At 40.7% G+C, this 60,948-nt stretch overlaps 4 protein-coding genes and 1 pseudogene across 16 annotated transcripts; all 5 read right to left on the bottom strand.

Annotated features, from left to right (window-relative positions):
• Positions 1–221: 221 nt before the first annotated feature.
• LOC105048060 (uncharacterized) lies at positions 222–6,918 on the bottom strand. 8 transcript variants are annotated; one of them, XM_073252633.1, is made up of 6 exons: positions 6,456–6,918; positions 5,940–6,032; positions 2,565–2,709; positions 2,388–2,411; positions 1,769–2,306; positions 222–533 (listed from the first exon to the last, which is right to left on the bottom strand). In XM_073252633.1, the coding sequence occupies exons 5-6, from the start codon at positions 2,039–2,041 to the stop codon at positions 414–416; spliced, it is 393 nt and encodes a 130-aa protein (XP_073108734.1). In that variant the 5' UTR covers positions 2,042–2,306; positions 2,388–2,411; positions 2,565–2,709; positions 5,940–6,032; positions 6,456–6,918; the 3' UTR covers positions 222–413. The 8 variants fall into 8 exon arrangements, with proteins under 8 accessions (XP_073108734.1, XP_073108731.1, XP_073108733.1 ...); XM_073252630.1 differs by having other exon boundaries at positions 1,769–2,411; positions 5,940–6,052; XM_073252632.1 differs by having other exon boundaries at positions 2,388–2,709.
• An 8,907-nt stretch (positions 6,919–15,825) lies between these two features.
• LOC114913018 (U2 spliceosomal RNA) lies at positions 15,826–15,993 on the bottom strand (annotated as a pseudogene).
• A 264-nt stretch (positions 15,994–16,257) lies between these two features.
• LOC105048050 (protease Do-like 1, chloroplastic) lies at positions 16,258–24,735 on the bottom strand. The gene is made up of 8 exons (XM_010927240.3): positions 24,231–24,735; positions 24,019–24,141; positions 23,077–23,248; positions 19,368–19,405; positions 19,018–19,216; positions 18,739–18,891; positions 17,179–17,313; positions 16,258–16,574 (listed from the first exon to the last, which is right to left on the bottom strand). Exons 1-8 carry the CDS (start codon positions 24,695–24,697, stop codon positions 16,497–16,499), a joined length of 1,365 nt encoding a protein of 454 aa, XP_010925542.2. The 5' UTR covers positions 24,698–24,735; the 3' UTR covers positions 16,258–16,496.
• Positions 23,124–44,119, bottom strand: LOC105048040 (uncharacterized). 6 transcript variants are annotated; one of them, XM_073252625.1, is made up of 17 exons: positions 43,197–44,119; positions 43,058–43,117; positions 42,609–42,874; positions 40,817–40,958; positions 40,010–40,077; positions 39,839–39,892; positions 39,641–39,724; positions 39,199–39,284; positions 38,212–38,292; positions 37,504–37,634; positions 36,080–36,121; positions 32,897–32,973; positions 32,715–32,805; positions 32,553–32,634; positions 26,925–26,997; positions 26,361–26,564; positions 23,124–23,258 (listed from the first exon to the last, which is right to left on the bottom strand). In XM_073252625.1, exons 3-16 carry the CDS (start codon positions 42,806–42,808, stop codon positions 26,396–26,398), a joined length of 1,380 nt encoding a protein of 459 aa, XP_073108726.1. In that variant the 5' UTR covers positions 42,809–42,874; positions 43,058–43,117; positions 43,197–44,119; the 3' UTR covers positions 23,124–23,258; positions 26,361–26,395. The 6 variants fall into 6 exon arrangements, 4 of the variants coding, with proteins under 4 accessions (XP_073108726.1, XP_029121416.1, XP_073108727.1 ...); XM_029265583.2 differs by having other exon boundaries at positions 42,609–42,864; XM_073252626.1 differs by having other exon boundaries at positions 42,609–42,864; positions 43,233–44,119.
• Positions 44,120–47,087: 2,968 nt separating this feature from the next.
• On the bottom strand, positions 47,088–52,131 carry LOC105048029 (protein KINESIN LIGHT CHAIN-RELATED 1). Its single transcript, XM_010927223.3, has 3 exons — positions 51,936–52,131; positions 49,224–51,189; positions 47,088–47,504 (listed from the first exon to the last, which is right to left on the bottom strand). The coding sequence occupies exons 2-3, from the start codon at positions 51,119–51,121 to the stop codon at positions 47,291–47,293; spliced, it is 2,112 nt and encodes a 703-aa protein (XP_010925525.1). The 5' UTR covers positions 51,122–51,189; positions 51,936–52,131; the 3' UTR covers positions 47,088–47,290.
• Between the last annotated feature and the right edge of the window lie 8,817 nt (positions 52,132–60,948).

The following is a 60,948-nucleotide window of genomic DNA, read 5'->3' as shown; positions in this document are numbered from 1 at the left end:
CGACAGGCAAAGGCGCGAAGGTTTGGACGTCGTCTTGCCCCTACAATAAATTAAGGTTGACCAAATGGAAAAAATAAAAATAAAAATAAAAAATCATCTTGATAAATCAAGTGTTACCCCTTGCCCTCAACTGTACAGCACTAAACTCGCTATGGAATGTAACATCTGGTACTGAAGTTCCTTTTGGGGAATTTTTTTTTTAAAAAAAAATAACTAGCACCTGTACAAAAGTTATATAAAATCTTTTTTTAACAGAAGTTACAATCATAAAATCAAGATATAAAAACCCCTCAATTACATCAAAAAAAAAAAAAAAAAAGATATAAGAACCCCTACTTTTTGATAGTTTGATATATTATTTAACCAGAATGGGAAATCAGTAAGCAGTTTAGAAAAATTGGCATCACTCACCATCATTGAAGCTTCTGCATGAGTTTCTCCACCATAATTCTTTGCTGAGTCCCACTCAAGAACTCTGAATTCATGATTGCATTTGATACAACAATGACTGTGGCAGGGGAGGAAGCATTCACCTACACATTGAAGGCCAAAATCATGATACAGTTGTATAAGCAGAAGACTTGTTATGATGAACAAGGGTTTTTAAAAAAAGCTAAGCATATAAAAGGCTGCTATTTTACAATTATCAAGCTTATCTAGTTAATACAAGCAGAGGTGGCTCAACACGTATGGAGACCTAAAATTAAATATTAAAATATAATTTTTTTTATTAAAATTCATATAAATTTTTTATTAAAATTTTATTTTTCTAATTTTTTGAGATGCAAAATTTTTAATTAAATTTTTATAATTCAACTTTTCTAATATTTTTTTTTCAATTGATAATATAGTCAATTCATTTAATCTTTCTTAAGACATTGTTGATCTTAATTGATAATACAGCCAACCCTTGGATCCAGTTTTTCACTGCCTCATGATGCATCCTATGAACCCTTGGAATGGCAATCCTATATGTCATGGCAAAGGCTTTACTAAGAACATTGATAATTTTATGTTGATCATCCTACATATATGAGGTTGAGATGAAGAAAAATGTGAGAAACAAAATCACTTCTACCTACATTCTACATAAGTTAATACGAAGCAAATCCTCAATTTAAAAAATTATATCTTTTTCTTTTGGAGTACAGTGATCAGTTGTAGTGCAAAAATCTCCCTCCCCTGAAAAAAAATCAGGAATTATTCTTTTTCTAAAAAAAAAATCCTAAGCCAAGTGACCAATGGTGGTATGCATTAATAAATGCTTCATCAACCTATGGTGAAGAATAATGGAAGAAGATATAAGAATTGTGGATTTATTCCAAGATTCTATAGATACATGAGTTGTCCAACAAGCACGCTTGTTTCCAAGGATGCACATTTTTATATCAATCTTTTGAGATTAAGAAAAATTCTTCCTTCATATGGAAGAAGCAGATTCAAATCACATAATCAACAAATAAATAAATTTGTAATATCTCCTGAATTTAATGTCCAAATACTGCAGAATCAACAAAAGAATATGGGATGGGAGAAACATAAAATCATAGCCTGAAACCTGGAAGAAAATTCGAAAGCAAGCATTGCCAACCAGCTTAACTTAAGGTTATGAAATCAATTCCACAAGGAAAAAAAATATCACTGCAAACATCAAAATATCATCTTTTCTTGTAAATCAGCAACCAAACAAGCAAACATCAAAGAAACATATATAGATGTAGACAAATTAAAAAAATAAAGAGAGAGACAAAATAGATCTACTACTTACGAGAAGAGGAATGGCAGCAACAAGGCCAATTGTAAGAATGGTGGGCAGCATCAACAATCTCGACGAATCTTGCTGCCCTTCCTGCCTATAACCCCCATCAGTCCCCACCTCTCTTCCATCAATTTGGTACTGATGAAGGGAACCCATCACGTCCCCTTGGGTCGCCTTGCCCTTGCCACCGTTTCCTCCATACGCACCACTGGCGGCCCATTTCCTTGCACCGACCGAGCCCTCCGTGGAGGTGAGCATCGCACGCCCAGATCCGAACCTCATCCACCACCAGCCGCCCTTCCCCACGGATCACAGAGCCGCATTGATCGCTCCTCTCCCCATTAGGTAGACGAAGAGCCTCCTCCTCGTGGTGCTCGACCTATTGATTATCGTGCCAACATTGGGGTGCATGAATCCTTGGGAGCGGGGGACCAGGGATAGGGGTCTCTTCTGGTCCATCCTCGTCACTGCCCCACTCTTTTACATCCTCTGGTGCCACCGCCAGCTGCATTCATCTTCTCGCGGGTGGACTGCTGGATGCGATAGTCTGGTGGAGACACCAAGATAGATGGTAACTAGTGGAGAGCCTGGGGATGGGGGCCTAAAGCAAGAGCTTTGGTGGCCTTACCTTTCAGCCGGCCCTGAATACAAGCTAAAAACCAAGACGGAAGAGCATGAAGAATTATACCCATACACGACAATTTAGCCTAATAGCTATCTCGAATGGCAGCTCCTTCCCAAGAGCCTCAAGAACTGGACAAGTTGGAAAGCTAAGCAACCTGAAGAAGCAAAGGGAAATATGTACCTTAATAATAGAAAACCTTAGCTCAGTTTGAACTCGATTGCTTGAACCATAATGTTGACGTTTTCTTACATCCGCGATGGTCCAATTGATGTTTCAAACATTGGAACCATCTTTTGAAGGACCAAACTCAGCAGCTTTCCACTAGCTAAATGAAATAGATGTAACTATGCATCAATGACCCATGTAAAAAAAACTAGAATGAGTTTCATCAGTTATGTGCTTAATGATTAACAAATAAAATATGCCAAAACTTAATGTGTAGCAATACAGTATTGTGAATGTATCAAAAACCTATTTCATCCAAATTATCAGTCTCTAAATATCTGAATAACTACATTCAATAAAGGCAAATCATCCATTGACTTTAATCCACCAAAAGCTCGAATAATTATATACTGAAACATGTGCAGACCTAACAAGACTTGTTGTGGAGGTTTCACCATTAAAATGGAAATGATCAACAGAAGAAACAGGGGATGGAATGGCAGGAGTCAGATAAAGCATAGAAAAATGCATTGCAGCATGTCCTTTTGGGGAAAGGGGGAAGGGTAAGCAAGGGAGATGTGCATATATCATGCCTTATTACCAATTAGACTCTCTTTATAAACAATGCAAATTCAAATTCTAGTTAATCCCCACAAACTTGAGATCCTTTCTTGGTTTGAAGAGTCCACCAAATGAGAAAATTAAGGAATAACGAGAACAAGATCAGATGGTGACTAAAAATGGGTCTTGTTTGATAAGGGCATCTTTCAGTTCACCACTAGCCTCCACGATGATGCAAAGCACAAAAGTATCAGGAGAAAGATAGTGATCATTGGTTTCCAAATATCCTCACAACTGCTCACCTCCAGGGTAACCAAGAAACTCTTCTTGATCAGTTAATAGCCACTAAGAGTAACATATTGGTTAAGTACAAAAGCTGATCATAAGTGTCAGTTTGGTTGCAGAGAATCTATGGAAAAGGGAAAGGAAAGATCGAATTTCTTCCATGGAAAAGGACAAGTATTCCCAAAATATGGAAACATGTCTTTCAAATTCGTCAATTTTCCATTGAAATAAGAAGAAAGGAAACTAGATTTTCCATCAGAAACAAGTCTTCAAGGCAGTTTTCCTTGGAAAAAGATCAATCATAATATAGAAAAGGCCTTAAATTTTCACTGGTTCGCCATGTTGGACACACCACCTGGCACTGGGCATAATATTACCACACAAATAGCAAAAAATATGCCGTATAGAAGGTATATCAAGTGACGAACCAACCCATACTGACATTTTATGGGCATGGCCCCAGTACAGGTACTGAAACTAGCAGAGCAAACCATGGACTTTCACAATGGTTTCTGATGCTTACATTCACATACACAGTAACTAAACCCACTGCATGTTCATAGCTTGACACTGCAATGCCTCCTAGAAAGCATTTCATAATTAATTACAAGCGCATGCACCAATAATCATTTAGATGACACATTACTTCCGGATCAACCAAGTCAAATGTTGTCTCCTATCTCAACATGCACTACCTTCAACAAAGGTCAAAACTTCCATGAGCATCCAGACAGAAATTTCATAGACAACAAATCCCATTGCACAGACATGTTTGTAGGGGAATCAATACACTTCCTATGGTATAATACTTGCCCGAATGCAAGACCAATCCCATGCCTCAACTCTAATTCTACTGCATTTAGGTATGTTGAGATTGAACAATAATTCAAAGCACCTCTCCACACAAAAGACAAAGCTTAATTCAAACAAGTCTAGTGTTAAGAAACAAAAAGAAAATAACAACTAACTTTTAAATAGATTGTCAAAGAAATAAGCCAATACAGAGAAATTCCTGTCAAAATTACACATCTAACATTTGATGTGAGGGTATGGACAAGAAATAAGTTAGACACCTTTACCCACAAGTTAATAATTCTACTCCATCAAGCTCTTAGATACAGAGATATCTTGTTGATGGAGTGATATCTGTCAATTTAATTTCCCTCAGCACAACGACAGAGGGAGACAGGTTTAAAAAATTAAAATACAAGGACACATTAAGCTAATTTTGAAAAATTGGAAGCCAAGTAACCAATGCCAGTGTTACGTGGTCCCTGTACTTAGCACTGCATACCAGAACCCGATACTTGGAGACAGGTATGTGGGTGTCCCTTGTATGCAGATCTACAAGAGGAAATTCTTCAAGAAGGAGAGGATGGACTCCTAAATGTGCATCCAAAGCAGATATCAACACTAGAATCCTCGTGATATAGACCGACATATTGGGTCTAATTATGTTAGCTTCCTACAGAGTGCACCATTTACATCAAAGCAAACTAGAATGAGCATATAAGCCTCCACTACTTATCTAAGTAGCTATCAATCTTCACAGCATAACTAATATTAGAAAATCCTTGGTTGTTGTCCCTTCTCCAATCATATCCAACAGATGAGAAAAGGTGGAAAGTCAAATAAACAGGTGCATACTAACAGAAATAAGCAAGCAGTATAAAAGTTTAGATGATGCATGGCCACATATAGTTAAGCACTAATGGTTCTGTCATATGCTGTGACCACTGATTGCCATTGTGCACTACAATGCAATTTATTTTGCAAGATAATAACAAATGGCAAGTAAGCTATCAGTCAGCACTAAGTTTATTACCATCAGTGCATGCGAGTTTAGGATCCATGCTTTTATTAGTTTTAACCACTCAGGCATACAGTAAAGCACCTACGTGTAGTAAACTGTCATCAAACCTCTCCCAAACAATAGAAGCTATTTGTTTTGGAACAACCCAATTTACCTATGAATGTGTAATCGTTCCATATACAAATTTGAGCAGTGTCAAATCATCTGTCCAGGGTCTCCACTCAAACAGGATTTTCCAGCCTTTTCCTAGGGTCACATAATCTAGTTTCATCAGCTAGTAAATTTCTTCAAACGAAGTATATCTTTTTAACTGAGTGCATGTTATTTGAGACAATAAACAACCCATAAAATCAAGCACATACAATAAGGTACACATTTGGCAAAGATGACAGAATTCTTTATTTCTGAACAGATTACAAGTCTTGGAAAAAAAGAAAAGAAATATCCGTATATATTTAACATGAAAAACATCCGTAGATCAATGTCTCCATGTGTTGCAGGCATTTCAGATGGCAAAAATTATGGATATGGAGTCCATGTCGCATAACATACTCAACATATTAATTCTCAACAAAATTCAAAGCATACAACCAGCAAACAAAGGCATTTAAAACCGAAAACATTCACTAATATGACATACAAGTCGACAATGTTGATGTCATATATATTCAAAGAAAATCTGAAAGTCTGAATCAGCAAAATTGACGTAATATAACTAAGGCAACTGATACCTCGAACTTTGATATGTTTCTCCTGGTTCCACCTTCAAATGCACGTACAGGTAAATGTGCCAAAGTTGGTCCCTTTATGTCCACCAGAAAATTCTGCAAACAGAATGATATGCCTGAAAATCATGTATGAAGAATGCTATCTCAGAAACAATAACGTGAAAAGATGAGGTTAGATTTGAAAAATATTTGTGAGCAGAGTATGAGGGATGCTGCACGCCAGCTGACCTCTAGATGGATATCAAAGAAAACACAGCATTTAAATTTTTTTCAAATGTACCTAGGAAACGTATATTGGATTCCACGACCAGCAATTTCCAATCAACTTACATAAATCCATCTGTTAATCCACTTTCTTGGATCGGTTATAAGTAATGCCCGGCATAATCAGATTTCATTATATAAACATATACCTTTTCTAGTAACCAACTACCCCAGGAAGCTAAGCATCAAAGAAAAGTAGAGATCAGGACCAACCAAAAGAAAGTCAAGAAAGCGTTCGATGAGAAGAGTACACACCACGATTCGATCGACGAAGCTCGCCGGTGGAGGGTTTGAGGGCTCCAGGTCCATTGTCTCAGGTTAGGGTTTCTGACGGAGGTTGGGAGGGAAGGACGGACGAGGCGGAACAAACAAAGGCAAGGAGTATGGGGTTCTAAGAACTTCTCAGGTTTTTGCCAGGGTGCATTTCGGATTAGGTTCGATGGTCATTGGACCGGACCAGTCGGCTGTCCGATGCACCGTCGGCCCTACGATGAGAGAGGAAAACCATACGATCACGAAGACAACGTGTTCGTTTCACAAACAAATCAAATTGCAAATGTAACTTCGACGTCCGCAGCCCACATCTCTTCACGCAAGCGAGAGAAAATAAAAACCAGAGTCCCCCGGCCTCCTCCTCCTTCCTCGATAGCGTCGACGACGGTTCTTCGACTCCGGCTCCTGACGAAGACTTCCTAGCCTGGCGAACACTGATAGCCGTCCGAGTTGTTGGGCGGATGTCTGACCAGGACACCCCTTTTCAGTACTACGTGACGTGATGCAGCAGGAAAAAAATAATAATAATAATAATAAATAATTAAAATATGTGGATCAGTCATAAAAGGGCTCATCTCCATGAGGTATGCAAACTTTACTATAAAAAAAAAAATTTATAAGAGAATACCTCACCATCAATCTTTATACATCCAATTTTCTCTCACCTGAAATTTCCCTCACAAAAGCTCTCTCTCTCTCTTGAAGACCCCCTGAATCCTTGAAGTGCCTGGCGACCGCTGTCCAGGAGTCTCCTGCTCCTTCTCTCTCAGCGCTTCCACCTCTCTCTTCTCTTGGGTTCCGTACGGGCTTCGTACGGTGCAAAAAAATCGATCCACACCCTTTACTGTTCGTCCACAGGCCTTTTAAAGGGTTAAAACAGGGTTTAAACCTAATTAGATTAGGTTTAAGAGTCCTAAACAAGTCAAATCAACCTCCTGAACCGTCGGATCGTCATCGGAAACTCCCTGGACCGTCCGATCGCGATCGGTCCACGGAATAATGTCGTGGACTACGTGAAACGCGTGGGAAACGCCCATGCGGTCCACAGGCCCAGCCGTGGACCACCTGGTCCATGGTGGATCGGAGAACAGGGCCAGCAGGCCGCCTGGGCCGGCCCGCTCCTGCGCACGCCTGGGCCGCGCGCCAGGTTGGGCCATGCGCCTACCTGGGCCGCCCGCCCGCTTGGGCCACGGGCCTGGGTCACGCGTCCTGCGCGCCGCCGCCTGCGGCCGTGCCGCTGCCGCACGCCGCCGGTCACCGGTGGTCCTCCACCGCCTCGAATCTCATGCCGATTTCAAAAGCTCGTATCTCCTCCATCCGAGCTCCGTTTCAGGTGATCTTGGTCTCGTTGAACTTCGTTTTTCGCCGCGAACCTCGCTGTGGGCTCAATATGGGCTGAATCTCGAGAAGTCAAATCCTAACAATCTCCACCTCGACTCAATATTCGGCCTTCTCCAAACTCTGAGAGCTTCTGGATCTCTTCGCCCCCATGCCCTGGGGCAATCGCCTGCTGATCATGGATGGGCAAACATGGAAGTCGAGCCAGGCTGCTCGATCCCATCTCCGTTGTATACTGTGCTCTTTCTGACCTGAGACCTGCTCGAGGCATCGTCCTGCGGCAATAGGAATCTCATCTTGCGACGTCGCCTCTCGTCCTCCCGAGTCTCCTGTCTCGTGCCTGATCCGCCTCCTGGAGCTCCACCTCGCTCTGGGCTCCACCTGGCTCCCGAAGCTCCACCTCGCACTGGGCTCCCTGCCAGGTAATAATGTCCTCTGCTCCCTTTCTTCCCCTCCAGCACAATACTATCGCCGCATAGCACCCTCAGGATTCCTCCACCAGCTACCGTCCTGTAGCCTCTCGAATCTAGTCTACTAAGTGAGATAAGATTTCGTCTAAAATCGGATATGTATCGAACCTCCCCCAATCTTCTCACTGCACCGTCATGTGTCCTTCAGCTGACCGTCCCAATGCCTCTGATCGCACAGCTCGATCCATCCGACAGATATACAGTACCCTCACTGTTCTCCAAGGAGTCAAACTGCTCCTCTCTGCAACATACATGATAGGGGCATGCAGAATCTAATATCCACTGCTGGGAAGAAGTAGATACCTCGTCAGATATCTCCAGGACATCTCCATCTAAATCACTGTCGGCCGTCGCTACAGCAGCCACCGTCCGATTTTTGAGTTGAAGGCAATCTCTGGCTAGATGCCCCAACTCCTCACACCGGTAACATCTGATTTTGCTCAAGTCCCTCCTGGATTTGGACCGCCCTCGTTGCGATCTCCTGTCGCTCCGTCTACCACCTTCTGCTCTTCCAGAAGCCACCAAAGCTGAGCTACCGCCACCTGAGCTCGAAGCTGGGTTCTCCCTCTTGAGAACCTCGTTCTGAAGTATCGCCGCGATGATCTCGTCCATCTTGATAGTGCTCTTCCCCACTAGAAGAGCAGTCACCAAGGACTCATACGAAGGGGGAAGCGACGCCAGCAAAACCAGCGCCCTAGTCTTCTCCTCAACGTTCTCGCCAACGCTGAGAAGGTCGGTGAGGATCTTCTGGAAGTGGCTTCGATGCTCCTGCACGCTCTGTCCCTCGGTCATCCGCAGTTGGTAGAACTGCCTCCAGAGGAAAAGAGTGTTGGTGAGAGACTTCGCCATGTACAACTCCTCGAGCTTCGACCACAGCACCATCGGAGAAGTCTCGCTCAGCACATGGATCACCACCTCATCCGTCAGGTACATGCGGATGGTACTCACCACCTGCATCTGTAGCCGTTTCCAATCCCGCACCTCCATGGTGGTCGGCTTCTCATCGCACAAGAGAGCATCGATCAACCCCTGTTGGATGAGCACATCCTTCACCCTTGCCTGCCACAAGGAGAAATTGCTCTTACCATCGAACTTGTTGATCTCCATCTTGATTGTTCCTGTCTTCTCCATCTTCAGTCTTGCTCACTACCACTGCAATCTGCGTCCTTGTACTGCCTTGTTCTGATACCACTTGTTGGGTGGATGTCTGGCCAGGACACCACCTCCAAGACCTTTTCAGTACCACACGATGTAGCAGGAAGAAAGAAGAAACAAAACAAAAGAAAAAATAATCAAAATACGTGGATCAACCATAAAAGGGCTCGCCTCCACGGGGCATGCAAACTTCACTATGAAAAAGAAAATTTTACAAGAGGAGACTTCACCTTCAACCATTGTACACCCAATTCTCTCTCACCTAAAGTTCCCTCACAAAAGCTCTCTCTCTCTTGAAGACCCCCTGAAGTCCTAAAGTGCTTGACGACCGCTGTCCAGGAGCCTCCTGCTCTTTCTCTCTCAGTGCTTCCGTCTCTCTCTTCTCTTGGGTTCCGTACGGACTTTGTACGGTGCAAAAAAACCGATCCACACCCTTTACTGTTCATCCACAGACCTTTTAAAGGGTTAAAACAGGGTTTAAACCTAATTAGATTAGGTTTAAGAGTTCTAAACAAGCCAAATCAACCTCCTGAACCGTCGGATCGTCATCGAAAACTCCCTGAGCCGTCCGATCGTGATCGGTCCATGGAATAGTACCGTGGACCACATGAAATGCGTGGAAAACGCCCATGCGGTCCACAGGCCCAACCGTAGACCGCTCGATCCACGGTGGACCGGAGAACAGGGCCAGTAGGCCGCCTGGGCCGGCCCGCTCCAGCGTGCGGGCCGCGCGCCCGCCTGGGCCGCCCGCCCAGGTCGCGCGTCCCACGCGCCGCCGCCTGCGGCCGCGCCGCTACCGCCGGCTGCCGGTCGCCGGCGATCCTCCACCGCTTCGAATCTCGTGCCGACTTCAAAAGCTCGTATCTCCTCTATCCGAGCTCCGTTTCAGGTGATCTTGGCCTCGTTGAACTTCATTTTTCACCGCGAACCTCGCTGTGGGCTCAATCTCGAGGCGTCAAATCCTAACACGAGTAATCCTAGTAGCAGGGAAGGGGGATATTGGGCTGGTTCTTCGACTCCGGCGGCCGGCCGCCAGTGTACTCCGCCACTCCATATAGTGGTGGTGGATGTGGAGGTCCGGTGGTGATGGCCCTGATGGCTCGTGGGCTCAGCGATCCATGCTGCAGGGGCGGTGAAGCACCACAGACGGCGAAGGTGGAGGGTTGGTGGCATTTAGCTGTTCCGATATGACAAAGGTTGAGGGCGTCGACGGTGGTGGTGGTTGTGGCGGGCAAAAAGGGTGGCAGAGGTAGCGAGATGAGCGGCTGCCGAGCATTGCGCTCGCTCGTGCGATGCCAGTGAAGATGGGATCGCGGTTGTGGAACAAGCTTTCTAACATGACTGGTTCAGAGAGAGGGGCACGACTAACGGGGGAATTTCCCGCCTATCAACATCGAGCACTGGTGCCCAACAGGGGTGTTGGGGAATACCCACCGACCGACCGACCGATGGCCGGAGGGGCCGACCGACCGACTTACGGCCGAAGGACCGACCGATCGATTGACGGTCGGACCGACCGACTGACGCCATCACCGGCCCATCATCGGCTTACGACCGACTGAGGATACGTCGGGCGCACCTTTTCCGACCGACTGAACCCGGAGGTCTGATGGCCGACTCACGTAAAACTCGCCGACCAACGGAGGAGCCCGACGCCACTCAACTGGCCACCGACTTAGGATCGGTCGACTCCTCCAATCGCCGTACAGCCGCCAGACCTTGTCAGTTCTGACAGCAACATGCGGCACGGCCATCTGGCGGCATTGTCCCGCTGAGGGCATTGTCAACCCTGGTGATTTGACAGCCCCACGGCGACATGACACTTTCACGGCGACCCTGACAGTCTACAGTGAGTTGACAGCTCCTCACTTGTCTGCGCCATTAATGACGGCGCCATACCGTGCTCCACTATATAAGCCGGGGAAGGCAACAGTGCAAGGGAGATCTTTCCATTCTCGCCTTCGAAACCACCAGGCTTGCTCCTCCCTCTCCCCCTCTCTCTCTCGATCGAGCTCTCTGTCTTCATTTCACTGTTGCCCAGTCACCTCTCTGATTTGACCGTCGGAGGGTCCCCGCCGGAGCCACCTCCGGTCAGTGTGGACTTCTCATTTTTGCAGGTGCACGTTCTCCGGCGATCGGACGACGAGGCGATTGGCCGCAACAAGGGGCATTTCCCGTCTATCAATGTCGAGCACACCTTAAAGTCTACATTACACCGTAGGGCCGACGATGATTGGGAGAATTAACTGGCCCGATGACCATCGGACCTAACCCGAACCCATCTTCCTTTCGGCCGTGCATCTTCATTCACCGAAAAATGGATAAATACGGAAAAAAATAGGGCCCGTAGCAAACAAGAAGACCAAAAAAATGGCCCAAAGCATTACGAAAGAGAAAATTCTTTGCACACCAGTATAAAAAATCCAACATAAAATGCATCATCCTGTCCAATTAACCCATATAATCATCATTTTTAATATATATTTAATTTTAATAATTTTATTTTTTATTTAAAATTTTAAATATCAAAAATATTTTAATTTTTTGAAAAAATTATAATTTTTTTATATTTATATTATAATATTTTAAATCTAAAAAATTATAATTTTTATTTATAAAATATCATAATACAAAGAAGAAATTTTTTTTTTTTTTAAGCAGAGGATCGTACCCACGAAGGTGGGTGGGAAGAAATTGACCGGACAAACGATGGCTGACCATCGCCACTTTATCCTCTCTCTCCGCACCTAATCTGCACCCCCACTCCACCCCACCCCCAATCCCTTCTCCTATCGTCATCGTGACGTCGGCCTATTTGATTTAATTGTCTTGTCGGTTTCTTCAGAACCTGCCGCCGTTATAAGGCCCTTCATGCATTGCCTGTTTTTCTGAACTCCCATTCTCTAACATCTTCTCTCTTTGAAATCTCTCTCTATCTCAGCATCTCCATAACCATGGCTCCAATCTCATATGAAGAATTTCTTTTTGCCAAGCCAAACCTGGTGGCTAAGTTCGCCCTCTTCAGCGCCTCTGCTGGACTCATGCATGCTGGATCCGGTTACCACCGCCGACACCACCACCACCTGCACCTCGCATTCCAAGTCTACCTTCTTGCAAATCTCATCACCTTCATCCTGGGGCTCTTGCTGATGTACGGTTCAATGGTGGTGCCTCCGGATTCTACCACCATAGGCGGCAAGATCATGACGTGGGTGACTCTGTTCATGTCTGTTGTCACCTTCGTCCTAGGTTCTACTCTCCTGATCTTCGCAATTTGATGTGGAGCGCTGGACCAGGTAGAATCGAGCGTCATGGACTTCGTGGACTACACCCACAGGATCCAGGCCTCCGTTTTCCACAATTGATGTTGTTGTTGCTGCTGCTTTGCCGTTCTCTTGATTGTGAGTGTGAGCTAGTGAGTACTGTTTTGTTGTTTTCGTTTATCGATGTCCTGTTACAGTGAGTATGGAAGGAAATGGTTGTGTTACTCTGCGTCTGCAAAGGTGAGGCAATCAATTAAATAAACGGTGGTGTGCTTTAAATTGTTCTCTCTTTCGATATCTGATTATAGATTTTTGGCTTATTTCTTTTTAGGACGACAAAAAAAGAAATCTATATTCGATTTGCTCCAATCATGTTAAATCCTTCGAGGCTTTAATCAGGAAGCCGAAAACAAGATCTTTGCATCCTTATCGTTCTTTTTATATCTTCAGATGTTTTTAATTTGGTTCCTTTTCTGTTTAATCTTCTACTAAGAGTCCTGTTGGGATATACCGACCGACTCTAATGCCGACTCACCAACGCCGACTCACCGACGGGCCGATCCACCTCCGATCGCCCGAAAGCCGACCCCGACTGACGACCGACGGACGACTCCGACGGACGACTCCGACGGACGACCCCGACGGACGACTCCGACGGACGACCCCGACCGACACCGAATCGTCCGGCACCCGACCACCTGACACCGACTGGACGCTTGACGCCAGCGGATCACAAGGCATTCATAGGACGCCTGACATCGCATCAACCCGTGGTACAGTCGGAATTGGACACACTGTGATTCCACTCCTTGTCGCCCAGCATCGCTGTCCAAGCAATGGCATCGGCCAGCTCACCGTCCGACTCAGGAGTGGAGGAGGGTAACTGTTGGAGAATACCCACCGACCGACCGACCGACTGCCGGAGGGACCGACCCACCGACCGACCGACCGACGGCCGGAGGGACCGACCCACCGACCGACCGACCGACTGTCGGAGGGACCGACCCACCGACCGATCGATTGACGGCCCCTTTCCGTCCGTGGATATGTCGATCGGGTTTCCACTCTCCGGGCCGACTGAACCAGGGAGTCTGATGGCCGACTTTCGCAACATGACTCGCTGACCAACAAAGGGGCTCGACGCCACTCAGCTGGCCGCCGACCTAGGGTCGGTCGACTCCTCCGATCGCCGTACAGCCGTCAGAGCTTGTCAGTTCTGACAGCAACATGCGGCACGACCACCTAGGGGCATTGTCCCGCCGAGGGGATTGTCAACCCTAGTGATTTGACAGCCCCACGGCGACATGACACCTTCACGGCGACTCTGACAGTCTACAGTGAGTTGACAATTCCACAATTGTTCGCGCCATTAATGACGGCGCCATACCGTGCTTCACTATATAAATCGGGGAAGGCAACAGTGCAGGGCACCTTCACTTCGACTGGGAAACCACAGGCTTGCTCTCCCTCTCTCTCTCTCTCTCTCGATTGAGCTCTCTGTCTTCATTTCACTGTTGCCCAGTCACCTCTCTGACTTGACCGTCGGAGGGTCTCCGCCGGAGTTGCCTCCGGTCAGTGTGGACTTCCTTTTCTGCAGGCGCTCGTTCCCGACGATCAGGCGATGAGGGGATTGACCGCAATAAGTCCAAATCATCCTCGTTCTGTCGATCGGCCTCTTGGTACTGATGTGGAATCGGTTTAAATTAGAATCAGAAATTCTAAATTATTGTTATTATTTTTTATTTTGTAAAGAAAATTCAGATCTTTTGTTACTGTTGAATTTTGCCCTCTTCTTTTTCGTCCAGCTAGATTTTTCTCGAGATTTTCTGTACTATTTCAACTATTAAAAGAGGATAGTAATTTAATAATTTCTGGTGGTGTTGCAAGCTCCTGAACATGTTGCTATTGGGCTTATGGATGTTGTTATTATTATTATTATTTTTTTAATAAAAAACAGGAGGTATTACTCTCTGAAATATTTATTTAAAGATAGTGAGTTACAGTATTGTTACAGGAATTGTAACATGGGGTCAAAGTGGCCCTAAAGATCAGACCAGCTTCTGAACCCAAGAGACATGTGGTCCCACCCAAAATATGACTTCGTGAGAAGCTTAGCCGCCAAGCTTTCTTCTATTATTTTTCTACTTTATGATTACTATAGGTTTAATTTGATATGGTCGATTGTTTATGTGTATGTTTTGCATGTTTTTGTGAGGCATTCTTCTGTCGCCGCCGCCGCCCACACCCCCCTCCCCCTTTCTTGACGTAATAGCGGCTCAGGGATTTTATCCCATTTTTTCTGTCCTTATTTTCAATTCTTGCCCAATTTTGCTTTTTGTCGCTATTTTCAATTCTTTTTCATGCTAAGTAGGACAGATCAAAATAGCTAGCACGTTGAGCGGAAGAGAAACCAAACATTTGATTTTGTTATACATCATTTGCGTGACATTTCATCATGGATATACTGTGGTTCAGAACCAAGCGCTAATGTTCCACCACATCCTTGAAATGATAAGTGAAGTTGCACGCAGAATTCTGGGGAACAAGTGATGAAGTCTTGAATGATGAAAGAACGAGCATGTACCAATATCCACAACACCATATCCTCTAAATAGAAATAACATAACTTGAAAAGATGTCCAACAGATAGAATACCTCCTGCACATCTAACAGAGAAAACAAATTTGGAACCTGCAATGACAAGCCAAGAACCTCCAATGACATCGTGCCATGAGACCTGCAGCTTGACACAACATAAGGAATATTAGTTGTCCCGGATAAAACCAATCCCCCTTGCATCTGCCTGCAAAAGAAGATAACCGAGGCAAAAACACATAGCCATGCCAAAAGAAACATCCCCTGCAGGAGCTAGATTAGCAATGTAATCTGCTACTTGGTTGCCTTCATGATATATATGAGTAACTTCAAAGACTTGTAAGGAAGATAACCACTGCTGAATATCAGTGCCAAGGAGCAGGCTTTTTTGAGGTTGGTTAAGCCACAAGAGCAAGCCGAATTGGACCTTCAGGCTTTTGTCAGCTCTTTTGAACAGTGTACGGTTATAAACAAAACAGGCCCAGTTAAATGAGGGAAAATTCCACGGTGGGGATTGGAAGGGGTGCGTGAGGCCGGTGCAGTAGTGCAATGCAAGAGGGTCCCGGTAGCTAGCTACCATGGCGAGCCCTCCCCCAAATCAATTTAATATCATGGTGGACTGATGGACCACGTATCAGATATGAAAGTGATAAGAACAGATACCACACTTGATCTTAGCCAAAAGACCGAGAAACCTATGACGTTACCAGTTGCTCGAGCGCTTCTTTTATTCTAAGCGGTCTCCTCTCTTCCGCACTTTCCCCTTCCGATGTGGAACTAAAACCCTAGCTCAACCAACAGGACACAGAGAAAATAATTCGTCAATGTTTTCCCTGCTTGCATATTGTTTCTCTAACCCACTAGATATCCCATGGATAAGGTCAGTGAGTTGCAGTGCCTTGCAGATCAGGAACAGAAGCTACCGTAGCGGCGCCATCCTTGAAAAGTAATCTCCTGTCAAGCTACTCGACCAAGATGCCAACATGCAATTACTCAGAAAACCATTCTGATATCATACATCTGTAACTCAAAATGTCTGAATGAAGAATATATACATTACAGACACCTCTTCTTTCAATAAGCATCTAGTACATTATACAATGGACAACTCCTTGATGCAACTGTATACACAAACGATGAAGTGGAGCAGAATGTCCCAATTACAGCTTGTGAAATGTAGAGCATCCGCATTGCCCTAATGCCTATGACTCACCCGGCATTGGCTCTAGGACCACAGGGAATTTCTCTTTATGATCACCTCGAAGGACTTCGACCGTCACCTAAAATTTAACAGGGAAAACAGATAATGCAGACAAACACAATTAGCAAGATTAGCAGCTATTTGCACTAAATTACATTGGCATCAACACTCTCAAAACAATAGTTTACATCTTTTCCAACAGTCACTACCAAGAAGTGAACACTTTGAAAGGCAGGGTCCAGATGAAGTATATGTTACGAGAAACAAAATATGTAAATTTTCTCAAATTTCAATGCATTCATCATGGGGTGCATTTATTACCAAGAATGGGAGTCTTCAGACGTTTATGTTAATCAGTCCATCAGGCTGAATAGCTCAGTTCGACCCCAATGAGAAACATTTGATATACTTCATTAGCAATGACACTACCGACAGCTAATCTTGACATTTAACGCTTGTACAGAAGTGTATAGCTGCTTTGAAGAAACAACCTGAGGAAAATTGACCTATCACCCATCTATTATTTTTTTTAAATTTTATTTTTTCAAAAAAAAGTTGGACAGGATCAGAGTGATGACCTATGGAGAAAAAATAACAAACTGCAAGAGCTGACGTACATTTCAAGAACAAAATGCAGGGGTTCATGCGACGTTATAACAAATGGAAGATGAGAGAGAGCATACCGTGTCACCAACTTTACACTGGTCCAATATTCGGTACAAGTCACTTCCATTTGTGACCTTTTTACCATTCACAGAAGTTATGATATCTCCCAAAATCAGCCTTCCATAGGCATCTCGCTTTGTTGGTTGCAGACCCTGAAAAAGTCACATGAATTCATACATTGAGTGCTTTTCTTTCCCTCATTTTCCTGAGAAGAGATACTGAGTGCAGATTTAAACCACTAAACTTTAAATTAAGCATCTTAACTCCTGCAACTGAAAGAAACAAGAAAAGTCTCAAAAGAGATAGGTGAAAGGCTGCGAACTTTCAAGAAACGTAAGTGCAGATGACCTTATAACATACATGATCATCAGCATTATTGTTCAGAAACTCAAGTGTCCGAAATGCCAAATGCTCAAGTATGCTGCAACTTGCATGGGGAGGGAGGGACACAATAGAGAGAGGGGGGCGGGGGGTGAGGAAGGGGGTAGAGGGGAGGGGAGGGGGAGGGGGAGGGGGAGGGGGGCGGGTGGGGTGGTGTGGGGAGAGGGATGATGCACCTAACTAGGTTGTAGGGAGGGATGGTCAGGTCTTGGTGTCAGTTGATACTAGCCACTAGGTGTCCTGAATCATACAGGTAACTGCCAGGTGCTGGGATGCACCTAGGACTCTGATGCCCTCCATACCAAACCATCCTGGATACAGTTGGTACTTGGTACCAAGTGGGAAAATAATAAACATCAAAACAAAGCATGAGCACATACTAGGATTCCCAAATGCCCAGGTCCCTAACTGATAGTGGCACTGGGACTGGGATTCTAGACCTTAACCTCAACCATCAAGCTACAGTGTTATGGATTAGAATTATGGATCCTTCACCAGTCACTTCTAAAAATTATTTTGGATCAGCAATATGAATCCTTCACCAATTACTTCGACAAAGGCAATAAATATTCACCATAAGCTTCTCCAAATCATTTCTCAAAATTTTCATCTATGTTATCTTAGGTCATGCACTCCTCATTCCATATCCTTCATCTATTATTCATAATGCCTTGGTTACAACTTCCATTCAGCATCACTCTAAGATATACAAACTGTCTCCACGAAACTCTAGTTTGAGTTGCAAAATTGTTTCTAGGAAACTGGCCTGAGCCCACCTTGCAGATATGTCATCATAGCTGGGTTCAGGAAAGGTGCAGCACTTTGGTATGGTCACCTTAGTCCTTGCCCATCACCCACCATAGTCAAGATATATGCCATCCCACTTAGCAGAGAGGGCTTCCTAGTCATTTCTTGCTTAATTCTAGTAACATACTAATTAAGTTGTTGCTGATGTAAAACTCCAGAATTTATGAAGTGATTTAATAGTTTGAGCTTCATTCCCATGACAAATAGTCAACCTAATGTCAAGATATTCAAGTATAGTGCGTGCACGTGTGTGGATGTGTGTACATGTGCGTGTGTGCATGTTCATTCGTGCGCATGTGCATGCACGTGCATGTGGGTATGCACATTGGCATGGGCATGTGTGGGTCATATATCTGAAGAGAATTTTTCTTGAGACACCAAGATGTTACCGCTTTGCCAGCAGGACCATTTGCAGGGGCATCTAGGACGAGCACTCCACTAAGTCCCAGCTGCTCAACTGACTGATCTGGTGCAAATTTGATCCCTAAGATAGGTCTTGTAACTCTGCCAAATTTTACAAGCTGTTCAACAATGCCACTGACCTGGAAACACAAGCAAACAAACACAGACAATATGGAGTTAAAAGATTTAAAAATGTGATCTTAAGAGTCAGAAACAATGAAATGATTATGATATCTTCAAAAACATAGTGAAGGAGAATTACGCACTGTATCAACTGGAATTGAAAACCCGACACCAGAGGAAGCTCCAGATGGAGAGTAGATAGCTGTGTTTACACCTATCAAGCTTCCAGAACTATCAAGCAATGGTCCACCACTGTTGCCTGGATTAATGGCTGCATCAGTCTGAATAACATCCTGTATAGGACGGCCGGTGGCAGCAGAACTGATTTCTCTGCGCAGTCCACTGCAAATTTTGCAAGGGTTCGGTTCATCAGAAGACAACCTTAAAAATTATAATCGTATACCAGGCATACAACATCAAGTTCTGGGTTCCTGGGAATCATGTGCTGATGAACAAGCATATACAAGTAAATAAGAGCATTGAGACTGCCCACCTGATAACTCCAGTAGTAAGTGTATGGTCAAGGCCAAACTGCAAAAACAAACATAGACATGAATACAGTAGTGATCATACTATTCAATAAATTGGAATATCTCGCTTCTACTAAAATTTGCACGATATAACAAACTGACATCTTTATCTAAATGGAGTACAAATATGAAAGTTAAACATGAAACTTCAAAAATGTATGGTTGGAGCATATTAATTCTCCAGCTTGCAAACCAGCATCTAAATTTTCTTATCCTTGTTTACTTTACAAATATTATTAATAGTTACTTTATTTAAAACAAAGTGAGAAGTTAGATAAAATATAATGTTGTAAATATATTGATCCACACCTAAATGCCAGCCCAAGAAGCAGATATAAGATGCGCCAACCTATTTTTAAATACTACAACTGGCCCACAATATACTTGAGAAACTTGCTAATCCTTGCCCCATTGACTTCTTAGAAGATGAGGTAATATGTAATCAGGAACTTTCTATATTAAAACAATCATTGTTTGGCCAATATACTAAATATAGGCATCACTATGGGCCACTTGAAGAGTCAAATTCTTGAGTTCACCTTCCAAAATAGTCTTTTTACATTTTGTTTTAAGAGAATCATCAATCCATGTATGCGTACCATCAGTTCTGGCTACAAATTAAAGTTCTGAGGAATTGTCTCCATCAACAAATATCAGTTTTTTGCCTAATGAACGGAAAACAGCACATGATAATGGGTAGATAATAGTTCCCACCTTTTTCATATGAAATTGAATAACATTGGATGGAATCACTGATGTCACTTCTAAGACATAGAACCAAAACCTTGTGGGATATGCTGAACACAAATTAATAGACATGTTAGTTATTGCTCATGCCTTGGCGCAATGGTAAGGTTGCTCCATTATGACCTTGAGGTCACTAGTTCAAAACATGAAAAATTTCTCCGCATGGTGAGTATGTTTGACCTTTTCTGGACCTCACAATGACAGAAGCCTCATGCACTGAGCCTCCCTTTTGATGGTCAACCACCTATATCTTCAAATAACAATAATATTAGCTGCTTAGTTCGTATTTTTTCCCAATTATGTTCGCAGACAGCCAATACTAGGAAACCTCAGTGTATTAATCTGGAACATAAAACCTTGAGTCAGTTATCACATATGTATCTTAGTACAACTTAATAATTTAAGTTTTGCTTACCTACTAGATTTGGAGGAGGTTTACAACATTGTTAGCTGCACCACATTTGACAAAATCATGACATATAATTTTCTTGTGCAGTGGGTTGGAGTGCCGTAGAAGCTATTTTTTTGGGCCAAGGATTCTGGCTAAACAAGAATTCACATAGTTTTTATTCAGTCTCTGCCTCTTAAAGTTGTACAGGAATTGACACATATTATTTTAGAGCAAGAAATGAAAGGGCTGATGCTTAGATTATTTAACTGTGCCCAGAAATCTGATCATTCTGCTATGAGCTGCTGTCACTCATGAAAACTTGCTATTGTAAAGCACTGTTAGTCTGTCACCATTTGACCTTAGGTTGAGAACTAGCAAAACAGTGTCAAGACAATGTCAACAATCAATGGTACAAGCTACCACAATCTGCAATGCTAACCTTGTATCGAACATGCTAAAACTGACAATGCAACAAAATTAGAGTAACAAGAAAGCAGATCGGATTAGGAAGTTAAATAAGTCAGCAAAATTAATATGTAAGGGAAATAACAAAGATTTTCTGAGTAGGAAACTAGCTACAAGCTAGACAAGAGGCAGTTGGATAAATTGCATATTACACCTCCATAGCAATTTTTTCTTTTTCATTTTCTTAAAGAGGGGGAGAAAAAGACTGGACCGGTACCACCTTCTTAAGCAATTAATTGCACTTGAAACAGGGTAGATTCCCACTATTCTAGAAACACATTCTCTTCTTCTAGCTGTACGTCACCTATTCTTTTCCTTTTTTGTGATGCTGCTGCAGTGTATGGCTTGAGATGCAAAATAAATGCATGGAATTCCATGAGCAAAAACTCTAGTTGTTTACACCAACAAATTAAACAATCATCGACTAATTATAGTAAATAATCAAAAATATATGCCCAATGAAAATTAGCCATTTATGCCTAACACTTGAAAGAACAATGTATCGCCATTTGTTAGTTAAACAAGAGGCTGTATTAGGATAGTAATTACAAAAATTAGGGACTCATTTCATTCGTGGGAAGAACTTTTTTTCGCAGAAAGTAATTTTCTAGGAATATGATTTTGACATGTTTGGTTGATCATGAAAAAATGGGTTATTTCAGAATAACTTATATTTGTTTGAGCATCCATTTTTCTAGAAAAACTATGCAAAATACCTATTATATCCTTAATAGATATAAAATCATAATATTTTGCTCCCAAATTTTGTATAAATAATAATATTATTATATTATATTAATGTAAATATAATATTAATATATTATAATATAACCTTAGATCATAATAATTTATTATGTTAATGTAATACTAATATATATTAATATTATATCAATATTTTAATATAACAAATTTATTAATATGGATATAAAAATATTATTCAATATAATATTATATTAATATAAATATTAACATATTAATATAAATATTATATTAGTATAAATATTAAAATAATATTAATATATTATAAATATTATAATATTTATATGAATATAAATATTATGTATATTAACATAAATATTAGGAATATATCACTATTCAGTATTTCATCTTAACCATCCATTAATATTTTGCAGAATTTCAGTCCTCAATCTTAAAAGAATATTTTTAGAAAAAAAAAATCATCAATTTCCATCCCATGGAAAGTCCCAAAATCCACCTCCCTCGTAGATTTTCACTTTCCATGAAACATAAAAAGTATTTTTCTATGGAAAGAGTTTTTTCCATTCTCTCTCCTTTTAAAACTCCAATTAAACAAGAGGACTCCTCTCTACTTCCTAGGTATTGCCTTTCCCCCCTCCACTTCCCATGACTCAAATGAGTCCTAGCTTTTTAAAGGAAGCAATCAAGATAGTTATTCATGCAGATGACCACTGGTAACCACCAATGAGAGACTTACTAGGACAAGGAACCACTAAAAAAGAGTAGTTATTGGAAATAACCATCAATCCACATCATTAAAAGGGAAAGAATGCTTCACTCTCTCTTACTCGCTACATGCATAGACATTCGGTTATCCTAACATTGGACAAGGCTTCCATGCTTCTTCCATGTACTACGATGAGTGTTGAGAGAATTTTGCATCCATAAGCCTGATCTAAGGTTCTCCAATGCAACATCTAACTCCATAATGGAGGAGATTGATTGAGTCTCAAGCGGATTTCACATCCTAGAATCTTATTTGTTTATTTCCACTCTGAAGAACACTTGCCGATATACTAAATTAAAATTCTTCTATGTAATCAGTGTCTTTGTTTTTTATTCTCTGCTCATGAGTTGTTACTTCCCCTTAGTACTTTCTTTCTTTGCAATATTCGCATCCTATTAGAATGTTTGAGTCCTTTACTGAGGCACCAAACCTGCTTTCCTTGATCAACCATATATATCTAATTGACCTGATCGATCTATAGCATGCTTGCCACCCTCAATCCATAGATTTGTGCTTTTTAGGAAATAGTAGTTGATACAATTGATGAAAGATGAGCTTTGCATGTAGTGGATAAAGAACTTACAGGGTTTCCAATGGCATAAACTTTCTGACCTACTAATAGGTCTGCTGAGATGCCAACTGGAATAGGTCTCAATTTATCTTTTGGAGCATCAATACGTAACACAGCAACATCCTTGTCTCGGTCAAATCCAACGACTTTTGCTTCACATACTGATTGATCGGCAAGGGTGACCCTGTATACAACTAGCAAGTCTAGCATTACTTTAATTGGGAACTAGATTGCCTGTAATTTTGGCAAATTTAAAGAAAAACATATTAAAACCATTCAAAAGTCTTCGGCCAGCACTTAAATAGATTAAACAACAGGAGGCTATGATTATTTATATAAAAGGTCACCCCCTACTAGATTAGTAAATCATTAAACAAAATGATGCATATTGAATGGTCACATAGTAGGAATACCAAGTAGTAATTTTATCAGGAAATGAAAAAACAGATGTGTTAATTATGTCACATAACTTCATATTTTGTCATTTGTACTGCCAATCAACAAAATAATAAAAGCTTTATTTATTGGTGAAAGAAAAAATTTCTAAAATTGAGTCAGGCAAAACTGCATAATGTCATTAGTCTGGTGCCTCCAACTAAGAGAGCTGTGATATGTCATCTGCCATCATCGCATCCCTCCTCCTCCAGTCCTTTTGTCAATAATTGAATTCTTAACTTTGGTGTTTGTTGACTTATTCCACACTCAATTCCTGCATTTAGGGGTTCCCTGATTGTTTAACCATATTTTTGCATTTCATTTTCACCGCTAATTTCCATGATAATAAAAAACTAACCCTTAACATGCAACTTTAAATCAAGCTATTCTAGGCAGTATCGATTGTTATAAGTTTAATATGATGAACTGCAATTCAGATGTGGTGTTTAATCAATCCATTGGAACATGAAGATCACTATAAAAAAAAAAAAAAATGAAAGAAGTCGAGCTCTCACCAACCTGAGATCGGATGCCCCGCGGATGACATGATAGTTGGTCACAATGTGGCCATCCTTGTCCCACACGAACCCCGACCCCGATCCCTGCGGCACCTCCAGAACATCCAGCGTGAATGCATCTTGCCTATGCCACAAGCATAGCAATCAAAGTTCACATCAAATAGCTCGATCAGATTGGAACCAGCCAAAACACGAGAAACGAGCTCCGAGTACCGGACGGCGAGGTTGGTGATGTAGACGACGGAGGGGGTGTTCTCCTGGAAGAGCCGGATGGTGGAAAGCTCGTCGGACTGGAGCTTCCGCGGGGTGGTGACAACGAAGGCGTTAGCGGGGCCCACATCGGAGATAAAGATGGAGAAGGAGAGGGTCAGGGAGGCGAGGAGGACGAAGAGGGATTCGGCGACGGAGGAGAAGAAGCTGCTGCGCAATTTGTCCGGAATTAACTTCTGGAAGGAAGAGGAGGAAATGATCGAGGGGCAGTGGTTGTTGGAGAAGAGAAAGGAAATTGGAGAGGATTTGAGGGTGGACTGAGGTCTTTTGGGGGGAAAGAGAAGCCTCGACGAGATGGAATTTCGGATGGAGGAAGGTGCTCTTACAAGAGTGAGAGAAGACTGGCGAGGAGGAGGAGGAGAAGGGGAGGACGAAGGGAAGGGAGAGAGCAGTGATGCAGCAGCGGCCATTCGTACCAGGACAGCTGCTACACCGCAGCACCAGTTGTTTCGGAGTGGATATATAATTATATAAATATAATAAGTAATTTTTATTTATTTATTTATTTTTGCACATGATGAAAAAGAGAAATACGATGAGTGTTGTAGCTTACATGGATTGGTTTGAGACCATTACAAGCTTACATTGTTCTGGGATAAGGTGGTTCAGGGCTGTTCGGACTTGGATCATGTGTTTAACTGTGCTCTCTCAAAGTGCAAACGACTTAATCTTATCCCCTTTTACGAGATATAAAGGTGGTTACTTGTAATTATTTATTTAGATTGACCATTACTCTCTTAACAATCTTTGTTGACTTCTGTGATGCTATCACATTTCAAAGTGTTGGATTTGTCGCTAGAACCTGGCACTATCTTGTTCGGTTCGATCGTCCTTCGTCCAGTTGAGTTGGACCGGTTTCATTTGCAGGACCAACATAAACACAGCTCAGAAGATTAGCAATCTCACCAATCAATATATACTTATCAAAAACATATCACCTTGTTTGAATCCCTTATCATGTTTGGACTGCCTAGATTCTTATTACCGTTGTACTAAATGTTTGATGGGCCTTATTTATTGGAATAGAAAAATATCATTTATTTCTGTTTTTCTGTTTGGAATAAATTAATATTTTAAATCCCCCACCACAACTCAAGTGCATCCATCTATCTATTTTCTTGTTGCCGGGGAAAGAATTAAAAAGAGAGAAAAATACATCCCTTGCTACCAATCACAAGTTTCTGGAACTGGGTTGTAGAGGATCTGTCGATTTTTTTTTTTTCTCCCACATTGGCGCCAACGACTCTTTCTTCCTCCCCGCTTAGATTAGAAAGGAATGGCGTCAGTTCTGGGAGAAAGAAGCTCCGATTACTTTGATCATGGAAGCCTCTTGTTCGAGCACAAAACACATCTGCTTATCAACGAGTTTTGTGTGGAAACGATCCGCCGGATCCGGCAGGACAGAGAGATCGCCGGAGGAAAAGATAGGGAAGCAGCGAGAGAAGAGAGGAGGATATCACCAGAATCGCGGGCCTGAACCCAGCGGGATTAACAAGGATCTGACCATTTTTTCTTTTTTTGTTTCTAATCGAGGGCCGTTGATCCCTGGTCCTCTCCCTCTCAGCTCCTGCTCCCCCGGAGCCCTCTTCCCCTCCAGATCCTGCCGGATCCATTTTTTTCATGGTAACTTGCATGGGCTTGTATCCACGCACATCGCCCAATATCTTTTTGGTTCATTTTCCTTGAACGGATGTTAAAGAGAGCAAAAGCAAAGGCTCCCATTTATGTTAACAAATTCAGCACAAATAATTTATTAAATAAATACTTATGACCAAAACACATTCAAACTTTTTTGCCCAATCACCGTCATCAGTACTAGGGTACTTGAAAGAAAAAGACAAAATTGCCCTATAAACATCCGTATCCATGATTCGTGCTGGTCAAGCATACCCATAGACACACACACACACAAGCATACCCATAGACACACACACACACACACACACACACACAAGCCCACCTGTGCTGATTCACGGAGCAAGATTTAATGACCAGCATTCTTTTAGGTTACTGCATTCTTTAATTGCATCCCTCTGTAGAAGAATTAGATGTTTCTAGTATTCAAGGCATTACCTGTCAAGTTTCCTGTTCTGGCCCAAGTTGAAGTTTCAGAAGATCTTGCCAATGGGTCTCGGTTCCCTTGGCAAGTGCTCGAAATTTCCCGAGTCTATTTCCTTTTGAAACATGGGCCGCTTTCCAAAATTCCGAAGAACATCTTCTGCCAAATGCTCTTTGTTTGGCGTCAACATCACATAATGTGGATCAGCCCTTTGATAACTACAATTGGGAAATGAAAAAAAAAAAAAGAAAAAGAGCAAGAGAGAAAAACCAGTTAGTGAAGAATGAACCGATAATGCCAAAAAAAAAAAATGTGCGAGCAAAATTGCGGTCCATTGTTGAATTACATAACTACTGTTTTGTGTATTATTTTATAGTTCAAAATGACCACGCATAGAGTTGACAGTAATTTCAATAAGCATCCCAAATTATGAGACCACAAAATTGTGGCTTTCTCTGACAAAGGACCACATCAAAGTTGACAACTGTCGATAAAGAAATATATTAAAACCATTATAGGTACTTCGACATCAATATAAATTTTCTATGACGCATAGGACAAAAGGATTAGGGAAGAACCTCGGTTCTCTGAGATCTTCAACTCGGATTCCAAATCCATATGATGTTGTCCCATGCAAACGGTCATTAATTGCTACAAAAACACAAACCAGCATCAAGGAAATCATTCAGCTACCGCTATCAGATCAAATAAAGCATATTATTATATAAAGCTAGATAGCGTGCCCCAAAGGATGTGTTTCCTTGAGAAGAAAAGTAAGGATCATAGCACAAAAATTCTTTGAAATTGAAGAAAATAAGGAAAAGCAACATGTCGAGTCAGAGGGTTTTGTTTACTTTGTTGTTGCTAGAGCTTCAAGTGGATCAGATTAATTGGTAGTTTACTATGACTCGACTTCAAGATGGCAGAATCCAGTTGGAACCCAAATCATATAGAATAACGGAGAGAGAGAGAGAGAGAGAGAGAGAGAGAGAGAGAGAGAGAGAGATTCTCATAGTAAAAAAGTTGGATAAAGAAGCAAGATTTGTATTGTGTGAGAATGCCTTTAAGACTTAAAGGTTAAAATTCTAATTTGGGTAAAAAGAACGTCGAAGTGCTTGAAGGATAGTAGCAGATACAAAAATGCTTAGGTGGATGCATGATGTTATGGGCAAGGAATCAGGGTATTTATTGAGCCATTGCATTTTCAACATCAACGGACAAAGTTGGAAAATATAGGAATGTGCAAATACAGATTTTACAAAGTCCACAGATGATGAGGGATGAAATTTGGTTTTGAGGGCAAGAAAAAAGGGAAACAACTAAGATAACATGGATACAATTTGCAAGAAGCTCACAAGAATTTGTGGCAACAAATATAACAGTTCATAGGAAAGAACAGCACAAGACTTATAAAACAAAAAAGGAAAGACTTACAAATAAAAAACTAACTAGTTGGAAAAAAGGCTAGACAGTTTGGTTAATGGCCCCTGCTATGATTAATATATGTGCAATATGGATATTGACAAGTCAAAGAGGAATCTTCTTCACCATTGTTTGCTTATGAAAAGAAAATTTAAGGATAGAAAAGTAGACAAATACAAAGGGCTTGATTTTTTTTCCAATAGGTCAAATTTTTGTTTGTCCAAAGCAGTGATTCTGAGAGTTAATAACAAAAAACACAAGTGGATCATAGTAATCCCAACAAAATTTAACCCCTTCCATTCTGACTTTGTGTACAATTTTCTTTAACTCGACCAAATGCATGAAAGTTTGCAATTTTCCTTTTGTTTCTTTCTTTGCTTTTCTTCCTTTGATAATTTCTCCTCCTTTCATTTCTTGGCAAGCAAACAAAGCCAAAGTTGAATTGACAGCTGCTTACAAGAGAATGAAAGAGTTTTATTCTTTATTTAATAACATACCCAACTAAGAATTGTAGCTTTGCTCCAAACATCAAGCGCTCCAATTATTTGTTAATGTAGATATAAATTTAACAATCATTACAAATGATCATATATCAGTATCAAAAAACACGACACAAGAAGCATTTTGATCATTTCTTTTGAATGCTTCACATTTTTTAACCAATCATTTATCTTCCAACATTCAATTGAGAGAAGAAAAAACACAAGCTACAGCCAAGATCATACTAATATAAAGCAACATAAATATTTTCTAATCTTGTTCATAAAGAACTATTAATAAACATATGTTAGTCTTTCTCATCTAAGAAAGATTACGTTTGGTCACACAATGCTACTACGTTTTCCTTTCATTCGCATTGTCCTTGCTAAAATATAGCAAACTTCTAATATAAACAAAAAGAAGGTTTATAAGGTACATAGGCACATCATAGGTAAACTTGAAACATTCTTAGTGGCCATCTTTTACAATAAGATATTTCTGGATTTGTATTTTCTTCCTTAACAACAAAAAGGAACAATTTGGCATCTCTTGGTGGTACGTTCATATAAAGAGTGCAACTAAATTTGTAGGCTTTAAGAAAAATGGAAAACTTTCATGCACATGGAGCACAAATACTTATAATTGCATGCAATGTTTGTGTCAAATACTGTTAGGCAAGTTTTGCCGTACTGACCAATATTTGTGTACCATACTGTTAAGGTTCTGAGGTTCGATTCGGTATATCAGCAAAACTGGTACAAACCTGTTCAAACTGAGAGGAACCACCACCTATCATCCAATTCCATGTTGCACTGATGCATACCACCAGCTTTCAATCAGTACCATGGCTGGAAGTGTGAAAATGCTGTGTTGGTGCAGTGTATGCATCATACCATATCGACTATGCGTTAGCATACCAATACAACAAGTCTTGCTATTAGGTATCTACACTAGTATGTACTTCTAGGATACGTGTCATATAATTATTTTTTTAAATATCTTATTTTCAAAATAAAAAAGTGTCGGTATACTTTTCGAATGTTACTAAAATCAAGGTCTGTTAAATAGTACTGAACCAGCTAGTTCAGGGCAAATACCGAATCAAACAGGTTGTTCCCGATAAGGAAGGCAGAACCATCACAAACTGCATGATTCAAGGCATGCCAAACCATACCGGTTGGACCGAGATGGTTCCAGCATTCGAAACGAGACACCGGTGAAGAGAGGAAGGAGAGAAGAAAAGAGAGAAAAAAAGAGAGGGGGAGCAAAGGAAAGGGAGATAGGGAGAGAGAGAGAGCCTCGAAGGGCCAGTAACAAGGGGGAATGAGAAGGAAAGAGAGGAAAAGAGAGAGGGGGGGAAGGGAAGGAGAGGGGAGAGAGATAGAGAGAGACTCTAGAGGTCTGTCGGAGGCTGTCAGAGATCTACCAAGGCTGCTGGTGGGCAGAAGGCGGCTGATTGAAATAAGGATGGATGCCCTTATTTTGTGTTCTTTTTTCTAGGGGATATCGAATGCCGTTACCGACTTAACTTAATATCCTTTTTCTTATTTTATCGATATGAGGTAATGGAGATCCTAAGGAGCCTTTATGCATTTCCATTAGGTGTGGGTGTAAATCCAAATTGGATTAGAATCTCATTAAATTATTGATTTAATTTGAAATCCTGATTTGATTAGGATTTTCTCAAATTGCTGATTTGATTTGAAATCCTGATTTGGTTGGGATTTCCTTAGATTACTTATTTGATTTGCTTTGGTTTTTCTTATTTACAGGATTCTATATGTATTTTCTTATTTTGTTAAGATGTGTTGCTTAATTTTACTACTTTTCAGCTGTGGGATTATAAGCCTGCAAATATGGGCTTATAAGACATCACTAATATATTATGAATGATTGAGAATTGAACTATTTTGCAGAATTTTCTGTCTACCTTCTCTAAGTGCTCCTAAATTTCTTCTCTTATCTTTGCTCTGCCATCTATTTTCTTTCTCTTTTTTTTTCTGTCTTGGTTCTGCATCATGAGGTGAAGTTGGTAACACCGTTGCCAATTTCATCCGACTGGTGATACCGATTTCACCAGATATCCTAGCAAAGAAAATACGAAACACAGGCATATGCTCCTTTTTCGATCAGCTCCCTTCGAAGGCTCTCTTTCCCTCTCCGCTCTCTCTCTTTTCCTCTCTTTCCTTCTCCCTCCCTCCCTTCTCACTAGCCCTCCTCCAACACTCCAACGGGTGCAATGGGCCTCCAAAAGCTCTCTCTCCCTCTCCCTTTGCTTTCATCCCCCGTCTTTCTATTTTTCTCTCTTTCCTTCTCCCTTCGCCCTGCTATGTCAGTTTGAGCTCAATATGAAATGATATGGGGGTGTAGTGAACCGTATTGCTGATTGATCGGTCCAAGCCCCAGTACCGATACAATGAACCTTGGTTACCAGCATGGTTCACTACTTTGATTCAAAATTGAGGGAGAAGGAGAAGAAGAGAGAGAGGGGGGAGAGAGGTCAAGAGAGAGGGAAAGAGGGGCAAGAAAGCCCTAAACAAAATTGGGATCTCCTATTCTATTTCGAAACAAAGGATCCCATTTTATTTTTGCTAATTTCGAACTAAAATCGGCAAATGATTTGCCAACTTCAAACGGCAAAAATTGAATAGGATCGCCTATTTTGATCCTTGTTACGATCCCTCTCTCCCTTTATCTCGGTCTCTCTCTCTCATCCTCCCTTTCTAGCTCTCCTTTTGTCAGTATGCCCCAGAATGGCATTGTACAGACCTGTATTGCCCCAATTGGTCACCAGCCTGTACCTCCTTTAATACTAGTTTAGTGAACCTTGCTAGAGATACCTTTTTGATACCTTTGGGGATAATGGGAAGGGTTTCTTTCTTTGTTTGTTTGGACACATCTTGAGTGTTAACTATTCATAGATGAATGGCTAATTTTAAAGTTGATGGTGTTGATATTATTGTATGGAATATGTGTCATTAACTTGAATGATGACAGAATGGTGGAGACTATTGATATTGATGTTGTTAGGTAAAATGTAGACAGCTTTATTGATTATCCATTATCTCTATGGATGTTTTCTTTTACATACATACATACATACATATATATTATATATATTATAACACATAATATTTATATACATATGTAAGAATGTATGCTTGTATGTATGTATATATGCATATAGTATATACAAATTGTTGCATCCTACCTTTTTAAGATTTGTCTTATTGGTATTTTTGATAAACCATCCTATGAAGATCACCTATCCATGTCTATGCCTTATTTTATAGCTTCATACTAAAAGTATCTTCAAAACCCACATCCCAATAATTTTGTATAGTCAAAGCATTAAATGATTGCTAACCGAAATTTTTCACTATAGCTAATTCACTGATTCGCTCATTACTTTACGATTTCTTCCTGGAAGATGGATATGCTTTCTAATATCAATTATTGCCTCTTTGTCTAAATTCATACCTAATCTAGCTGCAAGAGTTGAAAAAATAAAAGAGTAAAACCATTATTGGAAAGCTTTCTACCATCCGGTTCTCAATAGATCTGAAATCTATTTATTTCAGTACCTAATCAAGTCAACTTACCAGTTTGAATATAACCAAGCTAGATCCGACTTTATGTTTTACCCCAGTCACCTCTTGTCAACTTCCTTAAGTAGCCAACGGTTTGAATACATCCTGCCTAATCTGTCTAGGCACCATAAGTTTCCTACTGTTAGGAATCTTGTGTTCACAAAATGCCTCCAAAACAATGTCTTCGTTGTACCCAAAATCTTACTCATGTCATCCTCCCAAATGCTGAGTATAGTAATATCACTGACTGCTCTTCCCTCTCCTTCCAAAGCTTCATTCCCAAATAAGATGGTAATGTTTTTGACTAGTTCACTTCTTCAGTGAGTTAGGGAGCATCAAAGATACTTGGTGTTGCATATTCATATTTCTTATGCATATAAATATTTCTTATTTACTTGGTTGTAAATCTATTGTCTTTATTAATGGAATGTAGAGGATGCTCCATTTCTTTCTCTTGAAATTACATGAAACATGCATCACACTTCAATACCAATTACTTAATTATCCAGGTCACACTCAGTGGCATTTCTTATGACATAATCCTGGGAAAAGCAACTGCCGCTAACAATCTATTCAAAACCTGGAGTAACATTATTTAATAAGCTTTTATTTGTAGATCTCCCTAAATTATACAACAGTGCAATTCTGTGTGTTATTTCAATAAGACAAATCCTCAACAGTATGCAAATCAAAGTTCCAGGCAGTGAAATGTACCAGTAACACTGAATGTAAAGGATGGTCTCCACCAAGACTTGAATGCACAAGCTACAGAAGAACTGAAAGGGCCCATTTTTCCCTATTAAAATGGTAAATAACAGTAGTTAAGTGGCATCTTATCAAAACTTACTGCCATAAAATCAACAGATAAAGTCTCACCTTCAGTAAGAAGTTTTTATTAGCTTGCCAAGATGCAGCTAATTGGAATAAGGATTCATCCACACTCTCTAATGACTTGTCTCCATCGATTCTTGAGAATTTGTTCAAAGAAAAACTCAGCTTCGCTTATCTGATGAACTAATTGTCAAGGGGAAAAAAAATTTCTTCATCATGCAAGTTACCTTGTCACCAACTCAAACCCAAAGTCAATATAATTTGTAATTCCAACTATTTGATTTTCTTCAAACGGATTCTTCACCTGTTCAACAAAATGAGTAGAAGTTCTATAATTTCTCCAAGCTATCATAGACAAGACCGTAAACAACCAAAGGTTTCATGCTCATTAAGATAAAGGTAAGCCATGTCATGGTTTGCCGTACTGTCCGGTACCACTCTAGTATGGGGTTTACTGCACCATACTGATCTCATACCGGTATGCTGTCTCATAGACTATTGAGACTTGGTATGCTGTCTCGTACTGCACCAAACCGTGTATTAACACTGTAATAGGATGGCATCAGTATGAGGTCGGATATCGAGACGACAAACTTTGAGCCATGTAAAATAGAAAGATGATAAAAAAATAAATACTACCTCCAAAAATGGATATCTAATCAGTTAATTGAGATTGTACATACCTAGAGAACTTATGTTACAAAAAAGGGAACCCTATTTGGAAAATACTCATCAATGAAGTGCTATGGATAAATTTTTCAATGCTATGGGTACATAAACCAGTACTCTATTGGATCTGAAGTGCATCACGAACTTGTCCTTGATTCTTTAATTTGTGGAATCAAGCAAAGTAAAACTGATTACCCAAAAAAAAGAGAGAGAGAGAGAGAGACTAGGTTCAGTGATGGACATCTGATTGGTGGGTAGTTGTTCTTTATATGGTATGCTATATCTTTTGAAAAGTACCGATTGGCGAGGTGCTCCTAACAGATCAAGCCAGTACAGTCAATTGGACATGAAAGTGCATCCTGTAAATTCCAGGATTTATTAAATTTTTGATAACAGCATATATATATATATATATATATATATATATATGCATGTGCACCTCAAAATATTGATGGTGGATTCATGGATTTTTCTTATGTGCAATGTCATAGAGTCATCTAATTATAGATAAAATAGCCTGGAAGTTGCTGCTTTATCCAAACAGTGCCCTCAAAAAGGTTTTCATGAATGACATTGATGAAAGATGTATGGATGAAAAACATAAATGATATAAATGTAGATAATCTACCACTTGTTACAGTTTAACATTATGGCACATGCACAGACATAATAGCCCTACTACAGTTCATTCAAATGGAAACCAAGGGAACTAAACACTAAATACATCAAACAAGTTCTACAACTATCACAGGTTACAGAATTTCTTAATGTAATGGAAAGAATATACATCTACTTTTACAAGCCCCTCATTTCTTTACACCTGTCATATACATTCCACTTCAGAGTTTGGACAAGGAGAGCAGATTTGGGTGCAAAACTTTTTACTGGCCTACATCCAATTAAGTCAAGTAAGCATAAATTTAAGCATCTGGAAGGACAAGCTAACATGATACTCTGCAAACAAATTTCCTTTTGTTGATATATAAATGGCATAAAGCTTCACAACAGATCAATGGTTAAGAGATGGTCTAAGCAAATTTTTTCAGGCATTTAGTACCACCAAAAGGATGGAAGATTGGCAAGAATTTGTGCAATAAAGAATAAAAATGAGAATGGTTACCTGAAAATGTCAGCTGTAGGTCCATCCAAGACAATATAAAGGTAACTTTGCAAAAGAGTGATAAGACACATTAACATGGGCACAGCATATGCAAAATATTACCAAGGTTGAGATAAGAACATGGAGGTTAGTACATCATGAGAAAGAAAATAAAAGCATGTATTTTATGGGTGTCCATAGGATTAAAAAAGAACTGCCCCTAGGACTAGTTTCTCATGTACTGGAAGTCTGAAAGTTACAGACTACTAATCAACGAGGGAAGCGTAACTATCATTTGATGAGAGATAAAGTACAGAAAGGTGATTAGGCATAAGAAAAGTTGATGACAGAATAACAAATGCTTGTAAGAACAAATAACATTAACAGAAAGATCATATTAGTGGAATATCAAGAATGGGAAAATCAACCCCACAAGGACCATCTGTTGTGGTTATACACAAATTTTTGACTACAGATGCACAAGTTGGTTCATCATATTAGTGGAATATCATGAATGGGAAAATCAACCTCACAAGGACTATCTGTTGTGGTTATACATGAATTTTTGACTACAGATGCACAAGTTGGTTCACATTTTCTAGTTTATATATTCTGATGGAAAGAGTAAGATAACATACTTGCATTGCAACTTACAAGGCTTATTAGAGTATAGAAGAATGAGCACAAAACAATCAATTCAATCACTGCCACAACTGCAGACTAAGGCTTGAATTTTTGGCTGGCTGAAAGTGATAGTCAGCCAGGGACAGAACAGAACCACTCTCCTTTCTGGTATCAGGTGGTGTCTAGCTGTTATGATCAGTTTCATCTGAAACCAACTGAAAACAACCGATCCCACTTTTAATTCAGGCTCCTAATGGGTTATGGCCTCCAAAGTCCTCCATTATAGTACTTTATAGCTATTAATGTGAACCACTTAATACAAGAAACCATCATTCAGAACAATGATAACTTGTATATTATATAAAATAATATTATATTTTGTAATGGTGTGCCTTTTAGTTAAATAGCCAGATATCCCTGAAAATATGACAATTTGGAGCAAATGGTAAAAAATTGCTACAGACAGCAGAAACTTAAACTCCACTGGTCTGACCATAACCAAACCTAGTTTTCAAACCTTTTCATGGACATGAAAGGATAATTGAACTCTCATTGAAAGGATTCTGCAGTGGATGATTTATAGATAGATAATCAATATATGTGCTGTCATTTATTTTCTAAAAGGAGATAGTGAAGTCGGATAAACATATGCAGGCATGCATCAAGAGATTATATGAGCTATACTAATTAAAATCAAGATATTGGAAAACTTTTCATCATAGACCATCTAGTACTGGCAACATGCTTCATCCGAGTGCCAAGACCTCATCAAATAGTCATTCATATGAGGGATCTAATACCTCACTTCACAACGGAAGAACTGAGAAGCATCAGGATAGATAAGAGGAAAAGAAAATGCATGAAAGCATCATTATTTGGGTATCAACTGCATGCAGCCCAACTCCAATCATTACAAATATCATAGATTAGCATGCCAATGAGAATAACCAATTAATGATTACATAGAAAGGCAAATGTAATTCTAGCAGATCATCTAGTATATATGAGATAATCTTACCCTTCTCTGCACCACAGCATGCTGATAGAATGATGCAATAAGCTGCCAATGAAAAAAATGATAAATAAATAAATAATTGCAAAAGGAATTGTGCATGAAGGATATTGTATTAAATATGCTGATAAAAGGTAAAAGAAAGTTAAGATGAGGGTTTCTGTTCCAAGAGCAAAGTTATCCGAACATAGATAAGCATATGTCCACAATTAAGAGAAGACTTCCATGAATCATTTGTCACCTTCCTCTCTTTAATTTTATCATTCTTTGCTTCTCTTTTTAAGATCTGGTAATAGAGCATAGTCAATGAAGCTTCCAGGCAGTTTTGGAAATTGTATAAACAAGCTTGATGCAAGTTTTTTTTTTTTTGGTGGGAACAAGAGGGGAGGGTGAACCTTGGTGCAATACAAGGTTGCTATAACGTGACCTGGAGGTCACAGGTTCGGAACATAAGAAGAGCCTCTCTGCACATGAAGTTAAGGCTGTGTACATTTAACCTTCCACAGACCCTACAATGGTGGAAAACTTGCGTACTAGGCCACCTTTCTTTTGGGAGGAACAAGGGACCAAATCTACATTACAAACATTCAAAATTTCAAATATAGAATCAACTACATTGGAGTTAACCAAAAGCTCAAAATGCAAGAATTCAATCTTATACTCAACATATTGATAAACTGAAACTCATCTTTCCTTAGTCCCAAGTTGCAAATAATTCATTCCACCTTACCTCTTTGATTTATGCTTTTGCCTTGTTCCTTGTTCTTAATGCTGCTCTATCTCATCACCTCTTTTTTGTTTTAAAATAAACTTCTTCCAAACTCCATCTCCATCTACTGCTTTAGTGACAATGCGCCTTGTCTCCCATAAATGCCTTGTTCTGGGAATGAGTCTCTAGAAAATGCTTAAGGAAACCCAACACCTCAAAATGACATACTAACTTATGCGCATATCAAGCTAATAGGTGAGGCGGTGGGGCCCAACATATGGACACCATTTTTCCATCATTTATAGGTTTTGCAGGCACACATTCACAAACAGCACAAATCCTAAGAACTGATGTTAGTAATTATCTGATACATGCCAGAATAGTTTACACTAAAATAATGCAATATGTATACTGAATCTAAAGTTATGAAAATTAAGTTATAACCTGATTGACTTTCCTTTTTTGGAGAGAATAATCTGATGACAATTTCAATGGACTGTTCAAAGCTTTATAAATGGCTAATAAAACTCCTTGACAATTTAGTCAAGATTACAATCTCACAACACAACATTAGCAATCTTCCCATGAAAAATCAAAGTATCCACACAAGACTTTATTTATTTATTATTCCTATGCAGTAAGAAACTCATAAATTGCAAATAAGAGGATAATGGAATAATAAACAATTATTATAATTCTCAAAAGAATAATATAATCATACCTGTGAACTTCTAGCAAACTCAAGACCAAAATTAAATGAAGGACACAGTGGGCTGCTTGAACCTAAGCGATAGCCAATAGCACAACTCCAGTTCTTCAAGTCTTTGAAGTTAATATGTTGTTTGCTTTCATCTAATAAAGTATAACACCAATAAAAAAGCCATAAATGATATTGACTATTAATTTCTACTTTACTGCACTATTCGTAGTTTCTTACATATTTTTTAAATGAATGTCAACCATTGAGCAAAGTATACATTACTAAAAGCATCAAAACAGGGCCAAGTTACATGGTGAACTGAACTATGAAGGCTATAAGAGTTTCGATCTTTACAATATGGAACTTTATTGATGAGGTTAATTTAGTTAATCAAAACAGATAAACCAACCACTAGTACTCATTACTTGAGCATACAAGTTTTAACATATAGATTTAATAAGTCCCACGTGTCCATCTCTTAAGGCATATTGGTCAGTGTCACTTACTTAACATTGAGTTAATAAAACATCCTTCATATAAAGCTGTTTGCTCATAGCACTGAGATTAACAGTTGGAAAAGATTGCATTTATCTACAACATATAACTGGCAGCACCAAAAGATGGAAGTAATAATTAGGATGAAAACAAGTGATAATAACATATTTTTTTCTTGTAAAAATTCATATGCAAGAAGTGCCTCATAGACTTATTACATTAATTTCAACTCACAACGTGGGCTATACTTCAATCCTACACTTAATCTCCCAGCCCGGCCCACTAGCCATGTGCAGATTGGAGTATCACCGGACACTGCAAAAGAAGAATCACCATTAACACCACAGAATAAGAGAAGGTATAATTAAATTGTATAACAGAATTCACAAGGTCTAGTCAACAAAACAAAAGTTAAACTTCAAATCAAAACAAATCCCAACTTCAATAGAAAGTTTTGTCAATAACTTCAGGATTGTATGAGGATAAAGGCAACAAGCAAATGAAAAAAAGGCATAGCTTAGATGTCATCATATATGCACAATAGCCTACCTCAGACATTTCTTAGCTTAATCTTGACCAGCGTAAATAAACTACACAAGATATCTAGTACAAAATTTCAAAGGTGAAGACACAAAATAGAAACATCACATGTTCAAATTTACAAGAAGTCCACTTTGGTCACTATCCAGTAGAAGAATTTTTATCATGGGAGATGACTGCATTTAACAGAAAATAAAACAGAAATAGCACATATTTAGACCTGAAGTACCTTTGGTTGTATTCCACCTGAAAATGAAAATTTATCCTTGCTAAGTTTGCCTGTTTTTGTTCTTCAACATCAACCAAATTTTCTTTTTCATTATTGCTTGTGACATTTCTTGATGCTGAAGGGAAGCAGCTGTATTATTCTTCAAATTTTTTTTTAATTATATAGTCAAGAATCAATATGTACAGTTAAAATATGTTTCAATTTGACTTGTTCTGACTCCCAATTCTCCATAGACAAGATTGATAGCAAACTGTAGTATAAGCCCATGAATTTCTCATATCAATGTAATTCAAGTTCTATCCCATACAAATAATACTATGCAAACTACTATTAGCAGACCTATATGAGAAGTTTGATGAATAAGAGAGTTTAAGTTGAAAGATGATACATATTTACAGAATTTAGATGACAATTTAGAAGAGAAATCAGTCAAATATATGGTTGTCACTTACAAGGAAATGATGTAAATGAGGTCCCAATGGATAGATTTTCTGAACCATATCTCAAGCCCATAACACCATAATCTTCTGGATATACCCTGCTGTGCAATTCACTCTGAGAACCGCATAAATTTGAAATTGACAAGAAAACTAGATGTTAAACAAGATGCATTTATTCAACTAGCAGAAGCTAAATTTACAATGGTCACAAATCATAAATTATTCAAACCACAAACCATAAATAATTCTTCTCTAAAATTAATTTTCTCAGTTTGGAATAATACTGTAAAACAATATCTCATTTGAAAAAATAGACAGTTAAAGTATATGAGAACAAAGATAGTTAAAGAAAATCTATCATTCTCCAATTAATATGAATCTGTAAAAGCTAATATCTAACAATTTGATAAATAAAATGACCAGGAGTTTTGATATGATGAATTAAAGAATGTACCTTCTTGTTATTAGCAGAGGAAATATACCAAAAGCCGCAAACTGATATCTAGGATAGTAAGTGCATGACCTCAAACGCAGTATGCTGACAAACAAGACATAACGCAATTGACACTAAAAGATGAGCACGTCCAATATTTAAGGTGAAAACTAACAAGCTGTTGACAGTAGATGTCTCTTCCAAGAATTAGATTCTTACGGATCAGAAGTAGATACCATAAGGTCCATAAATGTCTGTGGATCATCCAAGTCCCTGTGAAAGAAAGCCAAAATGAAAATAACATCCTCTTTTGTCAATCATTGATGCAAATACAACTTTTGATCATTATGAGAACATTAAACAGCAAAATTAGTTGATAAGAAGGACAACTTTTGCCAGCGGAATAATGCATTTCCTTCAACAGCCTTCCCAGATCTCTGATCAAGGGGACCAGACACCTTAAAAATATTAAGGCAAGCAACATTTCATTTGCCAAAAGCAAAAGCCCTTCTATTATATAGAAAAATTACCAGAATAATGCAAGATAACTCTAACCAATACCTCTGCATGCACAATGAAAAGAAAGAAAAAGCAAGCAACTAAAACAACTGAATGAATGATAGTACCGCACATTCTGATTCCATTCCCTTAGCTTGGGAAACTAAAGCATTGTATTTGAAAGATAAGTAGACAAAGCAGTACAAAAATTATAAAAATACAAGTTATACAAACTGATTAAACAGTATAAAGTATAACAATACAAGTTATGCAAACCGATTAAGATCAGCTCAAATGATCATGTTCAAACTAAAATGATACAGAAGCTTGCACTCTATATTTGGTTATTATCATCATTATTATTATTATTATTAATTGTTGTTGTTGTTGTTGAAATCTAAGAAAAATGGTTGTTGTTTTTGTTGTTGTTCTTCTTCTTCTTCTTGTGGTGATTATTATCATTATTATTGATGAGATAGCAAATTAAAGAATAGTTGAAATCTAAGAATAATGGTTCTGTAGTCTAAAACACTCCATTGCTTTCACAGTTTTACTTCTTGTAATTGATCGTGATATCACCTTCAAAACAGAAAATGGTTTATATACAGAATATGATAAAAGATATAAAAAATTATAAAAAGGGAATCAAGGAATGATTTATATAACAATCACAAGATGCATCTAAAGTTTGTTGGATACGGTTGCAACTAAATCCACACAAGGATCTTCCGATGGTTTTAGCATGATCCTTGTGTTGAGATTCGCTTGCTCAAAGTAGTCCTCAAAAGGGGAACGCAATGCAAGCTTCCCAAATAGTAAGTCATAAGCTGGAACTAACATCCTGTATCACCATAGAAAAAAGAAAATGAATTCAGTATTTAAATATTAACCCAGAGCAGAATAAATAGTGATCACTTGATATGACCTGTGAGTTGTCCCAAATGGTTAAAAGGGTAATGCAAATACAGTTCAATATATACAGGCAGCTAAGGTTTAATGTCATCATATATTTACTCAAACTGTGCCTTTAGTTTCCCTTTTTCTGCAAAAAGTAAGCACACTTCACCCCATGACTTTAAAGGTGTAAACCCTAGGAACAGACACTAAAGTATCAGAACATGATATGCCATATTTCAGAACAAATTCTAGTTTTTAGCTTAAAGAACAGAGAGTATACACTTCTCTTGGTGTTTTTCATATTTGTACATACGGATATCATATATTTTACCAGTACTACAAATCAAAGGGTCTGAATTGATACATAGCAGTTTTGTTCAAACAGTAACATGCAAAACTAAAAATTGTTTGTTGCTTGCATTTCTATTTCCAAGTTCTTTATGTTTTAAGTTTTAAACAATTGAAACTAGTTGATACACAGCATGATTTGATGGAAAACAACATTCAATGATCAGATCACAATTTTGAGCAGATAACTCAACTTGTGATTGATATTGTGCTACCAAAAAATCACAAACAAATTGTTGTTTCATCTATGATCCAATTAGAGGACAATTATGTTAAAGTGAGGTATACATCATTCCCCATAACAGTTTAAGCTGTGGCCTCTAGTGGTTAGTTAAAGGATTAAAGTGAGATGCAACTGAACTTTGGATGTCAACCTTTTTAGAACTTGTGGACTGGAGGAAGAAATTCCTTCTCTCACCAAAAGATCACTTCAGTAACAAGTGCCAAAAGTTGGCTATCTTAACATTTAAAAACATGAAACCAGGCAGGACTGTCATGGACAATATTGACTTTCCAACTAGCTAAAAGATCTATCAAGTCTCCAAAGGACTGGATTTCAAGCAACTAGTTTTAAGAAGAAATAAAACAATTATTGGCATGGGTGATTCAAAAGGATTTTGAAGCCATGCAGCCAAACCACTTGGTTGAGATAGTTATGCACACCGCTGCAACCTATAAGTATATCACTTATCATAATAGCATATTAACCACTTAGCATCAATCATGGAAAGGCATCGACCAATGTTCCCTGTTAAACTATCAAAAATTGCATAAATTTTCTAAAATTTTGACTGATCTAGACCTTGACAGTCGTTCGTTTTCAATTTCCTTTGCATAAAACCTCTATCTTTAACCTTGTGTGACTAATCTCCATGCCAGAATAATAAAATAATATTACCAATTTAAGTTTAAAAAATTGACAGATGGGCAAAACCAGAACGGCGATAAACTAGGAACATCAATTCAACATGGAGAGACGTTGAACACACTTTAAGTATCTCAAAGCAATGCCATGTGCCCAAACAAATATGTCACTTCATTCTGAGGTGAACCAGATTAAATCGTATCAAAAGAACCTAGAATCTTAAAAAATCCCCCGTGAAATTCCAAGAATGGTATAGAAAAACAAGAACTCTCAACAGAGACAAGCTATGGCAACACATCACTAAAGAAATCGGAAAAGAATCAGAAAAAGAGAGAAGAAAAGCATAGAAACTAGAGAGAAACCAAAGTAAAAGAAGAAGACCTGATGCGAGCCGCGAGGGGAGGGAAATCGAACATTGGGGGAACCAGAACCATAGGCGGTGGAGGCTCCTTGTTGATGAAAAAACTCAATAAATTGCCCATCCCTTCCTCTCTCGCTCTCAATCTGTCCTTCTGCGAGTGAAATCGGAAATCGACATCGGAAAGAGAGAGACGAGGTAACGCCGACTGCCCCTCACTCATTCTTCGGAATCCCGCGTTTTTCTCTTCAATTTGATGACCAGTTCTAAAAGATGGCCCTGCACAATACTAATATTTTTTTTAAAAAAAAACACCATTCACCAAGGCAACACCTGATTTAAAAAAAAAAAAAATCGCGAGCGATGAAAATATTGCTATTAGAAAAATCAAAATCGTTCTTGACACATAAATGTTGCACTTGCGATAAACATCATCCTAACTTCGTCCAAACCGATTTCCATGCATCCCTACCTTTTGGTGCGGTTAGAAACTGCGATTGCTCGTGCTTTTGAACTAGATTTCTTCTGCTACCTACAAAAGGCAAGGTCATACATTTCGGATCGGTAAATTTTGCAGCCATCTTCGAAGTCGGCATTCTCTTCACCACTACCTAGCCTGTCTCCCGAACACGCCTTCTTCTCCTCACCAAGATTGTCCCCGTCACCGATCCAATCATTTAGATCGCCGTTGTCGAACGCTCCAGGTGTAGCATCAACCTTGGACACCGCGCTCCACTTCCAAGTGATGGAAGAGCTCTTCTTGAAGACGTGTCTGACCCGTCCTCACCAAGATCGTACCCCTCACCGATCCAATCCTCCAGATCGCCATTGCTGGCGGCTTCTGCTTCAGAATCGCCCTCGGACGCCACGCTCGAGTTCTCGATGATAGCGACCGCGTTCTTGAAGACGACTCTGGCCGAACTTGCCTTCGTCTCCTCCTCAGCAAGATCGTTTCACTCACCGATCCAGTCCTCTAGATTGCCATTGCCGACCTCTCCTGCTTTTGATCACCCTTGGAAACCGCGCTCGAGCTCTCGGAGATGGAAGAACTTGTTCTTGTCCTCCTCATCAAGATTCTTCCCTTCACCGATCCAATCCTTTAGATCACCATTGCCGACCGCTCCTGCTTTTGAAGCGCCCTTGGACACCCCTTTCGAGTTCTCGGTAATGGAAGAACTCATTCTTGAAGACGAGTCTAGCCGAAATCACCTTTTCTTCTCATCAAGATCGTTCCCTCGGCGATTCGATGCTTTAGAACGCCATTGCCGGCCGCTCCTGCAACAGGTTCACCCTCCGAAGCCGTGCTCGAGTTCTCGATGATGCAAGAGCTCTTTCTTGAAGACGAGTCTGGCGCCGCCTACGCGATGGCGGAGGAGGACGCCGGACTCCGGCGAAGCTCCTGGGCTTTTGACGGTTCTTGATTCGGAGGAAGGGTTTTTGAATTCTTCGAGACCTGAACGGGGGCGAGGGGATGGTGGTTCCGAGTCGCAGTGGAGTGGGAGAGAGGAGGAAGAAGAGAGGGGAGGGGGGGGCTGTGGAGGGGCGCTGCGGAAACCTCAGCTCGGGCAAGGACGGTACCCCTGTTATAGGGGATCGTCCATGGAGACTTCCCAACTAATGGGAACGGGATTTGCTTATAAAGAAAGTAGGCCTCGCATTGAGATTAATTACGCAGTGAACCAAGAACGGCCCTGCCTCACGCGTTTTGGATGACCGTTAACGGAGTTGTTTTTAATTATTTTTATTTTTATATTCCGTTAGTGGAACGAATTCCTTCTCCTCCATCATCGCTAAGAATTTGGACGCCCCCGTGGAACCTGGAATGTATGCAGTCCTCTTCTTCTCATCTCATGAAGGTATTCTATGCTTCACTGTTTATAACAATACTATTTCTCCCCTTCACCCATCCAATATTCACGTTTTCATCTGGCATTCTTCTGCTAATCTTATCACGCTCCAAATTCGAGACATAATATGATCATACTATCAAAAAATAGGGCTCACGATAACACGAAGCCAAAATTTATTTTTTTAAATATAATAATAGATACATCATAAATAAATATAATAATAAAATTTAATTCAAATATTTAATTAAACCAAAACTGGTTCAGAGCATCTAAATCCAATGATAAAAAAAATAATCAAAGCTACAATCCATAAACATAAACTGAATTTCTAATATAAAATTTTCTAGCTTGTTTTGCTGTTCCCCAAACCTAGATTCCCTTTTCACCAGTCCTAACTTTATTTCTCTGTACATTCGGATTTCAGTGTATTGAAATTGTATGGAATTTCTTGGTCTCCTTCTATTTGTAATGTTGATTCATAAATATATGAGTCCTTCCTATTCCCATAATTCATATATTTATGTGATAAAAGATAATATCTGTAGTGTTTTTTAAATTTTTCTTTTTGACTCGTCAATGAATCCACTGCCATCGCATAGTAATTTTGCTTCATATAATGAATTAATTGGTTTTTTTCTTTTTATGTGAATCAAATTTAATTGAGTTTTTATTTTGAATCATAGAACGTTGGTTGATTCTATTTCGTCATTTTTGAGGTACTAATCGAGACCATTTTGTCTGAGATAAATTGTATTGTACATGAAAAAGAAAACAAAAAGAATATAAGCTACACTAGCTCAATAAGTAGACTTCCGCTTCCTTATCGGATCAAGCATAAATTTTCTATGATAATGCATCATTTAGTAAATAACAATTATTGTAAAAATAAATATTTCATAGAGCATATAATAAAATAAGTTATAAGCTCATCATGCATGCATAAATCATGTATATTTCACAATCATGAATCATAAATCATTTCTGTAATGTATTCGTGTCATGTTTCAAAAAATTGCTCACAAATGTTCGTGCTAAAGTCACTATTATACCCGTGACAGAATCATGTTTCTTAATCGACAGAGTTCTTAATTCATGTGCCAACTTTATACCCGCTGGCAGGACCATGTTTCGTGTAGATGCTAGCTCCAAATATCGATCTTCTCGAAAGGATTCGTTCATAGTCATCTGAGAGCTTTTTCAAATTTATTATATCTTTTTCTTAAAATATACATGTATATAGATGGAAAATGATAAAATTTTATACTTCATAATCATACAATTTTTATAAAATATATTCATGGAATCAATACTCATAATAAAACATACTTTTTCATATCATATATGCTGATCCTTAATTTATGAAAAATATAATTTCATCAACAATAATTTTTTTTATGAAAAATATAATTATTTAAAAATAAATAAAGAAAATAAGATCCACTTACCTCGATCGTCCTAGACTTTTTAATCTTCCTTAAATGAATCAGACAGTCCTATTTAAAATATTAAATCATCATTAAATTTTATTTCATATATTTAATAAAATTACATAATATAAGAGGATGACTGACTTAATGATCAGTCCAATAAATCTCCCCCTTCAGCTCTAAATCGATTCAAACTCATAGGTCCCTAGGAGTGGAAAAGATGGCCTAATAGGAGATCCATAGGGCTTTGTAGAGAGAGAAAGGAGGAGAGAGAAAATTTTTAGAGAGAGAAAGTTCAATTTTAGAGAGAGAAAGTAATGGTTTAGATCATAGAGAGAGAGAAGAAAGAGAGTCTCTCTTCTTTTTTTTCTTTTCTTTTTTTTTCTTTTTCTTTTTCTTTTTCTTTTCGTGGCCTTCTTTGGCAAAACAGGGGACCGAACGGTCTTCCTCTTTTTGACCGGCCGATCAAGGCCGTAGCTGACACGACGGTGGCCGACAACAAGAGGACGACCCACCCGAGGCTCGGAGGAACCAAGGCCGGCGATCGGTGGTGACTGTCGACGTCAGAAAATCAAAAAAAAGAGAGGGGCGGAATAGGGAACTTCTTCCTCGACAAAATCCGGCGACACCAGTTGCCGACAATCGCGCTCACAGGTACGAAAAGGAAGGGAGAGAAGAGAGAAAGAGGAATCTCGCTTACCTCGAGCTCCGGTGACTCTTCCAACGAGAAATCGCGGTGAGCACGAATCAAGGGGTCGCGGCTTCAATCGGAGAAATCAGGGAGGAAGACTGGTGGGGGATTCTTAGGAAGGGGGAAGGCCTTTTTATAGAGAGCTCTAAGACCTCTGGTGGTCCTAGGACTCCCGATTCCATCGTGGCTCATCGGAGAAGAAGACTCCTATCGGAAGTCTTCTTCCCGACTTCTCTCTTCTTTTCCCCTTTTTTTTTTTTTTTTTTTTTTTGATGGGCTTTTGGACTGGGCTTAAGGCCCAAAGACCGATTATTACAGATCTATATGCACGGTTTGTTTTATATCACGTTCACAAATCTCAAATAGGACATCACTTTTAAGCAATTTAGCATTCTTTCGAACCTCAAACCACAGCACACCATCACTGAGAGAAAGAGGAAGTAATTATGCAAAGGATAATCTTTTGCATGTGGACTTTCTATTGAAGACAATGAGCTTTAGGAGACAATTACAACAAAGAATTATGGCCTACCATCGAAAAAAAAGATAATTATGGCCATGAAGACACAGAGATGGTTACATTGCAGAATGTAAGGAATAGTGGTCTCATTGGTATAAAGGATCACACAGTGATACTTCAATGAGCCATTCTCCAATTTGCGCTCAACCATCCAAGTAGAAGCAGCCAATTGATACAGATCGTTTAGTATGCATGGAAACACAATTCATGACAGGCATTACACTGGAATTGCCTTTTTCTTTATGCCAGAGGAATTGCCGCCTTCAAGGAGAATTTCCAGTGATCTGGTCTTCTGGTGCCGAACTCTACCAGCATCTTTCAACAGAACAGACAACCTCTTCTTCTCATCATCTACAGTTGGATTGGCTGTCCCCAGCTTCTCCTCCCTAATCTCAACAAGATATTCCAATATCCCAATGGCATCATTCAGCCTGTGCCAAAATTAGAACATAAGATGAACTGTGCATTAGTTACAGCACCCTGGGAAAAATGATGACTACAAACTAGCAAGGAGTAGTTGTTTGACATAGCGTGTCATTATGTTAAAGAAGCAAGAGCACTCTTAAGTCTTGAAGCAAGAGCACTCTTAAGTCTTAAAGCAAGAAGCAACTGATAACACTTGCGCTATAAAGAAGAAAAAGGATCCATGTTTTGTCACTGTCATGCACACAATCTCACTAAAGAGTAATATGACAACCCAATAGACTACCTTACCACAAATAATGGATTCAGGAACTTGACTTTCTCAAGCACAAGGAAATATATTGCATAACATGGATTCAGTGCCAACTATAAACTTCCTAAATGAAGTCCCTTAGTTGATAACACATCGAGAGTTTAAATAAAAGGATAACTAGACGGTTAGAAAACATTGAACTACATTTATAGTGTTAGACCGTATACTGTCCGCCTAATGACATGTCCGACACATGAAGACACGGCGAGCACATGGCATTGTGACCTAACAACTCAGATCATGTGGTCCAAACGACATCACATAGCATCACAAAAGCTCTACAAACCTCGGCTCTTACCTGACCACTTAAAGGAAATCCGCAGCTCGGTAAGATCCGCACCATCAGGAAACCACCGATCTCACTCGGTCTCTGTCCCAGACCTCCGAGAGCCACATCGAGACTTCGAAAGGCCTCCGATGCATGGGACGTTCTGGTTTGACAGCTGACGGTGTTGACAATTTTTTTTCCACTCGTAGAAAGCTAGTCCTGTCAGGACCAGCTGACACCCACAACTCTGGTTCTGATGGCCATCTCTCCGACGGGCGGCAACCAATCACTTGGTGAGCCCTCCCTTCATAAAAGGGAGGTCAAACCGACACCACAGGGAAATTCCTCTCTCTATCTCTCTATCTATCGCTCTCTCACTACCCTCTCCCTCTTCTGTTCTCTCCTCTCCGAGATTTTGCTAACTTAGCCATCGGAGGGTGGGTCCCCAGCCAGAAAACCTCCCATCATCTTCTTTGGCATGTGAGGGCTTCTTTTGTAGGTGCTGGAGGCCTTGGTCAGCACACGAACGCTCCAACGTGGCACAGAGGATCTGAGCTGTCCCGCCACGACGGCCAACACCGATGAGTGACAACAAATAGGGTTCATATTTTACAGAATTAGTATTACTTACAAAATGACAAATGTTTTATACTTCTTCAAATATTAAAATGATGCCAAAGTGTAAATCACTTAATTTAAAATTTTGATTAGTGATAAATACCTGTCAGTTATGTAAAATCATCATAGCTACACCTAGTAAAATAAGGAAACAAATAAAGCAGCACTCAAACCATGCGCATGCTTTTTGGTCAGAAAACAAGTCCTGCAACTACTTTTATATTCATTAAATCGTATGCAATTGATTCCCTCAAAAACAGAAGAATAAAAATAGTATGCATTTGATGGTTGAATTAGTCCATTACATTATCAGGTTATTTTAGGGGGATATTTTAAATCATTATAGTCCCAAAATTATCCTAGACTGATGCAGAAAGTGCATTCTAGCCTGTAGAATCATGCAAAATTGTAATTGATTGGCTCAGGGTATATAGCAAATGGCATAATTTATTTTAAGAAACAAAAGAGTAAATAGCATCGTAAATCATTCAAAAGCATATCTAATGCATGAGATCAAACAAAGCAAACCTTCCCAAAGCATCATAGGTCCCTGCCAAATTGCTGTATGCTCCCAGTGTATCTGGATGATATGGTCCATATTCTTGCTCTAAAATGCTCTTTGCTTCCTCAAACAACTTTGCAGCTTCATTTATTTCATCGAGTTGCACACATGCTAGCCCCATTTGGTTCAGAGCAATGCCAAAGAAGGCAGACTTTTTCTTCCCACAAGCTCGGAACTTTGCAACTGAATTCTGGAAGGAGGCATAAGACTCGGAATAATCTCCGACGATATAATACAATACTCCCATCTGAGCCTCAACTCCAGCAGCCTTGCTTTGCTGACCTGGCAAATCATTATAGAAGTCAAGGGCACTCTGAAGCAACTTTAGTGCCATCTCATGCTCATTCATTGATGCAAATATGGCAGAGATATCAGTGAGACCGCAAGCAACTTCCTCAGGGGATGTCCCTGGAAGTGGCTTTCCATAGATCAGGAGAGCATTTTCACAGTAAGACCTCGATTCTCTTAATCTCCCTTTCTTCAAATACAATTCAGCAAGACGTACAAGGACAGAAGCAACCAATGGATGGTCCTCACCTTTGGTGGACTTGAACACAGTAAGTGCTTTCTGGTAAGCGAACACAGCCTCATCATATCGAGCCAGTGCTAGATAGGTCTCTCCTATGCTACAATCAACTAAAGCTACCTCTGCCTCCTGGCCATTGGACATCATTGCCATGCTTGCCATGACCAGATGCTCAAGGGCGGACTCATAGTCACCTTTTGCATCACAAATGAGGCCCATGAGCCTCCGATCTGCCATTTCCTCCAGAGAAGCGAAATGATCTTTCTCTCTATGGATGTCAAGAGCCATTTGGCACAACCTTTCAGCCTCATCAAATTGCAGTGCTTGAACATGAGCTTCTGCCAGATAACGACAAGCGTCACCGACTCTTGGGTCCTTGTCACCCAATGCTAGCTTCTGAACCTCCAAAGCTCTTGTATAACATTGTATTGAGTTCTCTATCTGGCCCATCGTGGCATAAATATCTCCCAGATGCATATACCCAGAGAACTTGGCAAGAGCATGGTCATGGCCATGTTCCACAGATGGAATTTCAATCGACCGCTCTAGCACAGGGATTGCCAGATCATACTGCCCCAAAGTGCAGTGAATTTCTGCAACAATATGAAGACTCATGACTAAGTTCAAATTAGGCTTCTTACATGCACTTCTCTCAAATGACTTGGCTGCCCGAAGTGCAAGCTGTAGAGCCTTCCGAGGGCTATCTCCCAAAGATATCACATCCCTTGCCTGCTTAAGCAAATAAGGACCAAGATCTGGATGAGTTGACTCCATCTTAGGGGAGTCTTCAGTCTCATTCTTGAACATTGAGGCATCTTTATTAGGAAAGCTTTTATATTTCTTCAGAGGCCTTGGTTCTGCACCCAGTTTTTTTACATTATTTCCACCTATTTCTGGGGATTCCTTGTTCTTTATGATTGACTTTGAGGGTGTAATGGATTCCAATGGCAATCGAGGAGGCTTTGCTGACTTCTTCCATGAAACAGGAGAATTGGTGCTTGGAGAATGGACCTTAGATGCCTGCTTAAACTTCTTATCCAGCAAACTGTTATCCCCTCTCACAGCCAAATCCTTCACATGGTCACCCTCTTCTGATATCTTCATAACCTTCTTATTCCCATTAATGAGATGGTGCGACTCTGCATCACTTCTTGATTCACCACCAAAAGATCCAAAGCTCCGCCCCGAATTCGACCAACCACTAGAACTCTCTGAGCTCGTTGGAGATGGAGAAGCCCTCGTGGTTTTTATTGACGGAAGATTCTTTTTAATACGAGGGGAATTCCATCCATGAGATGCCATATTCCCATCAACCACATCCATTATTGATCCAGGCATTATAAGGCAAGGAAAATTCACGATATCGGATGAAGAATTTGGATCCAATCAACAGAAAGAACTATAAACTGTGCCAACATTAAGATAAAAACAACCTTTAGTTAGAGAACAATAAATCCAGATAAAACCAAATTTAACCAAAAAAAAAATGTCCCGGCTCTTGCTTGGGCAGCAGACTATGCCTTTTTTTTTCCTGATGGGAAACGGAAGAAGCAAATTATTCCCCCAAATTTCTTGAGATAAAAGATTGAATGAGGGCAGCAAACTATATCAAATGTTAACAAATTGCAATCACATTGAGAGAAACATTGATGAAACTACCCAAGCAATTCAAATCACAAAACTTTTCCTCAAAAAATTCAAATCACAAAACATTTCCTCAAAAAATTCAAATTACAAGTCTATAAATATAGAAATATCAATGAATAACCACCGTATTCTTTTAAAAAAAAAAGGTGAATCATATAGCTCAAAACAAAAATGAATCATCAGAATCCAAACTCTCGATTCTATGATAACGAGATAGGAAAAAAAAATGCGCATTCTGCTGTCTAACCCAATAATATTCCATCAACAAGAGTGTCTAACCCCATAATCGAAGCCAAAAAAATTCTACATAAATTGCACAAAAGCTATCCTAATCAAACTCTAGCCCTAAATTTCTCAAATTCTTTGAGTCTCCACAAAACCTCATCATAGAAAAGTAACATTCAACTGATTTCAAACCCATATATATCAAATAATGCAAAGAACAAAATAATCCATTTGGAAGATGACAGCAATTCCAATAACGGATTCAGAGAGGAGATCATACCTTAAAAAGAGAACCGAACCAGATGAAAATATATAACCGATGTTGACGCGGAAAAAAGGAGAGAAGGACAAACGGGACCAAGAAGAAAAATAATGTAGAATTTTAAATTCAATAGAAGAACAATGGGATTTGGGTTGCAGGTTTGGGAAGGGGAAGAAGGCGGCTTCTTCCCCACCGCCACCGCCACCACTTCTGCTTGCAACCGGCAAGCTTTTGCCGTTCCCTCGATTTAAACAAGGATTGTAATAACGACCGCTTGTGCAGTCATTTTCTTTAAATTAGTAACCAAATTATAATTTTTATTTTACTAAAAATGGATAGAATTTTGACATTAAACCTCTGCCACTAATGCCAACTGGATTTAACTCAGATAGTAGGTGGCACAGGAAACAGGATTATAAAAATAACATACCTTTCCTCATTCTTACAATCTTTTCTATTTTAAACTACCACTCCGATGCTAGATCTGATCCTTCTTCCAGATTTGTAATTCCAAAATCAACATATGGATGGTTGAGATAAATGGGGAGATTTTTTTCCCCCTTAATTTTCTCCTTTTTCCCCAAAAATAGCTTAAAATTGCCCATGAATAGATGCAATGAGCCCATCAAAAGATGCTAGAATATGTGGATAATCATGATGGACTTGAAGGCTGAGATTCTTTTTTGGGTAACGAATGGCTGAGAATTGATAGCCTTAGATAAGAGACTTATAAATCAAAGAACGAATATGATGAAGGACATAAAGGGTTGATCCATCATGTGTAAAGTGGATTTTTTTTTATTTGAATTAACATTTAGTAATTGCTTAGAAAATCATAATGCCGCTTGGATTCCCTGATTTCTTTAATTTACACTTAGGCCTTCAGAAGGTTTGCTTACAATGGTGATTGATATAATTGGGAAGAATGCTAGAAGTATATGCTGATAATAGGCACATTTTTCGGTCATCATGGTCCGTTGCATGTGGGCTTTGGTCTCTGATGTGCCCACAATTGAAAACCAATGTGATTACGATGGCTTAGGAAACATTCTGCTGTCATTCAGAAGATGAGAGGGGCATATGGTTCACCTTGACACAATATCACATATTCGACAAAAAATATTAATTACATAGTAGAAGATTACAATCCACATATATCATTGTGCTACATCACAATCCACAATAATATAAACAAACTAGATGAACATTAGATGACACTATAAAGAAGGCCAAGGAAACCTGAGGTCAGCACCAAAGGCTGCCTAATTCCCACAAACGTGAGAGAAAATTATGATGATTTCCCTTGTAAAATTTTCTTCCCCACGTTCAAATGGTTCGCTCTTTTGCATGATTTTAGACATGGATTTCATAGAATTGGACCCCACGTCATTAAACTGAAAAGACCGAGACTCCACCAACACCAACCTTGCTAGTGGTTGGACGGGAGTCTCCATGTTTGCTCTAAGCCAGTTTGTGTCAGGATCAAAATTCCAAACCAAGATACATGCTTACCCCAGCTTCACCCACTCATTACGAATATATACACGAGGACCCTTTTGTCAACTAGCTTTTACTCAGTTTTGGAACAATGATCATAACCAATTTGATCTCCATTCTTTAATGAAAGTTCACAAAACCAACGGTCAAAAAAAGGGAAATCCTGGGAAGTTTGATTCATGTAAAATACTGTAATGAATTTAAATCGCACAGAGAGAGACGAATCAGCGATCGTGATAACGTCCTTTTTTTTTGTTCCCTTGCTTCTAACTTCTTGGTATTTTATAGCTTTTTTCTCCTTTATTTTTTATTTTTGCAGCAATTCATGTGCCCAACTCGCTATCACAGTCAGTAGCAATTGAATTGAGACAGAGTCAAGATTTAAAGACTAAGGACGTGATTACATAAAAGAGGTCGATTTCATCTCCTTGACATCATTTCCCATGTTAAGCTAGTGCACTTGGAACATCAGTTGAATACCTGCTTGGGATCAAGAAATTATAATTTCAGTACTCACCGAGTTCCTTAGGAAGAACGTGGACAACTTTCATGTCTTTATACTTTCTCAGTGGCATAGCCTTTCCATATTCAGATTTTTCAAGATTGTTTTCACATAATTTCTTTCTTTATGATGTTTGATTCATTCCCATGAAGCTGGATTTTTTTTTTTTTTGGGGGGGGGGTTGGTGTGGGGAGGGGGTGGTAAAGTGAAGCTGGATTTTTTAACTATTCAATTTTGCCACACCCGGCCATTTTTCCTTCTTAGAACTTTGTTTTTTGGTAAAATGGATGTATTATATTAAGCTAAAAGGATGTATGATGTTTGAAGAACTTCTTTGCTCGTGTGGCAGCTGGGTGCATCGCAACCCACACTGGCTGATCAGAAGTGTGAACTTATGTGTTGCAGGCAGTGCTTCCGCAGCAACGCCAAGGAATATGAACGCCTGTTTATCCATCCTACCATCCCAAGCTTTTTCCTTTTCTATCTTTTTCCCCCACTCTCTTTCTCTCTATATGTGCCTCTTGTTCTTTTTTTGGCAGAGGAATACTTCTTTTTTTTGGGCAGAGGAATACTTCATTAATTAATACTTTCCAAGGTTAATACAAGCCAACAAGAGCCAAAGGCTGCATACAAGGAGCAAAAGCCATCTACTGGCAACAGCAGGAGCAAACAAGTTGTCAACTGTGCCTCTTGTTAGACCATTCATGTAGCACACAAAAGACCTGCTGGTTTTTGTATCCTACCATTTACTTTACTGCTGAATTGTTATCAAAATGTCACAGTAAATGCCTATCATCTACCATTCTGCTATTGCTGAGGCTTCAAAGACCGGTTATGACAAAAGAAAATTTGGAGCATAAGGAATTGCAAGTCACTTATACCATTTTTAGACACTTCTATGATTATGCATTTTATGATTTGATATCTTGTCAGTTTGATCAATAAATTAAAGGAAGGTGTTTCACTTTCTCTATTATTTCTTTAAAAAATATATTTTGTCAATTTGATGTAGACTAAGCAACCATGAGAGCTAAAGCCTAAATGCTTTTGCGACAATTGAATGTCATCTTTGATACTTTCATCTTTGGAGAGTGTGAGTTGGAAGGATATCTGTAAGGACCTGGATGCTTTCTAAAATTATATATCCTCGTATTAGGAAATGGTAAAAACATCAGATTTTGGAAGGATAGCTGGCTGGGACCCATTCTATTGGCCTCTGGATTTCAGGAGGCGCATGCTAAAATAGTAAAACATAATTTAGTGGTGGCTAGGTTTTGGAGCCTTAGGAGGCGTAGTTGGTTGAATAGAGTTCATGATCCCCTCTCCTCTTCAAAGGATGCCCAATGGAGCCGGCTCACAGGTCTTCTTTCCTCTACCTAACCTGATAGAGATATGGTTGTACTGTGTGGAAACCAAGCAGCGATTGGCTCTTTAGTGTTACCTCATACAACAAATTTCTCAATATTGGAGATCTAAAGTGGAGATTTGATAATCTAGCCTACAAAGTAAAAATGCCAGAAAAGTCAAAATGTTCTTATGGCTTCAGCGAGGTCCTCCTTAGAAAAAGTTTGAGAATCTCTTCAGGTTGCTAGATTTGTAGAGTTTGGAAAGAAACGGTTTCCCACCTCTTCATTAGGTGCCCTTTCATCCAAGCCTGACGATTTCCTATTCTTTCCATGCCTGAATGTTCCAAATATGCCTCCCAATTTCCAAACCTTCTGAACTACATGGAGGAAGAGATTGATTTGACCAAGATTCTAGAAATGATGGATCCAACTGACTATCTTCTTTACTATATAGCATAGACGACATGAGCAAAACTCTAAAATATTCTTGACAAGGATGATTACGGTAGCTTCGATTCTACATTAGGCTTTTTATGCACTTTTTCATTGGGATAATCTATGCTCCGGAAATGCTTTAGAAAGCTACAAAGCTATTTTGAGCAACTTGTCTCTCTTGCTGTAATTGTCTTCTCTCCTTTGTACCACCCCGTTCCATCTATAAATTTCTTCCGTAAATAAAGCGTATCGGAAGTTTCTCACTTTCTCTACTTTTCCCTCACAGGGCCTCACTTCTTTGTTTGTCTTAGAATTGGCAAAATTAGTTGAAAGAGCAGCAATGCTACTCTTCATTTGACGGTGGAAAAAGTTTTTAGTCATGGAAATGGAAAATATTCGAGAAGATTTTTTTTTTTTTCCCTCCAAGCGAATAATAGCTTGTTTCCTGCTTAGAATTTTTTCATGTCTTCAAGTCAGCAAAAGCATGAAGTGAGGTGCTATTGTGCTACATGAGCTGTGATAGATTTACTGAGTTAATCCAGTTGCTAATCACTTCTGCTGTCAGATGTTGTAACGAATTTACATTGCACAAAGATAAAGGAATAAGCGATTGTCAGAAGGTTTCTTTTGTTCCTTTGCTTTCCAGTATTTTACAGTTCTAGTCTCCCCTGTTTTTTATTTTTGTATCAATTCTGACCTGCCATCAAGGTAAGTAGCAATCGAAATTGAGGCAGAGGTAAGATTTAAACGCTAAAGGCGTCTAATCTCGTTAATATCTATTCAATTAAAAAACCAAAACCCAGAACAATATTGCTATGGACAAACAAACCATAGTCTCTTACTAATCCAACTACTTAAAATAATAAGAAAAAGAAGCAAAATAACGCAAGACCTAGAACATGGCAGCGGACAAACAAAACATATACTCCTACTAATATCATCAAAGGAAAAAAAAAAAAAATTCTCCGAGTAATCTACTACCTCAAATAAGAAAAAGAAAGAAAATACTGCAAATTTTTGCAAAACTACTTCCTCGCCCACGCCCACTCCATCAACCAAAATCCCTCCGTCATACTGACACAATGAAGATGTTAATGGGTATTAGTCGGCCAAAGAAAGGCACCCATGGCGAAGCTCCTCTTTTCCTTGAGGTTGCCGAAGACGGGCAGGCCATATTGGGTTAGAAGGTAGTCGAGCTTCCACTCGGGCATCGTCTCGTAATCAGCTCTCTTGTACCTCGGGTAATGCACTGGCATCCGGAAGCTCCCACCACCTCCACCGCGACTCTCCTTAGCTTGGCCGACGGCCGCCCCCTTCTCGTTCCCTTCGCTCGTCTTCCTCGCCATCGACTCCATCCCACCTTCTCTCTGTCTGAGTGTTTTCGCAACCTTCTCGCTGCAAGGGTGGTGGGCTTATATAGGAAGGCAACAGCGGGGTGAAACGGTTTTGAAACGTACGGATCGGTGATACCAATGTTGGAAAGAATAATCAGACTCGAGTTGGGAGCATAGTTCGATTATGATTCGTATTTGTTTTGGTAACGGACAAAACCGGCGAGGCTGCTGGTGGCGATTATGATTCGTATTTGTTTTGGTAACGGACAAAACAGGCGGGACTGCTGGGATGAAGTCCAGGATATATATATATATATATATATATATATATATATATATATATATATATATATATATATATATATATATATATAATTTAATATGAGATGTGAGAGGATATAATTATAATTTTTAAATTCATATCATATAAAAATATGATTGTCCAAATTATCTAAATACCTTTAAAATTTATCACTCTTTTTTTTTTTAAATTTTTTAACGCGCGCTCACGCTCATCTGAATCGTTGACATGGATCCAAGGATTATTATTATGTTCTCTCATCTCTCACTTAACACACTCCGCATGTGTGTGTATGAGTTAGATAAGAATTAGATCAATCCTAAAAAAAAAAAAAATTCTCATCCACCCAGTCCAAGCATACACAAAAAAACAAAAAAAAAAGAAAGAAAAAAAAGATTTGGAACCCATCGTTATGGCAGCAAAAACTCAGGTCATGCCCCATTCTAACTCATTAATATAGTCTGTATCAAAACTCTAAAAGACTTCAAGTGCCCAGTCTATGCATTCCATATACTCAATCTCAAGCATGCAATCTCAGCTTGCAGTTTATGCATTTATAAATTGAGAGACGAACGGTGCAGTTAACTTTTCCGTCATCTGCCTCTCCTGATTTGGGTTCTGTTGCGGCCAATCGTCTCGTCGTCCGATCGCCGGGAAGCGTGCACCTGCAAAAGGAAGTCCGCACTGACCGGAGGCGGCTCCGGCGGGGACCCTCCGACGGTCAAGTCAGAGAGGTGATTGGGCAACAGTGAAATGCAGACAGAGAGCTCTGGGAGGGAGAGAGAGAGAGAGAGGGAGGAGCGAGCCTGCGTATGTGGGAGAGACGGGCGGATCGATCCCTTGCACTGTTGCCTTCCCCGGTATATATAGTGGAGCACGGTATGGCACCGTCATTAATGGCGCGGACAAGTGAGGAACTGTCAACCCACTGTAGGCTGTCAGAGCCGCCGTGAAAACATCATGTCGCCGTGCAGCCGTCTAATCACCAGGGTTGACCCGGCTCTCGACGGGACAATGCCCCTAGGTAACCGTGCCGCATGTCCGTGTCAGAGCTGACAACGTCTGGCGGCCGTACGGCGGTTGGTGGAGTCGGCCGACCCAAGGTCGGTGGCCAGCAGAGTGGCGTCGGACTCCTCCGTCAGTCGGCGAGCTTCAAGTGGGTCGGCTACCGGACCTCTGGGTTCAGTCGGTCGGGAATAGACCGTGGAATGGCCGTGGTTAGCCGCTGATGGCGTCCGTCGGCCTGTCGTCCGACTTACGATCGGCCAGTCAGAGCCGTCCGTCGGGCCCTCCGATAGTCGGTCGGTCGGTCGGGCCCTCCGACAGTCGGTCGGTCGGTCGGTGGGTATCCCTCAACAGTTGCCCCCCTCCACTCCTAAGTCGGGTGGAGAGCTGGCCGATGCCTTCATTCGGGTAGTATGGCCGGGCGACTGGGAGTGGCTTTGTCGCATGTGCAGATCCGACCGTACCGCCGGCTGATCCGTTGTCTGACACCTCACGAATCCCGAGTGATCCGAACGTCTAGTCGATGCCAGAAGTCGCGCCGGCGTCCGGTGCCGGACGCCGCGTCTTGTCGTCGTCAGTCGTCACGTCGGTGTCAGAAGATCGGGTGCCGGACGATACGGCGTCAGTCGATCGGATATTCGGCGCCGATCGTGGGTGAGGCGTCCCATCGGGAACGCGGACCGGCGCGGGCGGCCGACTGCGGAGCCAACCCCCGCGCGCCGCGTGTCAAGGCGGTTGGCCGGCGCCCGCTCCGGCATTTAATGCGGGCGGTGCGGGCGTCCCGGGGCGAAGCGCGCCGAATCCTTAGCCAACCGGCGGGCGCCACGCGTCGCGCATCTGGAGGACCTTGGTCGGCGCGGGAGCATCTCGGCCGTCGGTTGGCCCTATATATATAGGACCTCCCGGACCCTGACCCACATTTGCCATTTGCTGGGGAAACTCTGTCCGGGCGATTTCTCGGTCGTCGCGGGCAGAGCTCTTCTCTACTTCCGGAGGGTCCATCGGGTTCGTGGTCCTCCTTCCCCTTCTTGCTTTCTTCTCTTCTTTCCCTTCTTTCGGTTCCTGCACAATGACCAGGAAACCGACTCAGGGAGCTCGGTCGGGGAACCCGACCGACGACACCCGATCGGCTCCGGAAGATGAGGCCTCCTCGCTTTCGGGGCCGAACGTCGATCAGCTTCGGGAGCACTATCGCATCCCGGAGCAGTTTCGGCTCTATGCTCCAGGGGCCGGCGGTCGGGTCAACAACCCTCCGCCCGGCGACCTGGGGCTGTATGTTGAGGACCTTCGTGCGGGTCTTCGACTTCCGATTCCGGAGTTCGTCCGGAATCTGCTTGATTACTACGGACTCTGTCCGGCGCAACTGGCGCCGAACTCTGTCCGGCTAATCATTTCTTTCGCGCTGTTGTGTCAGCTCTTGCCGACCAACCCCCGCGTTTCCCTCTTCCGGGCCTTCTTCGTGCTCCGACCCCACCCTAAGGCCCGAGGGTGGTGGCTCTTCAACCCCCGGAAGGGTCTTGCCTTCATAACCGGTCTTCCATCGTCCATTCATGGATGGAAGAACCAGTTTTTCTTTGTTTCCTCTTCCTCCTCTTGGGGCTTTCCTTCTCGCTGGGGTGTACCCCGAACTGAGGCCAACGACAACAGTCGGGTCGACGTGGACGACCGGGAGGACTTCCACCGACTCAAAGACATGTTGGTCCCGAAGCAGAGGGAGCTTGTTACCGAGCAAGCTCTCTATGATGCCGACCTGAGTCTGGTCCCCCGAATAGGTATCGCCCGATTCCCCAGCTTTTCTTTTTGTTCGGCTTTAGGGTAGTTCTGGTCCGGCCTTTGACATTGGTCGGTTTTGCAGGGACACCGCCGAGGATGAGGCAGACCGACGCCGAAATTCGTCAGTTTGCCGCCGCGAGGAAGAGGCCAGCGTCGGGGGCTGGCCCTTCGCGCCCTTCCAAGAGATCAGCCCCAGTCCCGCCGACCGTGGAAGCGTCGGCGACCGAGGGGTCGGAGCCAATCATAGCCCTCGCGGCTCCGACTGTCCGAGTGGAGGAGAGGCGAGTCGAGGAGAGGCCGGCCGAGGAAGTGGCCGAAGGAGTGTCGGCGGTTTCGCCGCCGCGGGCGGAGCTGGACGTCGTTCGGGAAGCCGAACATCGTCCGGAGGCGTCCGCCGGCGCAACGGGGGGCGCCGGGTCGAACTCCAGCGTCCCATCGCTGCCAGCCCCGTCGGTCGGGGCAGCTGATCGGGGGAAAGCCCCGATGGAGCCCTCGGAGGAGGAGAGATCAATGCCCCCCAGCGCATACTACCCCGAGGGTGCATCGGCCTTGGCCGACCACAACCTTGCGAGGAGGTTGTGCCAGGGGATCCTCCTCCCTACCGACGTTCAGTCGTTGCGGTCTCGGCAGGTGACCGAGATGCTGTCGCGGTTCTACCCGTCGATGGTGGAGGTAAGCTTCGCGTCACCTTTTTCCTTAGAAGAATTTTCGCCTGCCACATAATTCTGACAAAGCTTTTTTCCGTCGGCAGTTGATCTTCACCATGTCTGAGTTGGAGGCCGGATACCGAAGGTTCGGCGACGTTCGGGCAGCCTTCAAGGAAAGGTCGGCAGCGGCC

The sequence above is a fragment of the Elaeis guineensis genome, chromosome 2 (assembly GCF_000442705.2).
Source record: "Elaeis guineensis isolate ETL-2024a chromosome 2, EG11, whole genome shotgun sequence".
Classification (NCBI taxonomy): domain Eukaryota; kingdom Viridiplantae; phylum Streptophyta; class Magnoliopsida; order Arecales; family Arecaceae; genus Elaeis; species Elaeis guineensis.
The sequence above is the reverse complement of the archived record's forward strand: the minus strand, read 5'-3'. Positions and strand labels throughout refer to the sequence as shown.

What these genes read in the sequence shown, in the direction of transcription:
- LOC105048060 (XM_073252630.1), bottom strand. Translation starts at nt 2,041, where the DNA reads ATGAGGTTCGGATCTGGGCGTGCGATGCTCACCTCCACGGAGGGCTCG. An exon ending in TTGCTGCCATTCCTCTTCTC is followed by an intron (nt 534 to 1,768) that starts GTAAGTAGTAGA and finishes TTCAATGTGTAG; the next exon opens with GTGAATGCTTCCTCCCCTGC.
- LOC105048050 (XM_010927240.3), bottom strand. Translation starts at nt 24,697, where the DNA reads ATGGCCGCTGCTGCATCACTGCTCTCTCCCTTCCCTTCGTCCTCCCCT. An exon ending in TTTATGCCATTGGAAACCCT is followed by an intron (nt 19,406 to 23,076) that starts GTAAGTTCTTTA and finishes TTGTTTTTGCAG; the next exon opens with TTTGGCCTTGACCATACACT. An exon ending in AGTGTAAAGTTGGTGACACG is followed by an intron (nt 16,575 to 17,178) that starts GTATGCTCTCTC and finishes GTTAAATTTTAG; the next exon opens with GTGACGGTCGAAGTCCTTCG.
- LOC105048040 (XM_010927232.4), bottom strand. Translation starts at nt 43,181, where the DNA reads ATGCCGACTTCGAAGATGGCTGCAAAATTTACCGATCCGAAATGTATG. An exon ending in CCCCTCGCGGCTCGCATCAG is followed by an intron (nt 40,959 to 42,608) that starts GTCTTCTTCTTT and finishes ATGGTGATACAG; the next exon opens with GATGTTAGTTCCAGCTTATG. An exon ending in CTCATTTACATCATTTCCTT is followed by an intron (nt 38,293 to 39,198) that starts GTAAGTGACAAC and finishes CTTCTTTTGCAG; the next exon opens with TGTCCGGTGATACTCCAATC.
- LOC105048029 (XM_010927223.3), bottom strand. Translation starts at nt 51,121, where the DNA reads ATGCCTGGATCAATAATGGATGTGGTTGATGGGAATATGGCATCTCAT. An exon ending in ACCTATGATGCTTTGGGAAG is followed by an intron (nt 47,505 to 49,223) that starts GTTTGCTTTGTT and finishes ATTTTGGCACAG; the next exon opens with GCTGAATGATGCCATTGGGA.